Source organism: Argentina anserina, chromosome 6 (assembly GCF_933775445.1).
Source record: "Argentina anserina chromosome 6, drPotAnse1.1, whole genome shotgun sequence".
NCBI lineage: Eukaryota > Viridiplantae > Streptophyta > Magnoliopsida > Rosales > Rosaceae > Argentina > Argentina anserina.
The window spans coordinates 10,551,308-10,603,153 of record NC_065877.1 but is presented as its reverse complement, the minus strand read 5'-3'; the positions used below and the strand labels follow the sequence as shown (position 1 = coordinate 10,603,153).

At 37.6% G+C, this 51,846-nt stretch overlaps 3 protein-coding genes across 3 annotated transcripts; all 3 read right to left on the bottom strand.

The window, feature by feature from the left end:
• Positions 1–1,751: 1,751 nt before the first annotated feature.
• LOC126797752 (fructose-bisphosphate aldolase, cytoplasmic isozyme-like) lies at positions 1,752–3,965 on the bottom strand. The gene is made up of 3 exons (XM_050524465.1): positions 3,845–3,965; positions 3,086–3,313; positions 1,752–2,863 (listed from the first exon to the last, which is right to left on the bottom strand). Exons 1-3 carry the CDS (start codon positions 3,870–3,872, stop codon positions 2,043–2,045), a joined length of 1,077 nt encoding a protein of 358 aa, XP_050380422.1. The 5' UTR covers positions 3,873–3,965; the 3' UTR covers positions 1,752–2,042.
• Positions 3,966–8,765: 4,800 nt separating this feature from the next.
• Positions 8,766–21,082, bottom strand: LOC126797770 (uncharacterized). The gene is made up of 2 exons (XM_050524492.1): positions 21,079–21,082; positions 8,766–9,868 (listed from the first exon to the last, which is right to left on the bottom strand). Exon 2 carries the CDS (start codon positions 9,472–9,474, stop codon positions 8,959–8,961), a length of 516 nt encoding a protein of 171 aa, XP_050380449.1. The 5' UTR covers positions 9,475–9,868; positions 21,079–21,082; the 3' UTR covers positions 8,766–8,958.
• Positions 21,083–27,617: 6,535 nt separating this feature from the next.
• LOC126797735 (PAN domain-containing protein At5g03700) lies at positions 27,618–29,507 on the bottom strand. Its single transcript, XM_050524443.1, has one exon. It carries the CDS (start codon positions 29,343–29,345, stop codon positions 27,861–27,863), a length of 1,485 nt encoding a protein of 494 aa, XP_050380400.1. The 5' UTR covers positions 29,346–29,507; the 3' UTR covers positions 27,618–27,860.
• Between the last annotated feature and the right edge of the window lie 22,339 nt (positions 29,508–51,846).

Sequence of the window (51,846 nt, the reverse complement as noted above, 5' to 3'; positions counted from 1 at the left end):
TCAAAAAGGCCGCATGGGCGGGTCCTAGGCGGACTGTGAGCGGGTCTGGGCGGGTTCTAGGCAGGTTCAAGGCGAGTTCTAGGCGGGTTCTAGCAATTTTTGGGCGATTTCTAAGAGACTTTATCTATATTTTCAGTATTTTTTATTTAGAACCATTAAAATACTTATTTTAATGTTATTTTAATTTTTATATGCTATATAAAAAGAAAAAATAATTAAAAAATACAAAACGCCTAAGCCCCCAACTAATCCTCTAGGTGCTAGTCCCCGGCAATCTGTCGTACTAGCGCCTAGCGTTTTTTAAAACATTGGTTTCATAAATGGTGCACTCTAAAAGAAATTCTATTAAGGTTGTTGTTTGGTTTTAATCATGTTTTGTTACTGACAGTATACCATATATGTAGATAATATATTCTAGATGTTTGAAATTCTTTTACGATGAAATGTCTTGTATAGTACAATACAAACTAGACACATTGGTACCTAGGATTCATAGTTCCTTATATCTTAGTCTTATTAGTGGGTTGTTCATCAAAATAGAAATATATATAGATATATATATATCTCTCTCTCTCCACTTGGGGCATGAGGCGATTGCTTCTTAGGCCTCCCCTCATGTCCGGGCATGTCAGGCATCTTAGAAATGCAAACTGATGTTTGTATTAAGCTTGCTTAAATGTGAGCAGAAGCGTCTTGTAATGAGCTGCAAATGTCTTTTCATGAGTTTGGTTTTTTCCCCGCTAATCTCATGTTATCGGTATTGTGTGGTTCTTGCCTAATTTTTAGCAAGTTTTATTGAATGAACTTTTACTAAATAAAAAAAGTTACAAAACAAAAGAAGAAGTTTCCTCAAGTAAAAAGATAAAAGGCATAAATGAAGAACAGTTGGGTGTCTCTAATATAAAGCACTGTGTGAAGTTGGAAATTCAAATAGTAAATAATAAAAATTAGCTTTTTTTCGAAGTCGAACCATAATTTCGACTCAATAGAGGCATTAGACCGAGTGATACCTCCCGGCTCATTCATATTTTAGTGATTAAATCTGAAGTGTTCATAAAACCAAGACGGTGGTGGACATTCTTTAGTGATCCAACTGTATCAAACAAATTTGCAAGTAATATATTACCAGAACTGTCCATCAAGTTTGAGACAATTGGATGAATGTACAAATTCCCATATTGATTAGGAAGTGCGAACTACAGGACATATGCAAAGAAGGTATAATTCCGAAAATTCTTCTCTCCACCCTGAGGAGGTTCACCTGCATACCACATATGGCTTCAGCCACTTATTTCCGTCCGTTTTTGTCCTGGTGTTAGTCCATTTTAGTTTGATTTAGTTTCTTTAGAATACAAGACATGGTCAAAAAATCAATTACAGAAGTTGGATCTTAGTGAAATTTAAGGTAAGCTTTGATCTTTTTCATCTTCGTTCTTCTTCCTTAGAAGGGGTGGCGTCAAGGGCGTCGATGAGAACAAAGTCGGAGCCAGAGGAACTGAAGTTTGGATGATGCAATTAGGATTTGTATTTAAGGGTGAACCTTCACTTGGGTGGAGTGAAGAACTCCGGTATAATTCTCCCGAAATAATACCAGGCTCGGACAATTTGTGAAGACTCCAATTGTGGTCCTAGCCCGTGGGATTCAGCACGACTCGAATGTTCTCTAGAGTTGGTTGCAGTTTGGACTTTAGACACCAATTTTCTCCAGATCCATGTTACCGCACACATCTGGTTTGGTAATGATAACGAAATACAGCAACTATATACAGCAACTTGATTGAAAGCACATCAACAAAGCAGAAGTTGAAGATCAAGAACAAAGATCAACCACAACGATGAAACTACTCAACACACGAGTAGTTCTTTAACTAAAACAAAGGCGTAAGTAACAAAAACTCTCCATGCTTGCTAAAGTTCCTCAAGCTTATATAATTCTACTAGTATCTCATCCCAAGCTTCATAAAGATCATACCCAAAGGCATATACCATGACAGAAGTGACAAAAGAAAACAAACTTGCATTTCCATACCAATACAGCTAGATTAATACTTGTAGTCCTTGACATGGAGACTCTCTGCAGCACCCTCACCAAGATTGGCATCACCCTTGTAGGTTCCCAAGGTAGCCTCTGAGTTGGCCTTGGCCCTTGTGAGGAGAGCCTCCTGTGCAGCCTTAACATTATCTGCCTTTCCTGACCAAGCCTTGAGAGTGCTAGCCTGAAGGGCACGGCCGAAGGAGAAGGAAAGAGTCCACGGCTTCTTTCCCTTGAGCTTGTTCATGGCGTTAAGGTTGAGGGTAGCCTCCTCCTCACTCTGTCCACCAGACAAGAACATCACAGCAGGAACAGCTGCGGGGGTGGTGCGCTGCAAGGCACGGACTGTGTACTCAGCAATCACTTCTGGCGACACCTTCTTGGCTTCAGATCCGGGAGTGACCATGTTGGGCTTCAATAGAGATCCTTCAAGAAGAACATGGTGGTCATTGAGAGCCTTGTAACATGCAGCAAGGACGCGCTCAGTTACATCAGCACACTTGTTGATGTCATGGGGTCCATCAACAAGGATCTCAGGCTCAACAATGGGTACAAGGCCATTCTCCTGGCAGATGATAGCATAACGAGCCAATCCATTAGCATTTTCATTGATGGACAGCTGAGATGGCTCATTGGCACCAATCTTAAGCACAGCACGCCATTTGGCAAACCGGGCACCAGCTTCATAGTACTTAGCACAGCGGGCACCAAGGCCATCCAAACCCTGGGTTGTGGTCTCACCGTCGGTACCTTTAAGCTCAACAACACCCTTGTCAACCTTGATACCGGGAAGGACACCACCCTCGTTCAAGACATAAACAAAAGGCTTGCCTGCAACATTCAAGGATCATCAATATCACACGGTCTCTAGAATATTTAAGGCACCAACCTCTAAAGACATGCAACTAAAATAATGTAGATGTACTTAGAGCCAAATTCCATCTAAACCATGAGGATTTGCAAATGAGATATACAAAAACAAAGTGACCACATTATGCGTCGGACAAATTATCAATAGGTAACAATATTAACAAAGGGGATTATGTCAAATACCTGCAGCTGTCTTCTGGTAGAGGGTTTCCTCGAAAAGGATCACTCCACTAAGGTATTGGAGGACACCAGGGGCAGTGAAGAGGAGCTCACGAAGAGCACGCCTGTTCTCCTCGACATTCTCAACTTTGATGCTGTCAAAACGCTTGCCAATTGTGCCAGTGGACTCATCAGCAGCGAGAATACCCTTTCCAGGGGTGCCAATGTAGGCAGCATTTTTAATGAGCTCATCTGTAACAAATACAAAATTCAGAATCCACAAATGATACTCCAATTTACAGGCAAAACTTGTTCGATATAAAGATTCCTAACTTTCAACATAAAATTCAAGTTCAAAAACCTCACATGGCCATCCATCGATGGAATAACGGATAAATTATAATACTCGATAATCGACAGAACATGAACATCAAATCCGAGCACAAGCGCAGATCACCCAGCACCTCTCCAACCAAAGTCATAACCCAATCACAAAACTACATAAGATCTAACAATAACATAATTCAATGGATCAATAAAAAAAATCGAAACAGAGTGACTAGTCACTGATAAAAGCACACTGACCCATATGACACAATGCAAATAATGAAATCCAACATGCAAATACATCACAGAGATTATACAAAGGTTGTCAATCAGGCAGAGAAAGCATCATAAGCCCAAGAATTAAAAGATGGCGAGCGACTGAAACAGGGAGGAGCGGTGATTTAGAATATGGGGAAGCAAAAGAAGAGAGGTGGGGTTGAAGATGAAGAATAATACCATGGTACTTTCCCTTGTAGGCCGTCATGTTTGTGGAGAGAGAGAGAGAGATCGGACGAGTTTGCAGAAGAAGACGATTGCGAACTAGAGAGAGGGATGAAGCGAGTGGGATGGTATTAGGGCTTTAATATGAGAGAGCGCCGAGGCCTTGGGATCACGATGTCTCTTCATTTTACTCTTTTAGCCTCATGATATCAATCCCTTCAAACAATGACATCATGGTTTCAATTAGGTTTCTAGACATCATCTTCGTTGTAAATTCACTAGGTCCAACCATTAGAAAAGTTAGTCACTAACTAAATTTACTTATTTTTCAAAATAAAAAATCATGTGAATGAATGAATGCTTCTTAATCAGCGTCAAGTGAGCATCAATGTCAGACTGGCTTACAACTTTGAATATCGAGTACTATTGAATAGGTTTGGATATGAGTTATTGACTAAAATTGAGTTAAAATACTCGTACTTTGCTCAAAGAAGGCAAGGATAATATTTGGTCATTTGCGAATATAATAAAGAATGAAAAATGAAAAAGGGGTTAGGGGTATAATAGGCAAATAAAATTTTGAAGGCAAATATGTAGCTCAAACAAGGTTCGGAAACCAGTGCGGAGAAAAAGGTGGGTAACCCCAAGGATGTAACCAAAAAAGAGAGAGGAAAAGGTGGGGTCAAAGTTTTGTGATGAGAAAGAATATAACGCCGCAAAACCCAATGAATAAATCTGCGGGCCGGTTCGGAGAACGAGTCTGCGGGCCTAAATTCATCCGAATACCGGGACTCAATTTTTACCACCTCTTGTCCTCTTCTATAGTGTGCCTCACTGCCACGTGCCTTTCTTCTACACCATTTTCTTTTTTTCTTTGTGTGAATTATGGCCTTCTATTAGTTTTCTGCTTTAGGTAGAAGATCAACTTACCATGTTGCGCGTTCATGAGACGTCAATTCTTCACCAGACATTCATACATATCTTCCATGGAATGGCTTCGTATGGTTTGTCCATCCAATCATTCGTGAAAATGAGATAATGATTAATTTCTTACAAGAAAAGTTGTAAATTTTGTGGCGTCGTGTTAGTAATAAAAAAATTGCGTTTGCTCAATGCTAGACTGCAAGTACCAAACTATTGTCTCCATCGAAAAACAAAAGTACCAAACTTTAACTATTGTGTGGATGAGATATTACTTCCTAGTTCATACCTCGGAGACTCCACAACAGCATGCATGCATAGCGTAACTTTTCAATTGCAGGCAGTTGCAATTTATTGAGATGTGATTTTATATGCTGATTATGCTCTAGCTAGGATTTGACTTAAATTTTGTAGACTTCTACGCTATTTTTTATCCTTTTGAAATCGAATACAATTCGTTCATGCTAGCTAACCGACTCCATCCCAATTTAGCAAAACATTTTGCCTCAGTTTATCCACAAACACAAATGGTTATTCGACGGCCCCTACTAAAAATCTTGAACTCATCGGGCTAATCTTCTGAAACAAGAGGAAAATTCTTGGGCTAAGAAATCCCGTAACACTAGTTGTTAATGAGATGGTGACTTAAATTTATTGGCACATGTGAGGCTGGGCCTCACCATTTGTGATCTTTCACTGAAATTAAATTGGCGAAAATGGTAGCTGGCCGGCCACTCCATAACACAATGCTTGTTTTGAATATGTATGGAGGTAATTCCCCTATGGAGGAGGTTCCTCTTTTTGATTTGGTGACTTGGGTGGCGACTCAGGATTTACCGGCAAACCTACAATACAAGGAAGCCATTATGTGTATCGGAGATTCTCTGTGAAGGTTGGTGAATTGGGATCGTGCGGCATTGTTTCGCAGGGAGGCGGAGTAACGCGTCCTGATCTGTTTTGATGTCAAGGACCGTGTGAGATCTTGGATGCTCTTTGAGGCTTCAGACTCACTTAAGCTGGAGCTGTCGTTGATTTTGAGAAATTCAGAGATTTTTGCCGGCGTTGTGGGTTGTTTCAGCATGATGAGCTCTGCTATGATAAGTTCTTGATGCATGAGAAAGCAGAGTTGATGCAAGGTCTACGGTTGAACATTGCTGGTCTCTCCATTCATTATGATGGTTCCCTAACCAAATATCCTTCTCAGGTCGAGCCAGAGGAATTGCTAGAGCCTCCTCTTGGCTTTCCGGTGGTGTCTTATGTGCCGGTGTCCATACCGTCAGGTTCCTTTGAGGTTGAGGTAATGCTTGAAGATGCTAGGGTTGTAATCACTGAGCTTGCCCTAGTTCTGACGGGGGTTAAGTCTGCTTCTTTGAAACCGGTGAAAGAGGCAGTTGGTAATGCTAGGGTATTTGTTGATTCCCAAATTTCTTTGAGAGTTGTGGGTCTGACGGCTTTTAAGTCAGTGGCACCGGTCATCAATCCTCTAAACTGTCTTACTACGACTGAATTACGTCGTCCTTGGAAAAGGTACTTGCAGTCTAGTGTTGTTTCTGTTGAAGAAAATATGTCTTTAGTAGTGCAGCATAAAAATGGAAAGCTTTGGGTTTCTCCTAAGGCTAAACGTAATCCTGGCCACCCTAAAGGTAGCACTAATCAACCATGGCTGCTAGAGAGATAGTTTTGGATGAGGCTGGGACTTCTAAAGGTTCTAGTAGGAAAATATATGCAAAGAAGAAGAAGACCGAAGTTGGTGCTTCTAGGAAACCAAAGGCTACTGAGGTGGAGCTGGTGGAGAGCCTGATGGATGTAGGGAACAAAGATCTAGTGGTTGTCGCCTCTGATGAGAACCCGACAGAGCAGGAGAGAGCTCCCTCTGTCGTATCTGAATAATTTGGATTGCGTCGTAGTGATACAATAGTGTGGTTGTTAAAATTTATTCTTGTCTGCTACATCATATGTATCCTATTTTTTTGTGTTTCATGACCATGAAAATGTGCGTTAATCTTGGCTTAGTTGGTTAGTTCTACTTAGGAATAGCTAGTTGCTAGTTAGTTTTAAAAGCCCGAGTCCGGCACGGGCCCGGCCCAGTAGAAGTCGACCTGAGCCCATTATTGTAATGGGCCGGGATGAGTGAGATAAATTAGCCCATGTGCCCGGCCCAGCCCGATTTCGTTTTGAGCCCTGCACGCCCTGTGCATGATAAATTTATAGGTTGGCCCGTTAAACACATAATTTTATAGTATTTATATAAATATATAAACAATTATCATTATTAGACTTGAATATTATAACTTTTAAATTAAAATCTTTTGATTATTTAAGAATTTTAACTAAGTGAAGAAAACGTCATTATTTTGACATACATAACGTTTTAAAAATAAGATTATGAAATATATTGTAGTACTTTATTTATTTTACTATTCTAAATAGTTATAAAACAAATATTCTAATTATATAATATTTTTTATTCTAATTGTGTCTTATGATGTTAATAGATCGGGTGGGCTTGAGCTTGGCCCGACATAGGCTTGGACCATGGCCCAGGTCGGGCCAAACTTGATGTTGAAGTAAAAGGATCGGCTCGAGCCCGAAACGATAAATAAATGTGTCGACTCGAGTATGACATGGACACGGTTTTGACCGGTTTAAAATGGGCTGGGCCAGCTCCAATAGGAATAGCTAGTTTGTTTTAGTCAGAAAATAAGCTTTTTTTTATAGGTCTTTGAGTGTGTTATTTTGGTTCTGCTTACTGAAATACATATGAGTTGACCTTTTGATTTTTTTTTAAAACACACACACATTGAGCTTTTTTTAGGTCATACTTCCCGACATGAGGCGAGAATATGACCCGAAAATGATACAAATGGCACGGGACTAATTAGGATCGACAGTTCTTTGCCTTTATGATTCATGTATGTGTGGTGGTTAGCAGGTATGGTATCCTACATTTGTGCTACTTATTTTGTGTTCACAAATTTGACGCTGTCGATTAAGAATGTTCCGAATTTTGGTTCGTTACTAGTTATAAAATAACTAGAAGACTAATTGTCGAATTCAAAATCTGTATGTGGACTCCTAAGGTATGACTTAAGAGTTAAGTCCATTGTTATGGAAAACAAAGCTTTTAACACCATCAACTTGCCGGACTGCATGTAACAAAGTAAGACAAGGGTCACAAGACTAATCGTCTTCTAACATCTTCTAACACCATTAAGGATAATAAATAACTTGGCCAACTAGGGTGATTAGTAACACTAGTCGTCCAGCGTATAGTCGCAATCCTTAGCACTAAACCAATTTCATTTTTAGAAGTCTTCAGCTCAATTCCAGCTATTCTTAATACTAAGATAACACAAATCATGAAATAACATGACTCAAATCCTTTTAGTTGGAGGTCTATAGGAAAGTCCCAACTATCAAAGTGAGGAGATTTTACTTCAACAAAAGAACATTGGTTACTTCAACCTATTCAAAACAGAAATGTGGAGATTTAAAAAAAAAACAGAAATGTGGAGTAATTTCAGTTAAGAGTACACCTAAATACAACCGAACGATTCCTGCTTAAAAGAAAAAACAATACAGTCTATTGACTCAAATCCATCTGATGTCTATTTCGGAATTTGCTTCAGTCTTGGTGAATGTCCTAACAAAGGATATGAATTACTCTGGTTTGAGTAGTTTCCTTTAGTCCATTGAGTCCATTCTATCTAAGCCGTGCAAAGAACAATGTTATAATGGTGACCCTTAAAAAATGGGCATGCCACAATGTCATGTTAAATGAATAAATGGTACTACCAGCTACCTAAAAAGGGCAATGCTTGTCCCCTGGTTTTAAAAACCCAAATCTCTATAACCCTCAATCCATAAGACCGGTCAGTAATCACCAAATAGGGAAACAAGTTCAATCTGCAATCCATCCCAATAGATAATAATGAAGCTTAGCTATTTGCCTTAGAAAGGAAAGAGAGAAAGAGAGGAGAGACATAGGATTTTAATGCCAGAAATGTTTCCAATACAATTTGATTCTATACAATTTTCAACTCCCCAAGTAAAGCATATAGCTTCCCATAAACCTGAAGATTAACCATTATATCTTTCAGGTTAAAACCCCATAAAACCAAATAAGAACTCATAGTCACTGTTAAATTATCAATCTTTTCTGCTAACTAAGAAATAGTTGAAAGAACGAAAACAAGAAAGACAAGTAATCAGTCAGGGCTCTTACAGGCACAAATCACCAAGGAAAACTCAGGCCTGTCCTGTCCCTTGTATTCAAGAACCTTCTCTTCCAGCCAGAGCCTGCTATCCAATCCACTCCTAGTCCTGAACATGAACACAGCTCGCCCAGATTTTGGGTTGCACAACCAGTCATGAATGTCCCACATCAAATCCACCAGCAGTCCATCTAAAAATATTGCTTGGTTTCCTCTGAAATTCCACTTCAACCTCTTCACCTGAAAAATCTTCTTCTTGTCAATCGAAACCGTTAGTACAGGGCTTTTCGAGCCTCCTTCGTCGTCTCTGTCACACTTGATCACAATGTCATGAGCAATTCCTGAGTCGCAGAATTGAGCCCTGGTTGAATACACTGCATTGCCAGAGACATTCTCACTCCTGGAGACCAATGAGAATTTCTTCTGTGATATGACAGTCATGTACTTCTTCAAGTCCAGCACTTCTTCAATCTTGTCACCAAGGATTACACCAAGTTCTGAGTCTGCCATAATTAATACATAAAAACCACTCGTTGGCTCTGGTGATCCATTTTCATAATCAGCAGTGGAGAAATCCCAAAACACTTCTATCTTCGAATTGCAGGATGGCCATGTCTTGCTGCCCTTTTCCTTCTGCAGTCTCTGGGAATTCGAACTCGACGATAATTTTGATTCACAAGATGAGAATGAGGATGCGGATGAGGAGGAGAAGGAGGAGAATGCGGAGGAGGAGGAGGAGGAATTCACTTTGTACTCATCTACATTGACAATGAGTCCTTGGCCTAAAACCCTGTTGTACCAAGTGAGAGTGATCAGAAGCTGCTTCTGGTTCAAGAGCTTAGCTTTGTATATGCATTTAACTTCATTTGGGACTGAATGAGTCAGCTTTGGGGTAACATAGGCTCTGTTTGAAGGCCCTGAACAATATGAATCTGATACCTTAATAGCATGTTCATTGTAACAGGTAGCTATACTCCTCATTTGTGTGTTGAAACTAGAAACCAAATCCCAGAAACTGAACAATAAAATAAAAAAACTCAAGATGGGAGATTGGTATGAGAATTGGGTTGTGGGGTTGGGAGAGGCGAGAGGGCTTTTGGTTTTGGTTTCCCCAAAGTTGAAGAGATGTGGAAGGATTGAAGGTGACAAAAGAAGAGGAAGGTACTTGTTCTATTCTTCTTCTTCCTCTTGCTCTCTTGTTTACTTCCGTGTGGGGTATCCTTTCTTATTCAGAGAACTCAAAACTGTTGAAATGGAAATCAGAGAGCGAATGACAAATTAAGGAGGGCACTGAAATCCATGTTCTAGGCCAGCCTATAGAAATTAATAACGGATTCCCTTAACCTTAATCCATTCTTTTAAGAAATATTGAAAGAGATGGCCATAACTCCCTCATATGCAATTTGCATTCATAGAAAAATGAAATTAATATTTATCTTAATAGCTCTGAGTCTGACATGATATGTAATACCGAGTAATTATTCTGTGTACTCGGAATATTATGTGGCATTGCCATACAGTGTACTCAGTCAATCATATTATTCAATGATGTGGTAAATATGCATGTGATGAAAGGAAAAAAATTATTTAAATATGAGTAACTAATCAGAACAAACATAATAAAAAATCTACCAATAATATTAAAGGGGTATGCCACATAGACTAAATATTATAATTTTTCATACCGAGTAATACCTGAGGATATAAAATTAAAATACAATCTAGCTTTAGTTAATCACCTAACCTAATGGGTCAACCACATTGTGTATTTGGCAAGTGCATATAAGGGGGGGGGGGGGGGGGGGGGGGTTTGGTTAGTTTTTCCTATAGAATAGGTCTTTGATATACATTGGACTTTTCATTTTAGGGTTGGGCCAATTTATTGATTATGATAAATATCATCATCTTATTTAACAACGTACAGTCAGATTTGATTGTGTACTGTCTTATATATTTAAGAGTATGGTGGGAAATAAAGTAATGTAGTAAACGGCAGAATCTCTATTGTTACTCGTTTGAAAATATATAATGTCAAATTATCTAACATTGTACCCGTTGTCACTGATGTAAAGACATCTTTATTCGTAAATTTACCAGTTTACCACCGATGTCTTTCAAAAAGTTGGGAGCGTGCGTGGAAATTTTTTTTAAATATAAGTAAGCCATTTTTAGATAGTAGTAAGCCAAACAAGGATATTTGAAGAGTGCTTTTGAAGAACACTTAGGTAAGGGTAGGAGCTGACTTTTGGATTCTTATATGGATAACATGAAGTAATGTTGATGATGATGGTGATGAATGGATGATAGTGATGATTGAGGCCACGAATTAATACCATGCCATGAGATTTCACCTACTACCTATTGCGTGTTTGACACTGATGATACATCTCGGATACACTTAAATACGCCGGACACGCGTATGCTTGTTTGAATATGTTTTGGACACGCGTATTTTTGCTTGGATACGATCTGGACACACACATGCAATAAAATCACAAAATTGCACATAGTGTGATTCAAACATTGGTTACTCCAAGGAGATATGAACTCCTTAGTCATTCATCTTGAATTGCTTTTGTGTATATTGATGCACATTTTAATAGATATAGCTATCCAAATAGTTTAAAATTTATATTAATAAAAAAAAATTTCTTGAAAATTTATCAAAATATATTTTTAGAAGGTCGGATTTTCCTCAAAAGTTAATATTTTAGTAATTGGTTTGAATCTTTATTTAAATTTTTTAAATTAAGAAATTATATAACTTAGATTTCAATTTTAATACCTATATATATTAAAAATATATTTAATTAACGTGTCAACTACGTATCCGTGTCCAAAAAAATTTTGATATGTCGTGTCTACGTATCAAATCGTGTCCGTGCTATTTAGCCTACTACATAATTGAATTCCTAAGAGAAATTTATAAGCCCTTCTTTATGGAATTGGTTAATGCAATTTAGTTATTGACGTAGTTGGGGTTACAAAAGCTAAACTTTACGTTTTAAGCAAAAGAGGAATCCCAAAAGAAGAAGCAGCCAGCAAATTTGTACCTGCCAAAGTACCAATTATAAGGTTTCACTTTCACATTACTATGTAATAAATCAAATTACGGTTACAAATTGAGAAATTACTCTCCTAGATAAGTTACACACGTGAAGCTTCACTATTTGGACCTCTTCCTTTGCAAGATTATTGTGTGCATCCCACGTACTATGTCATGCTCCCCCACATCACATGAGATGTGAGATTAGATAATAATGGCATGGAAACGAGGATGGGGATGGAGAAGAAGTCACAAATAAACATGTCACCATGATGATGTTGATGGACGTCTTGATGTGTGATTTTTTTTTTTTTGTTAAAAGGAATAATATGGCCACTCTCAAGCCTTCGTCATTAAGAAACCGCAAAATACATGGGGACATACTAACTGAATCATAAATCACAAGAGTAGTAGAACATCTCGAGATAATAACTAGAAAATAACCTTGAGTTTATGTGCTCAGTTTATTCAACTATAAAAGTACGTAATTCTAGCACGAGGTGCAAGATGATGACTTTGAGGTTGAATTTCACTTCTTTTTGTTACTACCTCAATTTACTAAATCCATTTCAATGCCACAAGACATATAAACTAAGACACCATCGTGGTTTCTTTACGTGTCAATTAAAATTTTCATAATACACGTAAAAAATTATACAAATTATCATGTCATGGTACTCATGTGGACAGTAGTGCCAAATTTAATTAATTAATTTCACTAACATGGCAAAATAATGTTGTAAGGGTGGTTTTATTTGCACCTCATACTTTACTATTTATACCTCTAATATTTTTTTTTTGTAAAAACTGATTTCCTATTTTACCCTCTCTGTTAATACACCTTCTCACCCGGCCATCTGTTAATCAACTCATCCAAATCCCAAAAGTTCTTTTTCTGTCTCTCTCTAACACCAAGTATGGCGATTCAAAACTTCTATTTTTGAGAGATTCTAGATTGAAGACACAATAAGTCTATGGCTATGCCAAGGTATCAATCGAAGTAAAATATAATAAAATATTAAAATACGAGACCACGGTTTTTACTTAAACGCTGAAGTATAGAAAGATTGAATTATTTGCATCGTTAGAAGGTTCTTCCCCTCTGATAATTTATCAGGAGTGATCTTAATATTGGGTGAATTTTGGGTTCCACATGAAAATATTAGAAATGGAATAAAAGAGGTTTCTTCCCCTCTAATTTTTTTAGAGGATAAATGAGGAAATAAAATTATTCAAAAATTAAAACAGATATACTTAGTAAAAGCACAAGTGCATAGAATTCCCGATTGTAATTGAGGAGTGCTAGGGCGCCATAATATAGCGCCAAATCTGGCGCCATAATTCTACATGGCATATCACGTTACATTGTCATATCAACAATTAAAATTATATAAAAATGTCATTTTAAATGAAAAGACAATCATATCCTTATTAATCTAACGGTTCTAAATTATTATAAAAACATTTTTTTGTTCTTTTTATCATTTCTTCTTTTTCATCACAATAATGCTTCTAAAATATAATTAAAAAATTAAAATTTATGAAAAATATGCTTGAAATATGTGTGTGCACGCGTGAAATATACATATATATATATATGCACAAAATATATTTATTTTTAAATTTTAGACGATGTAAGGTAACTACAAAATTTATATTTAAATGAAAACTTTTGGTAAGATTCTTTTGTTTTTTTGTTTTCTAAAATGAAATATTCTTTTTTTAGGGTATAATCAATTTAAGAGGATATGTAAGGTAATAAATATTATTTTTCCTAGAGTACACATATCTTGATTAATACACAATTATGTCGATGATAATCTTTATAGTGACAAATATGTCAAGATTTATGACTTTCTTATTTAATTAATTTACATTTACGATTAATTAATGTATATAATTAATACAATTATCATATAGACACACACACACACATATATATATATATATATATATATATATATATATCGCCCGCGTGTACACATACACACATATATATCTATATATTTCAAGCATACTTTGTATATATCGTATTTTTTATTACATTTTAAAAAAAATGATATAAAAAAGAACTGGGATAAGATTGTCGTTTCATTTAATAATCTAGAACCGTTGTATTAATAAGGATAAAAAGTTCTTTTTGTTCCGAGAGAATTACTATTCTACCCTTGTGTGTGTCTAAGCCTAATATGTTTCCTGTTAGGAGATAGATTAGCATCTCCGTAATAGATTAGGACTCCAAATCCTACGGGATTGTGGTTTTGTAATGCCTATATATAGGCCTCCATATCATTCAATAATACACAATTATTTCATCATGCATCACGTTATCACGCACTTTGCCCTAAAACCCTGAACTTTTAAAGCCCTAGAATTTTTTTTCTTTCTTCTTCTCCTCTGTCGGCGCACCTCCTGTTCGCCGCCGCTACGCCCCCCCCCCCCGATGCTACCCCCGCAGCCATACACGCGACCCCTGCAGCCCCTGCACGCACGCACGCCGCCCTCCCTGCAACCCCTACAGCCAGCCCCGCAAGGTCTTCTCCGCATTCGCTTCGCAAAAATATCTTTTTGCCCCGCAAGTCCCCGCATCAAAACATTCAAAATTGCTCTTTTCGCATATTCACGCAAGAAACGCAAAATTCACAAGCAAGGACTTCGCTCAAGAGAAGCTACTCCCGCATACTACAAACCTTCAAAGGTAAATTTTTCATAAACGTTCCCGTTTTTTAACATATATATATAAATTATCGGGCGCTATTAGCCATTTTCATGTCTTCTTTTCCGGCCTTCTTATTACGCCGATGAGACCAAAGAGGGATATGAATCCCCTCTTGGTCGACGTTTTTCGTGTGACGGTCTTGGGAGAGTCACGTTATTATTTAAAAGGGAAGATATCGATTTCGTGTGGTCGCTTGAGTGCACCGCTGTTTTAGGTGCGATCATGAGTATCGCCGATATGCATCGATTATTTTGTGACCATATACATCACAACCCTTCTAATTCCGGTTACATACTTGACTAGTTTCGATTATTCGAAACCTATACAACCCTCGTTTTCTCATGGATGCGTCGACATCACGACTGTTATTTGAATGTTTGAGTTTTCTTAAACTCATGTCTATAAACGATAATCTCAAGGTCTACGTACTCATTTATTTGAGTTGAAATTCATTACTCTGAAGCAGCACTATTTGCTGACAAAAGATCCCAAAAATAACACATTCTATAGGACACACTTAAAGTGATTCAATAAACGTCTATGACGTTGTATTACCAGAGTTGACCTTGAAGCATACTCCACATCCGAGAAACACATGTCATTTTTGGCACTTGTATCTATTTCTTGAGGAAATTTTGGAGATGGAAACGTAACATTCTTCCATTCTCAAGTAAGCACATTTTTTAGCCTCAGGCTAAGGCTCTGCCCAATTCGATATGCAAGATTTTGTTGCTACAGACTTTTGATTAGTCAATCTATTTTGATTATGTTTTCTGCTTACTATTTTTTCAAGTATGACGTTGGTATTGCCATGTTTCTTGCTCGACTTTCGCTTAAGTCATCTATTGGAATTTGAAGCTTGTTTGTGTTGTATCAAATATTGGCATATTCAATACAATTTCTCATATTTCTTGTTTACAAGATGGACTCGTGAGAATTTTATTTTCCTTGGCTTAGCATGCATGATCAACGTTTGCAACTCACGTGGTTTTTAAATTGGCCGCTTTTGGGTTACATGGGACCCCAATAGTACGACATTGTGAATTTGGACATTCAAATTTGGAAAACGGACCTCGGAACGTCAAAATTGATGTCGTTTTCCCCGTTACTGTTCCGACATTTTTGGAACGTTTTCCGGCGTTTTACCGACGTATTCGCCGCCTTACTGCCATTTTCCGGCATTTCCGGCACCTTCATCCGGTTCCTGCCGGCGTCCCCTATCGGACTTGAAGTTTCGGCCTCCATACCGGCCAGCTCCGGCCTCCGTCGGCCGGTTTTCCGGCGATCGGTGCCCCTATTTTCTGGCAAGTTTTTCCGATGATTTTTTTGTCGTTTCTCGTTATATTTCCAGCAATCTTTGCTGCCACGTTTTCCTAGTCCAAATTTCACCCGGCTCCATGGAATTCAGGCCATTGGTGGCGGCATCCCCTCTTTCACATGAGCTTGTGATGCCTCCCGTGTTTTCTAATGCCTCCATGACAATCTCTGATGCTCATCGCTCATTTTGCAAAGCTTATTCTTTTGCTAGATTTTAAGGAAGTCCTTATTTGCTAAGGCTCTAACCGAGAACATTTCATTCTTACAAAGTATTTAAGGTGACATTAGTGGAGCCTATCCAACCAAATGCAGACGTTTTTCGGTATTTTTATGGTATAGGTTAAGAGCATTGACGCGTTGGTCACACGTCGCTTTGCTTTCCGCAAGGAACACTGCATTTGCTAAGTTTTTAGCTATGATCATCATACTAAGGGCTCACCACACTTCCCATCCTCTCAAATCTAGTTGATTGGATATTGTTGGAGATTTCACCTCCACGATTTTTGATGATTTCGTTTTGCATGTCTACTGGGATCGTCATTGAACATATTATTCCTCATGTTCATTCATTGCACGATCTAGCAGTGCTCAGACTTGGTTATGGGTACTAACATGCTGATTTTTGTATAGAGATATGTAATGATGTTGCATGCAGTGACACTTATTCGTTTTAGACCAACAACTTGCCAAGTATTTAGTGCATACCAGATGGTTACTGTATACGATCCCAACATTCTTTTCATTAAACGCCTATTTGGTTAAAGTTGTTTATGTGCCTCTATTATAGTTATCTCAATGGGTCTACTTGAAACGATTAAGTATTTTGGTTGGTTATGATTTATGAATCACCAACACTTGTCCGTTATTTCCAATCCACAACTGTTGATCTCTATCATGCGATATTAGCAGACAGTCACTTTGATGAGACATACTTCCCGTCGTTAGGGGGAGATATGGAATGCTCTCATTCCGGTTTTAACGCCAGGAATTGACGTGGTGTGGCACTATGTCTCATTAAGATACCGCACTACTCAAAGTGAGCAAATGTGCAACGCATTATCTACCTCCAAAAAGTCAAAGATTCGATGCTCAATGACTATACCAATATTGCGAAAGTGACGAGATCGCACATAAATGTTGTGATGTGTTGGTAAGGTTGGAACTCTCAGAATATAAGAGAATTTTATATGACCTGGTCCTAGTACCATTAGCACCATCCCTGACAGTGAGAAGGAAGCCGGCGATGACACCATCGTACGCTGTGGTGTTGTCGGCGCCCGTGGTATTGCACCACAAAACAAGGGCGGCAAACGCAAATATGGACTAATAAGGGTTATAGCTTTGGTCTTGGCTCCTACCTAGATGAGGGGGAGACCATTATTCTCTGAAATCAAAACCAGAAAGAAACGAAGTGTGTAGACACAAGTATTTCGCCCATCATCAAGAGGTATTCTCTAAACATGTGTATCAACTAAGTTTGTGTGGGACGCTACAGACTCCTTTTGTTGATGTTAGAGAAGAATAGAAATCTCACAATTGATCGTATACATCACGCGCGTGTGTTTAATGGATTGATCTCCCATGATTGATGATGTATTTGCTTATGCTCTTATTCCGTTGTAAAGCATCAACGATGAGCAACTTGACCGAAGTGGAAAGAATCAATACATGCTGAACTAGACTTGTTATGTTGGTCGTTGTTCGTAAGTGTAATGAGAAAGATGAAGTCATGCGATATATGCAAGACTTATAGCGCAAAGATTGTCTCATTATCCTAGTATTGACTACGATGAGTTGTATTCTCTCGTTATGGACATAATTGCTTTTTGCTACTTGATCAGTAGTAGTGTCTAAGAAAACTGATTTGCAGCATATGATAGTGGTCATAGAATATCTGTAAAGGGATCTTGACGCAGATATGAGAGTGCCAGAGGGACTTTAAATGTCTCCAAACCACGGAGAGCTTATGTAATCAGATTGCGACGTTCGAGAGAACGTAGTACAATCGGTTGCAAGAACTCATACCCATATGTGTTCATATGAAAGCTAATTCTTGATTCTTTATTCCGTCTAAGTATAGATGATGAAGAGATTCGATGAGCTATAGATTCATATATGTAAGTGTTGTTGGGACACCATTGCTTTCATTATGACGTGATTAACTATGCGTATATGCATTGTCATTGGACTTGCATTGCTTCTTTGACATGGGTTTAGTTCTACACTTACTGAACCAACACAAATCCTATCCACACCAACGCCGCCAGTAGCTCCAGCAACATCAACGTACGCCTTGATGTAGTAGTCGACACTGGTAGCGTAGAGGGTGCGTACGGTTCCGTCTCGGACCAAAATTAGTCTTTCATTGGTCTATTCCCCCATTCTTTTTGCGAAAGACACATTGAATGTGACAAATCAGAATCTGTCCAGTTTCGTAGGTCAATTTCAACGAGACCTACAAGACAACTCGCTCGATGAAATATGGTGAAATTGGTACCGTTGGAAAGGTCTATGTGTCTACCTTCCAGGGATACCAACCATTTGTTCATAGCTATCATATTGAGTGAGTTATGGCCATTTTAGCAAAGTATCATAGTTCTGTCCGGAAATTTGCAAGTCAGTCAACTTCGACAGAGCATTGTGAACTGCTCCGATCGGATTAGGTTGTGAACTTTAGGTCATTGGAAATCCACGAGTGTCTACTTTCCAGAACATTTTATGGTTTGCTGATACCTATTTTGACGAAGAAGTTATGGCCGTTTAAGTGAGTGAAGGTCATTCTACCCGAGAATCTGATTTTCATTGCAAACTCTTGTTTTGAGTTGTTATGCAATCTTGTTTCCTAAGATCTAAGTTTGGCTAAGTATAGCATGTATGATCTAAGGATGTGTGGCTAAATTAATGATTAATCATTAGCCCAAGACTACGTTTGAGAAGCATGTAATGAACGTTGTATACGTTGTTCTTTGTACTCCATGATCATGGCACTAATTAGGGGAAGTTGTTTCGTAGACTTCAGGGGAAGTCTACCTCACATGATGCTATCAAATGTAGACGGTGCGTTGTGCTCTTTTTTCCTTCGATCAAGCTTTTGTTTTTACCTAAGAGGTTTTTATTTTGTTTGACAAGGTTTTTACCGAGGCAACAATGTGTGCACCATGCAACCTAGGCATGCGACACAAGGGGGAGTGTTCTGGGAGAATTATTATTCTACCCTTGTGTGTGTCTTAGCCTAATAGGTTTCCTGTTAGGAGATAGATTAACATCTTCGTAATAGATTAGGACTCCGAATCCTACGGAATTGTGGTTTTGTAATGCCTATATATATGTCACCATATCATTCAATAATACACAATTATTTCATCCTGCATCACTTTTAATTTAAAATAACATTTTTTGATTATTGTAATTGCTGACATGGCAAGATGACGTGAGATTGCAGCACCGGATTTGGCGGCATATTATGGCGCTAAAACATTTTCCATTGTAATTTTGGTGTACTATAATAAGTTAGTAACCATTGAGATTGCATGTGAAACACCGTATGAAAAAACCTTATGCAGTAGTGGAATTTCACATTCTCTATTAGCAAGCAGAAAAAAAAAATTAAGAAATAAGAAGATGGAATCTCCTTAGCTATTGGGTGTAAATGATGACAAAGGTGAGTCGAGGGAGCCTTGCCCGCTAAGAAACAAGACGACATGCATGTCTTCATAATATACCACACCAGTGAAATGAACTCGATCATGATCGAAGTGGCCATAATTGTCAATTACTGAGATCACGCCTGCATTTTGATCATTCATACAATTGCTTCGTAGTAATTTCTCTTTAGCTTGTTCGATCGCTGATGAACCAAAAATATGGCAATGTCTGTACTGAATGATTCTCTGCATGCCCAGACATTGATATTTTTGTTACTTTCCCGGAAAGTAGAAGGAAAGTTCTTCAATCAATATTTATCTCTCCCAGAAAAAGATATTGATCCTGCAGGGAGATAATAGTATCAAAGCTGCAACATCAGTACACAACATGAAGTCAAATATGTAACATGGCCACTAGTTATGTTATAATTCAACCAAATACCTTGAAAAATAATTTAAAGTAAGCTTTCGCAGAATAATAAATTATGATATACAATGATAGAGCAGTTAGAAATTTATATAGAAGCGCGAAAAAAAGATCTTTATCGAGAAATTTAGCTGAGAGTTTTGTCCCAACAGTTTGGAATATATCACTAAAGGCTTTTGGTCCATAGTTAATTCGAAATTGTTTATGCTAGTTTACTTCAAACTCAAAGTATGAGCATATATAACCGTAGAGTTAGAAACTTGTTCTTGTTAAGAGCCGGCTGCAAGGAAGAAGTCAGTCATGTAACTATGAAATCAAGAGTTAAGGGGAGAAACAAAATGGGATAAGTTTTTCTTTTTGACGAAGAACATAATTCAAATGCTTCAATCATCCACATCTTACATATACCTTATGTAAAGAATCTATCATTGATGTAAAGATGTGCAAGCCAAGTAAGAATATCCTTTTCTTATCCCCGATATCATATATGCCAAGCTCGTCTTCACAGAGTCATAGACCATAAAGCAATTATTCCTTGCATTGCGTTAGTGTATATAGCAAAACTGCATACATCTGTGCACCAGCTAATCAAAGAAACTGAAACTTTAGTACAGAATATGATCGATCTGGATAATGAATCAGAATCTATTCTTATATCAAACACCAGCAATTGTCATACCTATTCATCAAATTAAGTACTGCACAGCAGATCATATGTACAGTAGAGTTTTACATTCCATTTTCGGCATGAACATTGACTACCTTCTTTGTTTTGGCAATTCCATACTGTTTTCATGTAATCATGCATGTTCTAGTTATATGATTCCATTGATAATGATATAGTTGGAGACTGCCAGCGTTATTGCTTCATAAAATAACGTCTAAACTGTGCAATACCAGAGCTGTCATGACAATTTTAAAGAAGGGTTTTTAAGAGCTAGACACAGTTGAAGCCTTTGACTTGTTTGAAGAACAGAACATGATGAACTCCTCTTTGTGGAGCTTTCTCTACTAGATGGGGGGACTCATAATACTGCTCTTACACAATTCTGGCATCGATGTTGCTTCTTTACTTATTAACAGCACTAATCTTAATGATTTGATTCTCTCTATACAAGCTTTATGGTCATGGACTCATGGTTGCATATGAAAGCCATAAACAAAGGCGCCATTTGGAAAGAAAATAAAAATGATGGAATCACAAAACTTTGTCGGTTTGGCCAGTCTAATTTGGGTTCTTCCTTCACAAACTAGAGTTGGATCTAATTAGTTGGGCTAGACCTGATTAGAACATGTGTGCATTTGGTACAAGCCCAAGTGGTTTTGGAAAATTCCATGCTCGCATCTTTGATCTACGGTACATTCATCAGACTGATCAGTTAGAAATTTAGAATAAGGGCTGACGGGCTGTCTTAAAAGTATATATTAACTCTAACCTAGAAGCTAACCAAATTGAAATGTATTTTAACGGTCATATTTTTCTATGGATCATTAATAATAATCCGACATATTCTTTTAGAGGACAAATCTTATAACGTATTGCAATGAACGGTTGTAGTTACCACACCACGACAACACAATTCTAAAAAGATTATTAGTGATAGGGTTGTTAATAGGTCCTGGTTCCCTAAGGAACCGTTGGAACCGAACCGATTAACAACAGTTCGGTTTGATTCCTATAAGAAAAAATGATGTAACCCTTTAGAACCGAACCATTTGTATACAGATCGGTTCAGTTCGGTTCTAGTTTTTAAAAAACACAAGAACGGTTGGATTTAAGATTTAAAGCCATTACAATATTGACAGTTGGATTCACTTAGATCAGTACATGTCTATGTTCCCTTGAAACCCCTGTCGCAAACTCGCTCTTAGGAGCCTCTCACCTCTTCGTTCCCAAAGACAAGGGAACCATTGGAACCAAACCGATTCACAACAGTTCGGTTTGCTTCCTATAAGAAAAAATGATGTAACCCTTTAGAACCGAACCATTTGTATACGGATCGGTTCAATTTGGTTCTAGTTTTTAAAAAACACAGGAACCGTTGGATTTAAGATTTAAAGCCATTACAATACTGACAGTTAGATTCACTTAGATCAGGACATGTATGTGTTCCCTTGAAACCCCCGTCGCAAACTCGCTCTTAGGAGCCTCTCACCTCTTCGTTCCCAAAGGCAAAGCCGCAAAGCCTCTCCACTCTTCCACCTCCGCCGAGTCTCTCAGCCCTCCACCGCCTCCACCTCCCTCATCCCCTCCCTCTCCTCCATCTCCGACAGTCGGACACTAACATCTCCCTCTCTTCCACCTCCGACTGCGACGTCCGCTTCCACCATCGTTGTGCCAATCCGAGCACCATCGCCTCCAATTGCACTAATCCGTCTGCGTTCGAATCTAATGGCATCAACCTCGGCTCGCCTCCAATTTGATTTCAAGGTTTGTGATTTCTTCTTTGGACCTTTCACATATGATAAATATGTAACAACAACTAGTATTGATTGAGTTTTGTGATTACTTAAAGCATGAATAGGATTTAGGGATTATAGTATTGATCAGTAGATTGGGATTTGATTTCAGTAGTTTTGATATTCATATTTGTTTTGGGGCGTTCTCTTTCAAGATTAGGAGCTGCTCCCATTTCTTGCTTATAACCCAATCAATACTTAGTGATTCAATGGCGCCACACATAAGATAAATATAAACTAATTGAATTACTAGCACTATGTTGTGTTCACCGAGACACTAGGCCTATTAGCATAAACACGAAACTTTCAATTGAAATAAAGTTTTCTTTAGAGTCTAAAGGCAGAGATGAAGCAATATGGGAAGTACAGTTTTCAAATTAGTGGTGTATTGTCACTGGTGATGGTTTGCAAACTGGAGTCATGCGAATTGAGGTTTGAGAGATGGTTTCTGATCAGTGAGGGTTTTTGATCATGTTTTGACTAATAGTAGTATATAAATCAGTAGTATTAGAGGATCTATGTCTCTTTTGCATCTCGATTTGGTTATTGGCTTGTTGCTGTTGAGTTCATTTTTGAGTTTGACATATGGAGATTATTGATTTAATATGAGTTGAGTTTGAAAATAAAGGATGTTTCTGACTTTCTGCTTTGCTCCTTTCTGATCCATGAGTGTCAAATTCTAGTATTGTGAGTTGTATGAGATGTCTCTTGTTTGATACTTTTTAAAATTGCGTTATGAGATTGTAAGTAGATGTGGAACTCAGCTAAATGTAGGGGTGGGCATAAAAACGGAAATCCTGATCCCGTCCCGAAATTCATAGGGACGGGACGGAACGGAGGTCTAAAAACGTTCGTCCCGTCCCGATCCCGTCCCGCTTCATTCTAGTGGGATGAGACGTGGGACGAATAATTTCTATCCCGCTTCGTCCCGTCCCGTCCCACCTTTAATGAAAACTTAAAAATTCTTATATATTTGTATCAAAATGAAACTAATTTATGTTCTTAATAACTCTAAAATTATATCAACTCAAATAATAATGGTAATTTATAATATTTTGAACATAATATGCATTTTTTTGTTAAAATTTCATTATTAAATGTTACTTTGTTATGAAAAAAATAAAAAAATAGGTTTTTATTTAACTTCATAAAAAGGTGGGATTTGTCCCGTCCCATCCCGTCCCAACCGGGATTAATCCCGAATGGGATGCATTCTTAAAAACCTTCGTCCCGTCCCGATTCAAAAGAGTGGGACGGGACGTGGGATGAGCTTCGTCCCGTCCCATCCCGTCTCATGCCCACCCCTAGCTAAATGTTACTAAGTTACTATCTTAACATAAAGGCATATTACAGAGTAGTTTTTAATCGTTTATGCAGAGTTTCAGCTACATGAATAGTTTTGGAACCGGAACCATTTAAATAACAAGGTTCGGTTTACGGTTCCAGCTATTTTTAGCTGTTTTGGAACCGGTTACAACCCTAAGTAGTGATGTTGATGCCTCTATTTCCACAAGCCTAAAGTCAAGGCCCGACATGCGAAGAACCGAATCAACAGTCCTAAAATCAGGCCAAGCTTAATATCAAGCCAAACATAAATTAAAACACGTCATGCAATTCTCGTAGACCCAAGCTACGCTTTGGGGCTTACACGAGGGTCGTGGTATGGAAGGTAACGGAGCTTGTGAGGCTCGTCGTCAAAATAGAGCACATAAACAAATTTTGGGCTTGGGAACCAAAATTCATGCATTATGTGGTTTTAAATTCGACATTGGAGTAGTAGAGATAGGGATCTTCAACCCAATAAAGCCAAGACCTATTTCTGGCCCAAAACCCATCATATAACCCATGGCCCAATTCCATCCCAGCTGCTTCGATCTTCCTCAAACAGAAGGCATGTTCTCCCCTTTTGCTGTTGAGATTGGTGCTCAGCCATTTCTGGCAACACCAGAAGACTAGGGAGCACAAATCACGCCTAGATCTTTTAATATTTCTTTGATTTCCTATTCCACAACTTTCTTTAAGCATGATTTAAGGAGCCCATGATCTTTGGTTGGTGATAACAGCACCAAGGTGCCGACTTATCCTTACCATCACCGCCCCTATCCATTGACCACGCATATGAGATGAAGAAGAATCTCATAAACCAGGGGTCCTTGAGGCTCTCCTTCCTTTTCCAGCTCCACTATAAAGAGGGGGGATTCATGAGGATCGGGGGAAAACTCTTTCCAACCTGGGGGGGGGGGATTCAAAAGGATTCAGTCCAAAGGGATTCCAATCTACAGAGGATTTGATCTGATCCTAACCCAGAAAAACCTAGTAGCTTCAAGCAAGAGAGCAAACTATATCTCTCTTATCCAAACCCTTACCCACCACACCTTAATCATCATTCAAATCATGTGATCTCATCTCTACTAGACTCACAAGCATCCAACTCTCATACATGCCTTATATTAGTTTCATGTGAATTTGATTTGCTGCTATGCCTTCTATAAATTTCATGTAAATTTGATTTGCTACTGTTATGGTTGTGCAAATCTCTGCCGTTATTAGTGAATTACTGCTGTTATAAGTGAGTCGCTGCCGTTACTATTAAGTCAGATCAATCACAACATAATCATTCTTAGATCCTTTCCTCGATCTATTTTGGGCCTAGTCGCACTGCAAAAACGCAATCTTACATTTAACACTTCCCTATATTTCCCGATATATCTGGAAATTTTCGAAATTTTCCGATATTTTCATAATATTGTCATGTGTCAGGCCTACTTCAAATAAAATAACAAATCATTGATTAGAAGAATCTAACATCTGATATATCATTTGCAAGCACAAAGTTGTAGCCAACTCTACTACACCGACTTGTTGTTATATATGACTCTTTTTAATATATATTGGATTTCATGTCTCAACATTCACCTAAAATTAAAATTAAACTGAACTAATTGTTGAGGAGAATTGAACCTCATTCATCTCATTACAATCTTCACAAAGCTATGGTTATGGTCAAAATTGAGAAATGTTTGATCCAAACGGTAACTACCAGTACCACAACCTATAGTCAATCACTTAAGACCCTTATGATTGGCATATAAGTCAATATATGCGAAAATTATAAAAGGGATGTATTATTTAATTACTATTTTTCACAATATACTCAAGGCTATACTCAAAGATATGATGAAGATAGTGAAAAATTTGTACCTCATAACTCTTCTATGTGGTTCTAAATCACTAATATATATTTTATGTTTAATGTATCATATGTAAATAAGACATGATGGCCTAGCCCCTATTTGGGTTTCCAGTCATTAAAAATATATATTCTAAGTAGATTTTTAATAATTTGCGATAGTTATTTCACCTTAAATTATTACAGCTCACTATAAACTAATAGTTATATAATAATTTTTTATAACATATAGTAGATAATTGATCAAATAAACATCTCTTATGACTTTATTTAAAAAATTATCAATTTACTCAAGTATTTTTTTTAAATTGAAATTTTCATTTTCAGACCCTCGATATTTCTATTCTCGCCAAAAGTTTAGTCCTTGACTGCAGTGCTATTTTAGGGTTAAGACATTAAGGCTGAGGGTGGTGTTGTGATGACAACATGCAAGCATTGGTGGCAGAGTATCTAATTTGAGTCAATGTTGCCGGTGGTGCGAAAGTCACGCTCGTATCTCTTATTCTTCGGCTAGTGTGTGATCATTGCTTATGTTTTGTTTATGTTTTAGAATGTTACGTTCTATGTAGCACGAACACGGACACGAGTATTCATATTAGATACAATACGATACACGAACACGAAAAATTAAATTTTTTTAGATACAGACACGTGGTGGACACATCAATTAAATATTAATTTTAATATATATATATATATATATTTATTAAAAATATTAATTTATAGAGTTTGAAAATATTTACATTCCTATATATATATATATATGCATTAATGTTAATAAAAGTCATTATGCAGGAGTGGTTAAGGAGTTGCAAGGTAAATGAGAGATCTATGTTTCGAATCTTATCGCTCACAATTTTAGATTTTCTCTATTAAATTGAGTATTTGTGTGTGCATTGTGTGTCTCATATAGGATACGCATGTCCATGACGTATCCACATCCGCGATACGCATATCTATTGTGTGTCCGTATAAAATATACATGTCCGAGCGTATCCGTATACGGGGGCTAAGTCACGTGTTCGTGCAACCTAGGTTAGGTTTAGAAATAGGATTAGCACTTCAGTAGCGGAGCATGAGATTTAATAATTACTCCTATGTAGTAGTACCGTTGTGGGTACTTTTATGACAACTCCTTGATCTATTTTTATACGGCAGCGTGAGGGTATATAACAGTTATTAGCAAAATTTCTCATTTCTTGATGACACCTCCCAAAAAATATTTATACGTATACGTACAAAGAAAAACCGCCAAAAAAATATAAGAATAATAATAGACTAGTTGGGGGGATTTAATGGCCCAAAAAGGGAGTCTTTGCTGGGGACTCTGTGACTTTATACTAGAGCTGGGGACTTAAAGACATCAAAATTTAAAATTCCAGTGACAGGTTTGTTGTTCTATACTCACACCTAACCATTTGCATCCCAATCTTTAGGATTTTCAATGTCGGATCACGATGGAGAAGACGTCACCCCATGCGTCATTTGCGAAACCAACTCTGGGCACAATGCCAATCAACTCTATCGCTCACAACAAATTCTAGTCCCTCATTGTCCATATGACTACCCAACATGCTTCAACCACAAGTCACAACATCACCTCCCTCATTTCAGTTTCCACCCTCCAAATATCCTTACTTAGGATCTAGTATTGTTGAGACATCTAACGATAATGTCCTATATTTACAATGGTGAAGTAAAGTCTATAATTATATGTTCACTTCTCATGTCATGGATTAGTTTATAAATCATGACAACATAACCAAAACTGTTGCCATTTAAATATAACCAAGAAATCAAATTAAAAACTCCAGCATGATTCGTTCCGTAGGTCAAAACCTCCAATCACATATTTTTAAAACTGTACAACTCTCATTGATATGAGGTCTCAATGTGACATGTGAAGAGCACTAATATACATACAACTGTGTTGCGAACATTATCAATGAGATTAGCTATTAGGTTTGAGGGTCCAGTAATCATGTATTATCATACAATATACCCAAGATTAGCCCGAACCCACTACCACTAATCAAATAAGTTAGTGATTAACACTATTAGTTCCAAACCAAAAAATGTCACTCTATGCGTCACTATGTTGTCCCCATCTCAATTGACCTAAAGCTTGCCGATCCGAGATCCTTATACGGGCCGGGCGAAACGCCGCCGTTTAGATCCATGAACCGGCTTTTGACCTCTCCTCCTCGCTTCCTCTTCCAAACCCTAAACCTCCAAGCACCAACAATCCCTACCAAAATCAAAACCACCCCACACATCACGCCAATCCCAGCTCCAACACCCACATTCATTTTCTTCCTCCCAGCACCCTCCCGCACCTTAAAATAACCCATCTTGGTCTCATCCCCCACACTCACTAGGGTCTGGATCGGGTAGTCCATCATGTAACAGAACCCGGATGCGTTATTGAAAACCGCGCCCCAACAACTACAGTTCCTTTCACAAAGCTTCTCGCACTGCCCTAATGACGACGTCGTATCGTACCTCATCAACTCCTTGTACGGCGGTTCAACCCCGTTCCTCCTTAAAACCCAAAAGTTATTCCTCGGCACTCCGTCGCTGCAGAAGTCACCGGACTGGGCCGTGAAACATTCGCCGGAGGCAAACTCCGTCCGGTTATCCAAACACGAGCAGCCATTTCTCGCGTTACACAACCCGTAAGAGCCGCACGCGCTAGGAAGCTCGCAGGTTTGAGAAATCGCCTGATAGTCCAAAACCCATGTCGACCCGTCCCAGAAGTACCCGATCAAGTTCCCGTCGGGCTCTAGCCGGACACGGAGGAAGCCGGTGACAGGGGTCTGAAAGCTGTTGAACTTTTGAACGTCGGCGGGTAAAGGGTTACCGGTTTGGTACATACCGAGGTACCGATCCGGGTTTATCTGCGCGTAAATTGGGGCTTGATTCTCGACTATCTCTGTTTTGGCTTCCATGGCTTTGTGTCGGAGATAAATCTGGTTGGAGCCTTTGTTGAAATTCGCGTAGAGGCCGATGAAGTCGGCCCCTAACTTCATCGAGTAGAGCCGGTTGGTGGAAATCAGAACCATTGTTGATGTGAAGTTTTGGTTTTCGACTAGGGTATCTGTAGGAGAGTCGAAACTCTGCCATGCTGGGAGTTCGGTCTGGTTTGCACTCTTTGTTACCAAGTTGGAATTGTTGAGGAGTACAACATGATCTGCATCAGTGTGAGTTGACCAGTAAAACTTGGTGTTAGGATCGGAAAGCACGAGGCTGCCGTTGAAAGTGAGGTGGGTGCGGTCAGACCACCGGGCGAGTTGGGCCGGATTGGCGAGCCAGAATGGTTCGGATGACGGGACGTGAAGGACGGCGAGAGCGAGCTGAGTTTTGTTCACTCGGAGGAAACCGAGGGAGAAGTTGCCGGAGGAATCGTAGAGGAGAGGTTGGAAGGTTTCGGTTGAGGAGTTGGGTGTGGCCTTGAAGCCTCTGGAAATCTCCGATATGGTTGCGGTGGCGGTGGTTGAGAAGAGTAATATAGTGAGTGTGTAAAGAAAGGGCAGAGTTGCACGTAAAAAAATGGCCAAGTTGATGAAATGAGTCTCCATTTTTGGAAGAGGGTGTGTGGATAATATGTGCTGAAGAGAGTTGAGTGACTAGAGAATAAGAAAGGCAGCCATGAGAGGATAGGAAAGGGAAGCCGCACTCTCATATATAATGCTTGATGATGTTGCAGATCAGTTTGTATACTATTTTTAAAATTTGAAAGCAGAAACTAATTAAAAAATAGTAAGTTGTTAATTAAGAAAGGCCGCATGTTGATCGACCGAAAGTAAATAAATGGTGTAGAAGTTCTGCAACTTGCAAAACTTGTGAGCTACATATCTGTTTTCTGGCCTCGACGCAAAATTCACAGGAGTGCTAGGTCTAGGTTTCCAAAACAAAAACCATGCATGGCGAAAGACGTCATAAAGCAATTGATACTTGTTAATTATTAATTAGTTTCATGCATGCATTGCAGCATTGGTGGGTTTGTAGTGATGGCATGAAAATGACAATACTATTTACTATTTACAACTCTCTCTCTCTCTCTCTCTCTCTCTCTCTCTCTCTCTCTCTCTCTCTCTCTATAATTACAAAAGATTAAGTTGTACAATGTAATATAAAGAAAAATTGATTTAATTAGTCGGTCCGGTGGAAACATACTTGTCAACAAGGTACGTACGTTACAAGTGGAGCGCGCAGATTCTATGGAGATTCTTCTTGTAATATGAGATTTTTATTCGAACCCTAATTTGTGAAAATGTTTGTTGATGAAGTAATTAATCAGTTGCAACTTCTAATATAATAAACCATTTAAAATATGATTGACATTTCTACAATTGTTGGTTGAGGTAGGCTGCAGCTTGCTATATATGGGATGCATCACATTGGATAGTAATGAACAGAGGCGGATCTAGGTGGTTGGCTGAGCCTAGACAATTTTCTTATATAAAATTTTAAGTGTACTTGTCAACAAGGTACGTACGTTACAAGTGGAGCGCGCAGATTCTATGGAGATTCTTCTTGTAATATGAGATTTTTATTCGAACCCTAATTTGTGAAAATGTTTGTTGATGAAGTAATTAATCAGTTGCAACTTCTAATATAATAAACCATTTAAAATATGATTGACATTTCTACAATTGTTGGTTGAGGTAGGCTGCAGCTTGCTATATATGGGATGCATCACATTGGATAGTAATGAACAGAGGCGGATCTAGGTGGTTGGCTGAGCCTAGACAATTTTCTTATATAAAATTTTAAGTGTATATGGGTTAGTAAAGTAGGGTTTGGTTCGGTTGGTTATGTGTCTAATTTATTTTTCTCGGTGATTGAGGTTTGATTCCCCCTTCACCACAAGATTTTTTTTCCTTTCTCATTTTCATAATTGTCTTCTTCCTTTAAAGCTTCATTAATATATAGAATTTTTTTTTCCTTCTCAATTTCTTCACCTTCCTTTTCAAATTCTTTTCACTTTCATTTAGTATCAACATTGAAAAAGTTCTCTCATATATTAATTTTATGAAGAATTTTCTTTCACTTTAATGAGTCTCAAATAAAAAATATAAAGACTTCTAACTAGACTAAACAGGTACCGGACCTTGATCCACCATTGGTAATTAAGGTATCGCATTACGTGTATAGCTATATGCCTCCTCATCCAATAGCCATAATACTACAAATGTCAAATCAATCTAGTGTCCAGTCGACGGTTGAATTTAATCAACCGATTCATCAACCACCTATATCTAGATGCTCAGTTTAATTTCCCAACAATATTACTCAAACATAACGACTTCTTCGATCTCCTACTACCATATATTAGGGACTTAGGTCATGTGTTCTAAAGATCGGCAATGTTTAAAATTACGGTCTTTCGACAATGTGTAACGGTATTAATGTATGTATATTATAATTTTTTATTAATATATTGTGAGATGTATAACATATATTGATTTATAATAGATTAAGAATTATATTAATTAGTTGAACAAACAAAAATGTTTATGGTTTGTAGAAATTATTTAAAAGAATTATTGAATTCGTTATGTGCGCTATCAATGTCATGGGTTCGGACCAAAAGCGCAGCGGGTGGGGACTTGGATTGACACATACAACTAGAGCAATGAATGAGGAGTTGACATAGCGAATTCCAAAAACAAATGGGAAATCTATCCTCTGGACTCGATATTCATTACCAGCAGCAGACAGGTGCATGCTGTTTGACATTTTGAGTGCTAGCTAGTTCAAATTCAACTCAGCCACTACCATTTCTGATCTTTATGCCCGACATGTATATCACAGTCTTAATCTCTCTTCTAAAGATTCAATTCGATCAGTTTTGACCCTTCACCCAAATATCTCCGCCAGCCATTTTCCTCCTCCAGATCAATCTTGACCCTTACACGTCGAAGCTCCTAGCAGCTTCTCTGTATCACTCTTAGCTCAGCTACAAGATGTTGACTTTGACCTTTATATGCATGTATCTGATACATACACACTCACACATGTCAGCTCACACGTGTACACATGTCAGCTCACACGTGTACACATGGTTCAGGTAATAGTTGGTCTACAACGTACAGTATTGTGATTTACAGAGCTCCATGATATGTGGTGGGCAATTGTATCCGCATTAAGAAACATAATACGATTAATTAACCACAAGAAGATGGAGAGAGGAAGTTGTATGATCGAGCGCCCCGATTTGTTGTGTCTGTGATTTCTGCAATATATAAGGATGTATTCACATGCCTCCATTATAGAAAAATCCAGACCAAGACAAAATACATAAAAAGCACGGCAATTAAAATTCTTAGTCAGTGTCTGCCTGAGAATTTTATTCTGCAACAACAGGACAAGGGTTGAAGAGTTTATAAGTTATCTGTGACCGTTCAAACCTCACATCGACATGTCCGTGCTCATGGCACCGTATTACGTGTTCGATACGGATACGTTTGGACATGCGAACTGATTTTGGACACGGTCCGAACACGCACCAACTCATAATAAAAATGAAAATGCTTATGGTGAGAATCGAACCTTCGTCATTCAAGACAATCAACAACTCCTCAACTATTCTAATAGATTCAATTTTTTTATATTTATGCACATTTTAATATATATATATATATATAAAGAGAGAACCTCGTAATAAAAATAAGAATGTTTGTGGTGGAATTTGAACCTTAGTTATTCAAGGTACTTATCAGGTCCTTAGCTATTCTAACAAGTTATGTTTTCATCATTATAATACACACTTTAACATATATATACATCTAAAATTCTAAATACTTTCAAATTTATAAAATAATTTCTTTAATAAATATATATATATATATATATTAAAAATAATATTTAATTAAACGTGTCCAAAAACATTTTTATATGTCGTGTCTACGTATCGAATCGTGTCTGTGTCCGTGTTCGTGCTACTTAGCATATCATTCATCTGCCTGGACTAATAGTCGAATGCATCTGTTGTTGTATGTACTTTTCTACCAGCAAGCGGTTGCTGCACTATGACGTACTCTTATTTTTTTCTGTTATGAAAGAAGGGCTAGAAACGGCAACCTCACACGGTTGTTATTAATGAAACTGTTAAATACAATTTGTGACAACAATCCAAAATAATATCAGGAGTTACGACAAAACCTATGCATTCTAATGCGCATTTAATAAGAAGTGAAACTACGGAAATTTCTTTTGCTTTACACAATGGGAGATATCTTACAAAGATATATTATATATAACTTGCAAGTTATATCGTTAACTGTTAGGTGTAGTATAGCCTTTCGAAGATGTTGCCACTTGGACCTTCCAGTGGCACAAAGTTTCATTTTATCCCGAGGAGGTTGAAACTATGGACGTACTCTTATTCAAGATTGAAGAAATTAATTCTTCTAAAAAAAATCGAAGAAATTATGTTTCGATAAAATGTTTCAGAAGTTCATGTCAATCGTTCTTCATCAGAAGAAGGTCAAACAAAACGTGACCCATGTGAAGGATATAAGCTTTCAGTTCTAGAACCGTCATAAAAAAGTGGTTGAATTAGTTAACTGATCAATATGGAGCATTTACTTAATTTAAGGGGTGCTTAATAGAACAGCAACTATATATAAACAAGCAAAGAATACATATACAAATATAGCGTTCATCGACCGCATGCTTTGTCTTCTTGCTAGTTAGCTTGTCTTTGTTCTGGTCTTTTACTTTTCTGAACCAATGGATTCCATGCCAATAGAATTATATATTTAGCGATCGAACTTGTCAATTTGTGCATTTCATTCCTCCCATTTTCTAGATGACACTATATTATATAGACGTGATTCGTTTCTGCACGGAACTAGTTTGCAGAACCCGTGAATGTTCGATCGATATCTTCGATATGACCCAGTAGCTATATACAATTTATATATCGAAAATTCTTCCTCCCACGTGGCAAAATTACAGTCACTTCTTTTAATCAATTTTTGATATGATGTTGGTAAATACATTTCCATTACCGTTTTTTTAATACAAGTGGAATGTAAAACCAAGAAAGCTGCATCTTTTTGTTGTGAAACCGTTCTTCTCTACAGTAGACCAAGATGTGATGCTAGACTGAGACAGAGGCAGAGCCCCATATCGATGACGATGAACTGACGGCTTGGATCGAGAGGACAAAATCGAAGACCACCGCTGTCTCGATCTTGGTGGCGAGGAGGAGGAAGGTGGCAGCGATTAGAAAGGGGGATTTGAAGAAAGGAGGTAGGATTATGAATCGGTTTTTTTGGTGAGGTTGTGTAGTAGAAGGAGGTTGGGACTTTGAGGAGGCCATGGTGATTGGAGAGCTTGAGGTTCTTCCATAAATTAATTGCCTTCTTAGTTTGGTTTCTGGGTGAGAACTATGAAGAGTACTCAAAATCAATATAAAAATTGGAGGACAGAGAAAGAAAGGGATTATCTTACGAACTAGTAAACTACGGTATAAAAATTGGATTAAATCTTTGGATCATTTGAATCTTTATTCCGGAGGAATTATTATTATACCCTTATGTGTGTCTTAATAAATTTCAGTATAGAGATATATTAGCATCTCTGTAATAGATTAGGACTCTGAATCTTACGAGATTGTGGGTTTGTAATGCGTATATATAGGCCTCATATATTCGTCGATGTTTTTCGTGTGACGGTCCTGGGGGAGTCACAATTGTTTTGAAAGTGAAATTAATCGATTTTCGTGTGGTCGCTTGAGTGCACCGCTGTTTTGGGTGCGATCGTGAGTATCGTTGTTTGCATCAATTTTTCTTGTGACCTATATGTCACCCCTTCTAATTTCTATTATACTTGAATCTAATCGATTTCGTATTCGTTTTTGTAGATATCATCGCCATCTCGACAAGAATCTGGTCTTCTTGATCTAGAAGGCAAGGAATACCACCGCTGGGTTTCCGACATGGAGCTCGCTTTCGAGAGCCGAGGGATCCAAGGCATGTTTGCCGACCCTCCTACTAACTTCCCACCTATGGCCAAGACTCAAGTTCTCATCTTCACGAGACGTCACATCCATGCAAATCTCAAGAGGCAATATCGCACTCATGTAGAGGAAGGGAAGATCCGGTCTTTCGCCGACTTAATGACGCTCTTGGCAAAGAAGGAAAGGCATTATGAGATCCTCCTCAACAATAACAATAGACATGTTGGCACTAAAAATATTTATACGCTACAGTCTAACTATGGGAAAGCTCTTAAGCAAAAGAATCAATCAAGGAACGTTTCATACTAGCAACAACATAACAACTCTTGTGGTGGGAGGCAACAGGGTTGTTCTCGGCCCAAGTCCAATACTTGGACCCGAGATGGTGGCAGCGCCAGACCCTCCGAGGGAGACGTCCCCGTCCTAAACCTCAAGGAGGTCGTGTGGCTCCTCATGCCTCCACTTCCGGTAATGGCAAGTCTACTTGCTTCAAATGTGACTCATTCAAGCACTTTAATCTCGATTGTTGTGCTAGTAAAGAGATGATCAAAGCATACTCCGCCTACAAGAAGTTCTACAACCCGAATTGAATCATGTGGATGAGGACCCTGAGATTGAGACTCATCACATCTCCATGAAGCCCGAGCCCCTTGCTTCCAAGGCTAAGCCTCCGGCCACTACACTGGATACTCCCGACTTTAATTAGTCATTTTTAGCTTCTTCTAGCTTTATGATTTCAAGTATTGTTATGGCCAACCGCCATTGTTATTTTCATTGACTTTGTAATAGTCTTTTGATTTTGGAATTAGAAGTTCATGTGTGATGTATTAAAGATTGGCATTCAATAAAATTTCTCAACTTCTTGTTTACAAGTTGATCTCTTTGAGAATTTTATTTACCTTACACTTTGTATGATAATCAACGTGTGCAACTCACGTGGTTTTAAATTGGATGCTTTGGGTTACATGTGACCTCAATAGCACTACATTGTGAATTTTGTACTTATAATTTGGAAAATGGATCTCAGAACGTCAAAAATTGATGTCGTTTTGGCATTTGGCTATACCCGGTTATTGTTCCGGCGTTTCCGAAACATTTTCTGGTGTTTTGCCGGCATTTTGGCCGTCTTCCGGCCATTTGCCGGCGTTTCCGGTGCCACCATATGATTCCTGCCGGCGTCCCCTGTCGGACCTGCAGCTTCAGCCTCCTTACCGGCCTGCTCCTGCCGGTATTTTGGCGATTTTTCTGACAAAGTTTTCGTCATTTTTCGTCATTTTTCCGGTATATTTCCAGCAGTGTTGTTGCCATGTTTTCCCAGTCTAAATTTCACACGGGTTTTGAGTTATTTTGACATGGTTTTCCGGTTAATTTTCCTGTTTTCTTCAAGTCTATTATATGCAGCCACCAACACTCTTTATGTGTGTTTTTACACCATTTTTGGATGGTTTCTACCACTCTAGTTTACTATTTGGTATTCCATTGCTTCAATACCATGTTTTTCCAACTCTTTAGTTGAAGAATGTAGTACTATTACCATGTGATACATTCGATGGGATCGCAGTTTGTTCCGATTCCCTTTCTTACAATATTCTACAATGTATTGTACATAATTGTTCATGTGTCGCTGACTCTCATAATTTTCATTTTTAGATGTCCCATGGCGAAATCAAATGTCTAGCTGATTGCGGAACCAGCCACACTATCATACGGCACAGGCAGTTGTTCACATATCTAATGTTTTCGACTTCTTCGATGACTATAATGATTGGCTTGAAATCCATCATTCAAGGAGGAGGCACTGCTTCTTTTATGTTGCCTAATAGTACGACTCTCAATGTCGTTGACGCTCTTTATGCGCTGAAGTCTCCCCCCTCCTTGCAATGTTTTAAGGACATACGTGTCAATGGTTTTCACCTCGATACTTATGTTGAGAATGGAGAGGAATATCTTTGTGTTACCTATGAGAAAGCAAGTCAGCGCCGCGTCTTAGTGAAGATGAAGAGTCTCGGGAATGGTTTGTTTCTTACTTCCATTCGAATCTTTGAATCATATGCGGTAGAACACAACTTTTGTGATTTAGACTCTTATATGCTTTGGCATGACCGTCTCGGGCACCTTGGACGTGATATGATGATTAGAATTTTTAAGAATTCACATGGTCATCCATTTTTCAAGTCTTGGACGCGATTGGAGGATACCTCATCCGTGCTCCACACAGTGAGGGCCGTGCCTACCACTCTCGGCAGCTCCACGACATTCATGATGTCGGTGGCGGCATCCCTCCTTTACAAGAGCTTGTGATTCCTCACGTGCTTTCTAATGCCTCTATTTCAATTTCTGATGCCCATCGCTCGTTTTGCAAAGCTTTTTCTCTTGCTAAATTTAAAAGAAGTCATTCTTTTGCTAAGGCTTCAACATAGAACATTTCATTCTTACAATGTATCCAATGTGACATTTGTGGACTTATTCAACCAGAATGCGGACCTTTTAGATATTTTATGGTATTGGTTGATGCATCCACAAGGAATGCTGCATTTATTAAGTTATTAGCTGAGATCATCAAACTTAGGGCTCACCACCATTACTATCTTATCAAATCCAATCATTTGGATAATGTTGGAGAATTCACCTCCAAAACTTTTGATGATTATTGCATGTCTATTGGGATCGTAGTTGAAACATCATGTTCCTCATGTTCACTCACAGAACGGTCTAGCAGAGGCTACTATCAAGCGTATTCCGCTTGTTGCTCGAGCAATGGTTATGGGTACTAACCTACCGGTCTCTGTGTGGGGATATGCAGTGTTGCATGCAGTGACACTTATTCGTTTTCGACCCGCTGCTAACTAAGCGTTTAGTGCGTACCAGATGGTAGCTGATTACGAACCCAATATTTCACACTTACGCATATTTGGTTGCGCCGTCTATGTGCCTATTACGCCTCCACTCCTCAGAGACGATTAGGTTTCTATGTTGGCTTTGCTATCCATAAGGAAAAGGGAGAGACCGATAAACTCTAAGGATTCAAATCCTAGAAAGAAGCGAATGACCAAGGCACAACGCATCATCAACGATGAATTTCCATCGTACGAAGTTATCGCTGATTACAGCTATGTCCATGAATTAACTCAAGTGTTACCGTGAGACGCTATGGAACCTTGTTTGATGTCATAGAACAACGAAATCTCAGTGAGCTACACAAGTGAGCAATCGGTCAGAAACTGAGCCACTACATGCATTGATGACGTTTTCGCTTATTCCGTCGCACATGAGATCATATCTGAAGACGACATTGAACCTTGCTCTGTAGCTGAATGCGAATGCATAGCAGATTGGCCAAAGTGGAAGGAAGAAATCTAGGTAGAACTTGACTCATTAACGAAAAGATAAGTCTTCAGAAAGGTTGAATTGACTCCAAGAGATGTCAAACCAGTTAGACATAAATGAGCTTCGTTCGTAAGCGTAACGAGATGAACGAGATCGTGCGTTATAAGCCAAGATTCGTGGCACAAGGATTCTCACAATGACCTGACATTGACTACGAAGAGACTTATTCTCCTGTTATGGACATCATTACTTTCTGCTACCTCATTAGTCTAGTAGTGTCTGAAAGACTAAACATGAAGCTTATGGATGTGGTCACAGCTTATCTCTATGGGGATCTTGACACATAAATATACATGAAAGCTCGAGAGGGACTACATTTACCTCCATCAAGTGCCTTTCCAGACCACGGAGTAATCATGTAGTTAGATTACGTCGTTCGTTGTACGGGTTGAAGTAATCTGGAAGAATGTGATACAATCGGTTGCATCAATACTTGATGAGAAGGGGTTATAAGAATGATGACCTATGCCCATGCGTGTTCATACGAAGACAAATTTCGGATTCGTCATCGTTGCGGTTTACGTTGATGACATGAACATAATTGGTAATCTTGTTGAGATTGAAGAGATCGTGTCTCATTTAAAGTCAAAATTTGAAGGACCTAGGGAGGACGAAATTTTGTCTCGGCCGACAGTATCATTCAATATGGATCTATGCAGTCCATTGTCTACTCCCATGGTAGTCCGAAGTCTAGATATCAAGAAGGATCCAATCCGTCCTAAAGAGGATGATGAAGAAGTTCTTGGTCCTGAAGTTTCATACCTTAGTCCAATTAGAGCATTATTGTATCTTGCTCAATGCACTAGACCAGACGTATCTTTCGCATTGAACTTATTAGCTAGATTTAGCTCCGCGCCTACGCTACGTCATTGGAATGGAATCAAGCATTTGTTTCGATACTTGAAAGGTTCCCTTGACATGGGATTGTTCTACCCTTATTCAAGAGAGAACACCATCACAGTATCTCCCCACTCTACCACCGTCGTTGACTCCGGCCTTGCCACTATACGTCGCAGCGTCGCAGTTGGACGCCATGGCATGGAGACCGTGCACAGTGCCGAGAGTAGCAACCGGTCTCATTCTGCTCCTTCCCTCGATGAAAAGACTCCAAACAACTTGTTAGTTGTTTATGCCGACGCATGGTACCTCTCTGACCCTCACAAGGCTCGTTCTCAAACCGGTTATATGTTTACCATTGGAAATACAGTGATTTCTTGGAGATCCACGAAGCAATCTCTTGTTGCTACTTCTTCAAATCACGCGGAGATCATTCTCCATGAAACAGTTAAAGAATGTATTTGGCTATGGTCACTCGTTCGTCATATTCGTGATTCTTGTGGATTAGTCTCTACAACTGATCGACCTACGTCTATTTATGAAGATAATGCTGCTTGCATAGAGTATACTAAGTTAGGTTTCATCAAGGGAGACAACACCAAACATATTTCGCCTAACTTCTTCTACAACGTTCAACAACAGAAGCTCTTGAATGTTCAGATCAATCAAGTGAGTTCAGAATCCAATGTTGCATATTTGTTCACTAAGTCTTTGCCTAAATCTACTTTTGTGAAACATGTGAAGAGCATTGACATGCGTCGTTTATCGGAACTTTAGAGTTTGGTAAACTTTATGGGGAGTCTACATCACATGTTAAGATCATTAAGTAGTTGGTGCGTTGTGCTCTTTTTTCCTTTGATCAAACTGTTGTTTTACCCAAGAGGTTTTTGTTTTGATTTACAAGGTTTTTACCGAGGCAACGTTGTGCACCATGCAACCTAGGCATGCGACATAAGGGGGAGTGTTACGGGAGAATTACTATTATATCATTGTGTGTGTCTTAACCTTAATAGGTTTCATGTTAGAGGTAGATTATCATCTCTATAATAGATTAGGACTCTGAATCCTACATGATTGTAGTTTTGTAATGCCTATATATAGGCCGTCATATCATTCAATAAAGAGACCGTTATTTCATCCTGAATCAATCTTAAAATTATTTTAAATTAAAAAAAATTTAGCGAATTGGACAGGTGTAAGAGCCTTGCTTGTGCCACGTATAATAGTTGAAATTTATGATAATTTTTAGGAAATACCATAACCTTCTGAAAATTTTAATAAATAACTCGGGTGTTTAAAAAAGTCTAAAAAATTTGTACGTTGTAAGGGTCATACTCTCTATCTACTTGTGTTAAAATTTCAAGATATTTATAATTGCGTGATACGGTTGCTCTTAAGGAGATATTAAGATACATAAGGTTAACCAAGTAAATCGAGACCCAAATAATATCAAAATATGTGAATTTTCTATCATACTCATATTTCACCATAATATTGATATCCAATGGTTTATATATCTAAATTTTATTTCCTCATTATAGTTGAACTGAAAATACATACACTTACGTCTTATATGTAAAATAAGTTATACTACTTTAGCATATATGTTGTGACACATTGTGATTTATGTGAATAAAATTGTCATAATAAATTTTTGACCGTTGGATGTGACTATGTCAATGAAATATGGTTGTTTCAAAATTTACTTACTTTCGTTAATGCTTGGGTTTCGATCACGAGACAACCATTTTATAGCTTACTACCTCTAAAAGGTGTTGTGTTTTCTAGTAATAAATATATCACAAGTTATATATGGATGAATAGAATACATTATTCTAGGTGTGTGGTAATTTTTGAAGAAATTTTCAAGTATTCGAACTATTTTTTAGGATTCTCGTAAGATTTTTAAAAACTTGTAAAATAAAATAAAATCAAAAAATTCTACGTGGCACATTTCTAGCCTCACAAAATATTTTTCAATGATTTCATTACTTAACAAGAATGACAAAAATAACTCTGGTGCCCAAAAATTTTCAGAAAATGTTCACATTGTTAAGTTTTGGTTTTTCAAAATGGGGATCCAAAATGACCTACAAGTTCAAAAAGCCTTTAAAAATAGCTTTGGTACCCAAGAGTCCCTTAAAATCGAGCCACGTGTAATATATATATATATATGGACACATGTAACACATATATATGTATCATTTGTTATATTTAAATATATAATTATATTTAAGGCATTGAACCTTTCGGAATTATTAATAAATAGTCCAAGTATTGAAAATAAATCTCAAAATTCACTACGCCCTCATTTTGACAAGTTCTATTCATCCATGTAAAAAAATTTGTATACTTATCATTGCATGATACAATTGCTCTTAAGGAGATATAAGTATACACAATATTAACTAATTGGATCTAGACTCAAACATTATTGAAAAAATTGTGAATTTTCTAGTGTACTCATAGTTCACTGTAACTATGAAATCCTACGGTCATTATTACTATATTTTATTTCCTCAATAAAGTTGGTTCGGTAACATATACACTTACATATAATATATGAACTAAGTTATACTACTTTAGTAGACACTTTGTGACATATTATGATTCATCTAACTAAATTTGAGAAAATAAAAATTCGACCGTTGGATTTGATCGAGAAAGTGAAATATAACTATGATTCAAAATTTGTTTATTTTCATAACATCGAAATAACATTTGAGTCTTGATCACAAGGTAGAATCTATGTATCCTTTTATCTTCAAAAATGCAACTATAACCTAGGGTGTTAAATATCTTATAATTTGTACATGGATAAATACAATGCTTTATTTTGAGAGCGTGGTAGTTTTTGGTAAATTTTTCGAACAAATAAACTATTTTTTATGATTTTATTTTTGAAAATGGAACTTAAAAATTAGTTTTAAGTTGAACATTTACATGTGGCGATTTTCTAACCGCATAACAATTAAAAGCAAAAAAAATAAAATACACAAACTATTAAACGTTGCCAAATGCGAAGAACAAGAAATATAATAAAATAGGGTAGTAGGGACTAGGGACAAGATGGTGACGAATGGAAGATCCATTTTGTCATTTTGGTGTGGGCTCTGGTAATTTTGACTAGTAAGACTGTAAGAGTAATGTCCCTCATGGTCCCATACATGGTTAAAATAATTTGTTACGGACCACTTTTTGTTTACGTGACTTGGGTCTGTTAGGGTGTAAAACACACGTGCCGTTAAGTGTGGTATATATATGTGAACCTCCGTTTATTTATTTATTTTAGAAGTAGTAGCTATATACAATTATACATAGATGGATACAAAGCAGACAACTTGTCCTATAAATGGCTTCTCTAGCTAGCTCTAGCTTTGACCTCGCATCCTATAATGTGCTACGGTTTCTCTATTTTCGTCTTCTATTATGTGTGTCACAGTTATAAGAAACAGTAAATGCAATGCAGTTCGACCAACTTCTATGAAAAATTATATCATGCACTCTGCTGCTGCATGGTATATATCAGCATTTTCCTACACATATTATCTCCCCACACCCCAATGTGCATGTATGACACTTCTCCATCACCACACACAACTGTGTGTATGTCATATATTACTACACAGTAGATGCCCCCAACTTTTATTATGTTTATGGAGCAATGGCCACCCCCCTTACCATGAAGTCAAGAACAAAAACTTTACTACTAATTAAGTGTCATCGGCTAGTAATTAATATATATTTCATAATAAATTCTATTCAATTCTTCTGAGTTTTTTTTTTGTTTGCATCTCTTTTAGATATATGGTAGCTTATATTCATACCTCCTAAAACAGTATTTAGACCTCCTTATTTTTCTAATTTCGTTGACTTTTTCAACCCATGTGAAATTATCAAAAAGACATATAAGAGTGAAAAAAAACAAAACAATTCTTAACCTGCCTATTTTATAATTTTTACTTTTTTGTCAATCATTTATTTTTTTATTTCAGGATAATCCTAATTTGAAATAATAAATTGAATAATAAATTGAATAAGATGATTTAATAAATTTTATTTTTTATTGTTAAAAAATGTAATAAATAACATTATTAATCTTCATGTATCAATTGAAAAGCTACATAGAATTTTTGATAAACTTCGTATGTGAGAGAAAAATTGTTCAATAGATGTTAGAATTTTTCGTGTTGATTTTACTACTTGGTGAATTTCAATTCAATGAATGAAAAAAAAGGAATAATATTATTAATTATGAATTTAGGAGTGAAAATGAAAATTAATTTGAGAAGATGAATTATGTAATTCTAAAAAAAATCGATTTGTTTATAATAACTTAATATAAGTAGAATTGGAAAGATATTAATAGATAGTAGATTGATTTGGTATATTAAATATTGATTATGGGTATTTTCGAAAAAGTTTGGAGGTCTAAATAGCATTTCAAGTATTTGTAAAAGTAAAAGAGATATCTATTAAGTGAGGAGATCCAAATACCATTTTTAGAGATATGAATAGAAACTCCCTAGACATATTTTAAGAATGAGGCAAGCCAACGTCAAACTAAACAGTACTCAAGCTCGAACTTGGTTTACAGTTAAAATCGAGTTAAGCCAAAAACTCATTTCCCAACTCGTAAGAAGTAAAAACACTATGGCTGTGTTTGGTAATGCTTATTGCCTCTAGTGATTATAAGTTAAGCTAGTTGTTGCGTTTGGTAACTCGGCTTCTAGAAGCGATGGCTTTTTCAGCCCAAAAGCCAAAGTTGCTCGACACCTCCTTTTAGAAGCAGAAGCTCTTTGCAACACGGTCGCGCTGATCACTATAGTTAAATGAATTTTGTGTAATACCGATGGGTACCCTCATCTACTTCCATGAATCACAGACAATTGCCATGGAAACCTCATATTCTCTTAATGCATGCGCCACTCTCATGAACCTCTCTCCCTTCTCTCTTTGAACGACATCGATCAACACTCTAGGTCAACCACAACTCGTGAATCATCAATCATAGTTCTGGGTTCAAGTAGGCAATGCATCTTCAACATCAATCACGATTTTTTATGTTCAAAAATCAAAATAAAGCATTGGGTCTTGGACTCTTGGCAATCTGATTCAAGGTTAGTCTTTTAGCAATCTCAGTTTTTCTGGAGGTTTAGAGGAAAGGGAGGAGAGTTTAGGGCTTCTCCTTGAAGCAAAGGGTTAGAGGTGAGTAAACTGTGCGAAATTTCCTTTTTCTGTAAATGTGGCGTATGGTTTCTCTCTTTAAATCACTGTGTTGATTGACAAGTAGAATTGTTGGTTGCCATTAAGTTGTTGAAACACAATTGACTGTTATGCTATATTGGTGAGAACTTCAATTTCAGGGGAACATTGTTGTTTGAGAAATGCAGTTGTGTAAACCTTTGTTGTTTGGGTCGAAATTTCTGTTATTGGTGAATTTATACTGTCTTTCAAGATCTTAAACCCGAAACTGATTGCAAAGACTTGTTGGGTATTACGAGTAGCATAAAATCGATATATTATTTGCTTATTTTGGTTAAGAATTGAGAAAGTTATAGTGTTTTCAAAATAGTGTAATTGTTGGTTCTTGACAATCATGACTTGGGTAGATTCAATAACTTATAGGACTCTCTGGGTACCTCAAGTTAGGTACAAAACACACACAACAATATTAAGGGTTTCTTATTATTTCTGTAAGATCAAGAATCACCTTAAACGGGTAAGAATTGAACCTTGTATGTGACTTTAAATTTGGAGATCAGTTTCGCTAGATTTTTGTGGAGAGAAGTTGAATACATTGACATTTATTTGGAGTTGTTAATAGGAAATGCAATATCTGATCCTTAGCTTTATGCGATATTGATATCATGTAATTGTGTCTATGTACTTTTAACATCATGCACAATTTCCTGAATTTGAACCTTTCATGTGTTTAATTCTTGCATCATATATTTCACACTAGCAAGTAGGTAGAAAAGCTTTCACATGTATATCATATTCATACTTCTCTTGCTTATCTATTTATCTCTAGTGGAAGCAGAGAACAAGGACTTCCATTTCTACACCCAGAAAAAGTACAACCTTTCCTTTTCCTAGCTACAACTACTTTGTACCTTTGATACCAACAAGCATTTATAACGTTTACTGGGGGTATTAAACTTGAAAAATAGTATTTCTAAAGGCCATAACACATCTTAAAACGGAGAAAATCAACTTAGATGCAAAAAAATAAAGTTTACTGGGGGTAGTAAAAATTTACTAAAGTTTACTAGAGGTAGTAAACTTCTACTGGGGGTATTAAACTTGAAAAACATTATTTCTAAAGGCCATAACACACCTTAAAACGGAGAAAAATCAACTTAGATGCAAAAAAAATAAAGTTTACTGGGGGTAGTAAAAATTTACTAAAGCTTACTACCTCTAGTAAACTTCTACTGGGGGTATTAAACTTGAAAAACAGTATTTCTAAAGACCATAACACATCTTAAAACGGAGAAAAATCAACTTAGATGCAAAAAATAAAGTTTACTGGGGGTAGTAAAAATTTACTAAAGTTTACTACCTCTAGTAAACTTCTACTTGGGGTATTAAACTTGAAAAACAGTATTTCTAAAGGCCATAACACACCTTAAAACGGAGAAAAATCAACTTAGATGCAAAAAAATAAAGTTTACTGGGGTTAGTAAAATTTTTACTAAAGTTTACTAGAGGTAGTAAACTTCTACTGGGGGTATTAAACTTGAAAAACAGATTGGAGGTGGATGAGTTCTTGTTTCAGGAAATTTTTGGGCGAGAAAGTGAGGATGCGAGATGGATGAAATTTTCAGTGAAGGAGCAAGTGAAACGCAAAAGACAGAGATAGGGAGACTGTCATATTTGACAGTGTCTCAGCGAATGTCAAATATATGATGTATCCACGTAGATATAACATACTGGTTGGACGAATGCGTGGGCTGTCTTTTTTAGCTGTTGGGCCTCCATCTGGCAAATAACAAGACCACTGGAGTTGCTCTTATATCAACAACTATTCCAATTTACTTTTACTTACCCACTGGGTTGGGGATACAAGAGTATTACAATCGGTTCTTCGAAATCCTAATATGAACTTTCCTCATCCTCCACCAGGTAATATATTTAATTTTAGTCAAAAATTTCATTTCAATTCATGCTTCAAATGACATTTTCACAAATTTTATTACATGATAATTTTGTAGGAAAATATTATGTTGTGGATTCAGGATATCCCACTCTGCCAGGGTATTTGGGACCTTATAAAGGGCCACCACAACACTTCCAACAATATCGTGGCCGAGAACCAAGAAATAAAAGAGAACTATTTAACCAAGCACACTCTTCACTTAGAGGAGTTATAGAACGCTCATTTGGAGTTTGGAAAAAAAAATGGAAGATTTTAAAAGACATGCAAGGATATTCATTCGAGAAACAAGTGAAGATTGTCATTGCTACTATGACACTTCATAATTATATCAGAAGATATGCACATCGTGATAGACATTTTGTCCGAGGCGAAGAAAGAAAAGGTGGTGGAGATGAGGAAGATGATGATGATGATGAACAAAATCATCATGGCGCACAAGAAATTGATATATTAAGAGACATGATTGCTCAAAGTTTGATGAATACACGTGATTGAGTATTTATGTATTGACATGATCCTAATCAAAACCAAATTATCAATATCAAAGTATATTGGTTTAAGATAATTTTAAAATTATCCAATATTAATATGTCATATGTTTTTAGGCATTGTGTTAAACTAAAATTAACTAAAAATTATCTTACATGTCTAAATTGGTCATTTGACAAATTAAAAGCATAAGCTAGTTTGAATTTACCAAACGCTTTGCCATTACTTATGTCACTAACAGCTACTTATATAAGCTAGTTTACCAAACAGTCTGCAACTTTATTTATCAGCCACTTATTTTCAAAAATCAGCATAAGCCGACTTTTTTATAAGCCCAGATATACCAAACACACCCTATATTGCTTGATCATGTGGTAAAAGGCCTATTATACATACAACCTTAAGGTTGAAAAAAGAGAGGGTTAAGGACAAACTTAGTACTAGTGGTCAGAAAGAAGAAAACAAGAGATGTTAAAAAGGCGAAATAAAAAGAGGAATGTTGAGAGTGGATTTGAACCCACGCCCTTCCGGACCAGAACCTTAATCTGGCACCTTAGACCAACTCGGCTATCTCAACCTTACAATGGAATCCAAAAATGAGCTATACTGGAGGTACCAACATGGCAAAATGAAAAACATCCATAACATGGATCAATGTAGCACTTGGTTAAACGATATATCTTGTGAATAACCATGTACGATCATCTCATGTCTTGTTTGAAATTTGTGTTAATATTGTCCAATTACAAGTGAGTGGAGTGACAAATATAAACTACATGAAAATATTCAGGTTGCTTCATTTCAGTTTTGCTCCTCTAAGCTGCAGTAGAATAGCTCATGGATCAATCGATCAGCTGCTCTTGCGCGCTTTTGAATCCCAGCAAAGCTGAAAGTTGGTGGCAGTCACCACTCACCACTACCACTCCTTGAATTGCTGCTGATTTGTAGTTTTCCGTCTTCCCCTATTATTGCATCAATTATATCTCACCGACATGTCCAGATGCGCATTTCTGAAACAAATTCCGTATCTTTGATAAGAATTGAATGATAGAGACATAAAATCACTGATGATGAGAATCATGAGAGGAATGGATGATATAGGTGTATCATTTAGCTTTTAGGAATTACGATTTCTTTTCTAATTGGAAAAGAAATATATAGTCTAAATAGGATAATGAGTAGTCTTCTAGTTGGATTATGATTTATAGAGTTTTAAACTCTATAAATAGAGAGTTTTGGTCTAGAGTCAAACCAAAACGAAACAGTTAGTGTTATTGTAGTAAAGACGTAGACAACAAAGATTGTAACCTTTAAGCACAATAATAAGAGAATAATAATTTCTTCGACCCAAATACATGTGTTGTGTGTGTCTTGGTTGTTTTCATTTCCGTAGTTAACAACCTTAAAGTGTTTCGTATCAAGTTGGTAATCAGAGGTAGGTCAGGTGGTGCATGGTTTTTTGACTCGTGCACTATACAAAAAGCTAAGTGAGGAGCGTCTTAAGAGAGAATGTAGGAAGATCAAGCCACTGCGGTACAAACCTTTTCGTAATCTTGAGCAGATCAGAGACAATGCCTTCAAACTAGATTTGTCACCTTACTTAGCGATGTACTCGGTTATTAATGTTGAGTACCTGAGATTGCTTAAGCCGCCACTACTTGATGATAATGGTGACAACAATGACAACAAGATGTTCCTACCATCAATTGAAGACATGTGGTTTGATCGAGATGATCTGTTAGCTGAAGATTGCATTTTGGAGCGGTTTGTGACTACAACATGTAAATGAAATCAGGCAATGTTTCTAATTGGATGTGTTTGTCAAGTTCCAAGCAAAGCTATATGGTTCACCAAGGAAAAAGAAACTCTTGAGTTTCCTAATCTCCAGTTTTAACTTAAACATGAGTTTAAGTTCCTAGAAGAGGGGGAACCATGATACATGTTTATCCTTTAGCTTTTAGAAATTATAATTTCGTTTCTAGTTGGAAAATGAATAAATAGTATAATTAGGATAATGAGAGTCTTCTAGTTGGATTATGATTTATAGAGTTTTAGACTATAAATAAAGGGTTTTGGCCTAGACCTAAAACCAGAGCGAAATAGTTAGTGTTATTGAAGTAAAGGCGTAGACAATAAAGATTACCTATAAACGTAATAATAAGAGAAAAATAATTTCTTTAATTAAAATACATGTGTGGTGTGTTCTTGGTTGTTTTCAATTTCGCTGTTAACAACTTTGAAGTGTTTCGTATCAATGAAATTTCCATCAATTCTAAGGTGGGTACGTGTTGAAAACTCTATCAGTTTGTTGGATACGTACTATAAGTCAAAAGTCACAAAGAAAAAACCAAACTCATGGGGATTAATTCCAATATACATGCATCAACGATTTCCATACCTGCATATGTCTGTGTTTAGTTTTGATGAGCCTGAACTCCAGGATATCGATCACTATCAAATATTCAAAGAATCAAATTACGTGTGAGAGTCACGATCTTTGAGCTATTGCGAGAACATTATTGTACGTAAAGTTGTCAACTTTATCGCGCATGAGAGCCGCGGAAGCGCGTTGTTGGGATTCAGTGTAGGAAATCATTGCATACAGTGAGGCTTTGATTAGAGTTGATGAGTTCTCTAAATTACCCTATTATTAAACTCAAGAAAATTCGAAATAAAAGGGAAGGAGTTACTGCATCCAACAAAATAACACTTCTATCGGCGATAAAAAGAATGAGCTAGCAGGAGATTGAAGACAAAGATAAAACTAATAGTGTACGTAGGAACATAAATAGGGGATGATTGGTAATGATAGTTGGTTAAGGCCGATCATTAATATTAAGGAACCTATTAACCTAGTTCAGTTAATTGACAAGAGAGGTGGAAGGGCGTGCATAACTGGTACAATGGTCAATTAGGACTCCAACATATACATCATTCTCATATTGAAGTGTCAATTAAAGACTCAAAGTGGCATGGATTTCATATCAGATGATAAGTAATGGACAAACTGGCGTGTAAATCAAGAGAAAAGAACCAAGAAACTTGAACACTTAAATATTACTCATCACTTATCCCATGCATGCAATGTAAAGTCAGTGCGCCTTAGTGGAAATTGGGACAAACTTACAAACATATCAAAATCACTTTATGAATTTTCAAATGCTTCCACAGCTTGACTGGTTGAGACTTGCGAGTCTGTCTTTTTTATAGCTCTAAAGAGAAAGTTGAAGAATCAGAGATGAGAGACCACTGAGTCGTGAAGTTCTTTTCTCTCTTGTTTCGCATCTTTTGGTCTGTTGTTTAATTACCACTTTATTTGGAGTATGGACTACAATGACAGAGACAACCAATTAAAAAAGATGAAAAAAAAAATAGTTGTTCAGCGAGAATTACTATTATACTATTGTGTGTGTCTTAGCCTTATATGTTTCCTGTTAGGAGATAGATTAACATCTCCGTAATAGATTAGGACTCCGAATCCTACGGGATTGTGGTTTTGTAATGCCTATATATATGCCCTCATATCATTCAATAATACACAATTATTTCATCCTGAAACACGTTATCAGCATGTTGCCCTAAAACCCTGAACTTTTAGAGCCCTAGAAATTTTTTTATTTTTTCCACCGCCGGCCGCCGTCGTCTCTGGCCTCCGGCATCTCCTCGTCGGCGCAGCCCCTACTCGCCGTTGTTGCAGCCCCCCCCCCCCCCCGCTGCTACCCCTGCAGCCCTGCACGCGACTCCCCGCAGCCTCTGCAACACCCCCTGCAAGCCCTGCAACCCCCTACACGCAGCCCTGCACGCGACCCCTGCTGCCCCCGCATCTAGCCCATGCACGCACCCCCGCAGCCCTGCACGCAGCCCCTGCAACACCCCTGCACCCCTACACGCAGCCCCGCAGGGTCTCCTCCGCATTCGCTCCGCAAAAACATCTTTTTGCATGCAAAGAAAAACATCTTATCCCGCATATTCACGCAAGAAACGCGAACTCCACAAGCAAAGTCTTCGCTCAAGAGAAGCTATTCCCGTCTTCTCCAAACCTTCAAAGCCGACCCGGATCCGAACCGATTTTGCCCGATTTCAACAACAGTTGACCCGCCTTGGATTTGGGCCTCTGGCCTACCGAGCCCAATAACCCTTTAACTCTATTGTTTTTTCCTTTTCGTTTTTCCTATTGATTGATTACATCGTTTGTTCGCACGTTTAGTTTCTAACTAATTTTCACGTGCTCGTATAGGAAAAATGATCAATTGTCATACCACTGTGATGACATCCATGCCTGAGACGAACGTTACTCATGCGCAATTTATGACATCAGTACGAATATCGAAAAGGAATTCATCAAGTAACTTCATGCATGACGATCGATTTGCAGAGTAATTTAATTATATGCGATCTATTTGGCAGACCAACAAGTATGTTTTTCTTAAAGTTGATGCTTTTGAACATATATATATAAATTATCGGGCGCTATTAGCCTTTTTCCATGTCTTCTTTCCGGCATTTCTTATAACGCCGATGAGACCAAAGAGGGATATGATTCCCCTCTTGGTCGACGTTTTTCGTGTGACGGTTATGGGGGAGTCACGTTATTATCTAAAAGGAAGAAATCAATTTCGTGTGGTCGTCTGAGTACACCGCTGTTTTGGGTGCGATCATGAGAATCGCCGATATGCATCGATTATTTTGTGACCATATACATCACAACCATTCTAATTCCGGTTACATACTTGAATAGTTTTGATTATTCGAAACTTATACAACCCTCGTTTCTTATGGATGCGTCGTCATCGCGACTGTTATTTGAATGTTTGAGTTTTCTTAAACTCATGTCTATAAACGATAATCTCAAGGTCTACGTACTCATTTATTTGAGTTGAAATTCATTACTTTGAAGCAATACTATTTGCTGACAAAAGATTCCAAAAATAACGAACTCTATGGGACACACTTCAAGTGATTTAATAAACGTCTATGACTTTGTATTATCAAAGTTGACCTTGGTGCATACTCCACATCTAAGAAACGCATGCCATTTTTGGCACCTGTATCTATTTCTTGAGAGAATTTTGGAGATGGAAACGTAACATTCTTCCATTCTCAAGTAAGCGCATTTTTGAGCCTCAGGCTAAGTCTCCGCCCAATCTAATATGCAAGATTTTGTTGCTACGGACTTTTGATTAGTCAATCTATTTTGACTATGTTTTCTGCTTACTATTTTTCAAGTATGACG

What these genes read in the sequence shown, in the direction of transcription:
- LOC126797752 (XM_050524465.1), bottom strand. Translation starts at nt 3,872, where the DNA reads ATGACGGCCTACAAGGGAAAGTACCATG. An exon ending in CTACAAGGGAAAGTACCATG is followed by an intron (nt 3,314 to 3,844) that starts GTATTATTCTTC and finishes TATTTGTTACAG; the next exon opens with ATGAGCTCATTAAAAATGCT. An exon ending in CTACCAGAAGACAGCTGCAG is followed by an intron (nt 2,864 to 3,085) that starts GTATTTGACATA and finishes TGAATGTTGCAG; the next exon opens with GCAAGCCTTTTGTTTATGTC.
- LOC126797770 (XM_050524492.1), bottom strand. Translation starts at nt 9,474, where the DNA reads ATGGCAGACTCAGAACTTGGTGTAATCCTTGGTGACAAGATTGAAGAA.
- LOC126797735 (XM_050524443.1), bottom strand. Translation starts at nt 29,345, where the DNA reads ATGGAGACTCATTTCATCAACTTGGCCATTTTTTTACGTGCAACTCTG.